Source organism: Prosopis cineraria, unplaced genomic scaffold (assembly GCF_029017545.1).
Source record: "Prosopis cineraria cultivar Desert tree isolate PC_DT_omini unplaced genomic scaffold, ASM2901754v1 PC1, whole genome shotgun sequence".
Lineage (NCBI taxonomy): Eukaryota > Viridiplantae > Streptophyta > Magnoliopsida > Fabales > Fabaceae > Prosopis > Prosopis cineraria.
Window position 1 is genome coordinate 34,647,172 of NW_026555332.1, and position 72,089 is coordinate 34,719,260.

The 72,089-nt window shown below is 29.1% G+C and overlaps 8 protein-coding genes and 1 long non-coding RNA gene across 9 annotated transcripts in view; 6 read left to right on the forward strand and 3 right to left on the reverse strand.

Annotated features, from left to right (window-relative positions):
• Nucleotides 1–2,016, forward strand: part of LOC129306095 (eukaryotic translation initiation factor 6-2-like) — a 4,284-nt gene extending 2,268 nt beyond the window's left edge. Inside the window, exons 6-8 of the mRNA XM_054946492.1 lie at nucleotides 594–724; nucleotides 1,303–1,413; nucleotides 1,490–2,016. Coding sequence (XP_054802467.1) covers nucleotides 594–724; nucleotides 1,303–1,413; nucleotides 1,490–1,747 — 500 coding nt within the window. The 3' untranslated portion in view covers nucleotides 1,748–2,016. The remainder of the gene's footprint in view (nucleotides 1–593; nucleotides 725–1,302; nucleotides 1,414–1,489) is intronic.
• A 2,436-nt stretch (nucleotides 2,017–4,452) lies between these two features.
• LOC129303887 (zinc finger A20 and AN1 domain-containing stress-associated protein 6-like) lies at nucleotides 4,453–4,935 on the reverse strand. Its single transcript, XM_054943459.1, has one exon. It carries the CDS (start codon nucleotides 4,933–4,935, stop codon nucleotides 4,519–4,521), a length of 417 nt encoding a protein of 138 aa, XP_054799434.1. The 3' UTR covers nucleotides 4,453–4,518.
• A 3,133-nt stretch (nucleotides 4,936–8,068) lies between these two features.
• Nucleotides 8,069–8,473, reverse strand: LOC129291123 (zinc finger A20 and AN1 domain-containing stress-associated protein 12-like). The gene has a single exon (XM_054928350.1). The coding sequence runs from the start codon at nucleotides 8,471–8,473 to the stop codon at nucleotides 8,069–8,071; it is 405 nt and encodes a 134-aa protein (XP_054784325.1).
• A 6,047-nt stretch (nucleotides 8,474–14,520) lies between these two features.
• Nucleotides 14,521–17,978, forward strand: LOC129291192 (uncharacterized). Its single transcript, XM_054928472.1, has 2 exons — nucleotides 14,521–14,688; nucleotides 17,424–17,978. The coding sequence occupies exons 1-2, from the start codon at nucleotides 14,521–14,523 to the stop codon at nucleotides 17,976–17,978; spliced, it is 723 nt and encodes a 240-aa protein (XP_054784447.1).
• Nucleotides 17,979–22,296: 4,318 nt separating this feature from the next.
• On the forward strand, nucleotides 22,297–25,499 carry LOC129291272 (uncharacterized). The gene is made up of 2 exons (XM_054928583.1): nucleotides 22,297–22,464; nucleotides 24,939–25,499. Exons 1-2 carry the CDS (start codon nucleotides 22,297–22,299, stop codon nucleotides 25,497–25,499), a joined length of 729 nt encoding a protein of 242 aa, XP_054784558.1.
• A 1,121-nt stretch (nucleotides 25,500–26,620) lies between these two features.
• On the reverse strand, nucleotides 26,621–29,994 carry LOC129291361 (alpha-L-arabinofuranosidase 1-like). The gene is made up of 13 exons (XM_054928693.1): nucleotides 29,830–29,994; nucleotides 29,695–29,749; nucleotides 29,380–29,582; nucleotides 29,165–29,283; nucleotides 28,873–29,026; nucleotides 28,689–28,758; nucleotides 28,437–28,582; nucleotides 28,252–28,350; nucleotides 27,721–28,160; nucleotides 27,569–27,625; nucleotides 27,279–27,471; nucleotides 26,832–26,975; nucleotides 26,621–26,722 (listed from the first exon to the last, which is right to left on the reverse strand). Exons 1-13 carry the CDS (start codon nucleotides 29,992–29,994, stop codon nucleotides 26,627–26,629), a joined length of 1,941 nt encoding a protein of 646 aa, XP_054784668.1. The 3' UTR covers nucleotides 26,621–26,626.
• An 11,471-nt stretch (nucleotides 29,995–41,465) lies between these two features.
• On the forward strand, nucleotides 41,466–52,753 carry LOC129311097 (uncharacterized oxidoreductase At4g09670-like). Its single transcript, XM_054953094.1, has 2 exons — nucleotides 41,466–42,005; nucleotides 51,897–52,753. Exons 1-2 carry the CDS (start codon nucleotides 41,538–41,540, stop codon nucleotides 52,533–52,535), a joined length of 1,107 nt encoding a protein of 368 aa, XP_054809069.1. The 5' UTR covers nucleotides 41,466–41,537; the 3' UTR covers nucleotides 52,536–52,753.
• A 3,622-nt stretch (nucleotides 52,754–56,375) lies between these two features.
• LOC129289656 (uncharacterized) lies at nucleotides 56,376–58,354 on the forward strand. The gene is made up of 2 exons (XR_008588182.1): nucleotides 56,376–56,759; nucleotides 58,014–58,354. It is a non-coding gene; the product is annotated as an uncharacterized LOC129289656 (long non-coding RNA).
• Nucleotides 58,355–66,652: 8,298 nt separating this feature from the next.
• On the forward strand, nucleotides 66,653–71,650 carry LOC129288911 (uncharacterized). The gene is made up of 6 exons (XM_054925729.1): nucleotides 66,653–67,320; nucleotides 68,796–69,016; nucleotides 69,489–69,726; nucleotides 69,840–69,925; nucleotides 70,803–70,894; nucleotides 70,983–71,650. The coding sequence occupies exons 1-6, from the start codon at nucleotides 67,231–67,233 to the stop codon at nucleotides 71,273–71,275; spliced, it is 1,020 nt and encodes a 339-aa protein (XP_054781704.1). The 5' UTR covers nucleotides 66,653–67,230; the 3' UTR covers nucleotides 71,276–71,650.
• The last annotated feature ends 439 nt before the right edge of the window (nucleotides 71,651–72,089 follow it).

The window sequence follows — 72,089 nt, forward strand, 5'->3', positions numbered from 1 at the left end:
TTTTTGATGCGGTATATATTTTGTTCATCTTTTTCTCCCGTTTCCTCTATACTATATTTATACTTCTTGGAGAATAACACTTGCTGAGCATTGTTACAAATGTCCCTAAAAAGATATAAGAACCCAATTTGAAAACCTTGATATCAGTTGGCATTTTACTGATGTAGCAGGTTACATAGACGAGATGGTGAAAAGTGCATTTATGATAAGAACAGCCCTATTCCTTTATAAATGTAATTGTAAATAAATTATAAAGCAGACAGGGGAAGTTTGATTCATCCAATTATCATATTCTAGTTTGATATTTTATCAAGCATTAGAATGACTCTGAAAGCTGTTGTTTATCTGCAACCATCCTTGATCTTCATTTCTCTTGGTCAATCATATTACAAAAAACTTGATCACTGATGGGTTGATGAGCTTATTTATGCCTGTCAATTATGATACTTTGTGGGGTGGCTATGTAGGCATCTGTGGATAATAACTTACTAGTACTTTTGGTTGTATGACAAAATCTAATGTTTCTAAATTGCCTTCAAAGTCCACACTTACTATGCTGACATTTGTTGGTATTGTTATGGCTACTGCAAAAGAACTTCAACATTTGAGAAACAGTCTACCGGATCAAGTTGTTGTTCAGCGTGTAGAAGAAAGATTATCTGCTCTTGGAAATTGTATAGCATGTAATGACCATGTGGCACTCGCGCACACTGATCTGGACAGGGTATTTCCTTTTATTTATTTTAGACTTTGTCTCCATTACTTTCGTATTGTTTTCTATTGGAAATTGTTCTGGAGGGAAGCTTATATTGTCAGCTTAATGTTTCTTTTCTCTTCTCTCTTTCTCTGGCAAAATTTTTCTTACACAATTATTCAAACTTTACAGTTTAAAAATAAAAAAGAACCCTCAAAAGTGATAGTGGCTGTTGAATTGTTTATTCTGTCTTGTGGTAACTTAATTTGTGATTTAAGAATGTTTTAATCTTTTATTAACAGGGGATCATTATGCTTGTGGAATTGGAAATATCATATCTTCTAATAGCCATTTTCACTTATTAAAAAACGCAACACCATAAAGAGTTAAGTCTAGTGGAAGGTATTAGTCCCTTATAATGTGATAAATTAATGTTAGAATCCTCGTTGGGAGTAGTGTTTTTATTTAGTGCTCGACTGTGTCTCGAATAGAATTATTTCTAAAAGGAAGATGCCTATATGCAATCAATAAAAAATGCACAGCACCATAATTTGCTTCTATCTTGATTTTTTATATGGCTAGCATCAATTTGTGAACCTCTGGTTCAGGAAACTGAGGAGCTGATTACAGACGTGCTGGGAGTAGAAGTTTTCAGGCAGACCATTGCCGGAAATATTCTTGTTGGAAGTTACTGTGCCTTCTCCAACAGAGGTGGTTTGGTAAGTAAAAGAAATTGCAGATTCTTTGTAAACTGTTTAAACATCTAATTCTGTTTGGACCCCAAATTTGGTGCAGGTTCACCCTCACACTTCGATTGAAGACTTGGATGAGCTCTCTACACTTCTTCAGGTTCCATTGGTTGCCGGGACTGTGAATCGTGGTAGTGAGGTCATAGCTGCTGGCATGACTGTTAATGACTGGACTGCTTTCTGTGGATCAGACACTACAGCCACAGAGCTCTCTGTGGTTGAGAGTGTTTTCAAGCTTAGGGAAGCTCAACCCAGTGCTATTGTGGACGAGATGAGGAGATCGCTTATTGATACCTACGTTTAAGTAAGTTGGAGTTTTAAGTTTTCAATGGCTATAACTAACTGATATTAAATGTATTCTTGCCGGAAGCTTGGACTTGCGACATTGCGACCGTATCTTCGTCGCCCAAAAAGTGAGAAATCTATTTCTTGGGGCAGCTCCACGTTTTATTGTATATATTTGACTTTTTATAAGAAAAAGATATTATTTGTGTTCTAATTGTTCTGGTAACAAAAATTATGTTTTTTTTCCCCTTTTCTTTAAGATTATAAACTTTGGCACTTTTTTGATTATGATTTAATGTATCCATCGAGAATTTTACTGTTTTATTAAAATTTTATAGTACCAATTTATGGCAGGCATCTTGATTGTGGTTGGGATCAAACTCCCCCCCCCCCCCCCTTGATGCTATTGGTTAAACATGGTTCTATATAATTGATAGTTTCTGTTTAGTCAAATCTTTGGAGAGAGAGAGAAAAAAAAAAAAAGGAAGCAAACTGGTGAGTTGGCCATAGGGGAAATACAAAAAGAAAAAGAAAAGAGAGAACCTGCTGTAGGAATCTAGTTTGATATGATTCATTATTTTAAATGTGATTTTTGTTTGTCAAGATTATACAAGTTGATTATTGATTCAACCAGGATCCCAAAATGATCCTCAGCATAATCCATAACATCCAGGTTGTGGGTGTCTTGCGAGTCAAAACCAATAAATCAGCTATAATATTTTTTTAATAAAAAAAATTGAGGGTTTGTTTGATTCATTTGTCCATTTTTTTATGTAGAGTAATTTTTTCAGAACAAATTTAAAAAATGGAAAAAAAATGTTTGAATTACTATTTTGAAAAAATATCTGAAGTTGTACAAAAGGATAAAATAATTATTTATTATATTAATATAATTGTCATTAAAAAAAATATGATGTTTTTTACTTTTTTCTTTAATTTCATATTATATAAATAATAGTAATAATAATATGAAAAACACATTTTGAGCAGGTCTTTTGTGATAGAGAAATAGGCTTTTTTTTTTTATTTTCAAAACAAAAAGTAACTTGAAAATAAAAAATCCAACAGGCTTTTTTTAACCTCGATCCATCAGGTTCTAACACTTTATAACTCTTTTTTTTTTTTTTTTTTTTGCGGATTAACACTTTCTAATTTTGAATAGGTTACAGTATATAAAACTCCCCAGGATTTTCTTGTAATTGCACATAACTTTCTTTATCTTTAAATATTTAAAATTAATTTTTAATTTTTTTAATTTTTTTCCCAAAATCTTCTACGTTAACAGCACTAGATCAAGGATTCGATCTTGTCTCATACCTTCAGTAATTGAAGAAAAAAGAAAAAAATATCATGACCCTTTTTTAAAACAATCATCAACCATTATATATTATTTTCTTTATTTAAAAAATGTATGATATTTTTTGAGGAGTTGAATGTTAAAAATATAAAGTATTTTTAGTCTTTTGAGATGTAGTTGTTGCTTTTTTTTTTTCAAAATACCTCAATTGATGAGTTATTTTATATTTATTATAGAGTATTTAATAGGGATAAATATGAAAAGATATGATTAGTTTGAAAGTAGGTAACTATTTTATTAGGGTGAAATTCGGTTAAAAATACCTCATATTTTTTATTGGAAGGAGTGAGTGATAATATGTATAATCTTATTTTTCATATCATTATCAAGTAGTAGTACCTGAATATTATACATACATAATATTATGTCCTCATAGAGATTTAAATAGTGTAACCCATGTTAACACCCACAATGATATATATAAAATTTTGTTATCTTTGATTATATTTTAAATTTCTTTAAATATATTATGTTTATATCATATTCACAACACTAACATATAACACAAAATATGAATGGGCGTATCATAATTTAAACTAGTAATAATATTTTTTTAAAGGATAAAGGAACAATATACCTCCTAAATTATTGGTTGGATAACATCGTAGACGCTAAACTACATTGCTCTTTTACCCCTTTTTTTTTAAATTACATTTTAGTATTAGTAATATTAAAGTAATTTATCCAATCCAAAAATATTACGTACTTTGGCATGAAGATTTAATAAATTAATAATATTTTTCAAAAAGGATGGGATATTTTAAATTATAATTTAAATTGAAATTGAATTTTTTTTATAAAAATTTAAATAAAAGTTTAAATTGATAGTAAATAGAACTGTTTTAGTTTTTTAAGGCTAAGCGGAGAAAAGATCTCATAATTAGTTGCAATAGATGATTTTGCATTATTTTTTTGGTCCAATAAGATTTTTGTAGGAAGAAGAAAGAACAGAGATCTATATGTAATTTATAACAAACGTTTTATTCAAGCATGTGGTTTGTCGAAGATTTATTTTATATTCTTTGAATGTCAAATCGATGTAATCAAGCAAAATTGAACTCAATTAAAACCTATTCTGTCCCCCTATTTAAAAACATTCAAATTCAAACTATTTTATATAATAGTAAAATAAATATAATTTAACCTACCTGAGATATAATAATTTGATTTAGATGAAAAAAAATCACCAATATCCTTTCAAATCAAATATAAGATATTTAGATCTGAAAATAAAACTTTTAAAAAAATAGAACCCCCAGTAGTTGTGATCAACTTCAGTGAAGATCGAAGGAATAAATAATCAATTTTGGTCAAAGATATAAGTCTTGTATACATGATCATATAATGTTTAAATTAACATTGACCAAAGCTTACAATCGTAAGAAAGAAAAAAAAAAAAACTAATTGACTATCTACAACTCAAAAAGAATAATCTAAACTCTTGAATGTTTATGAGCTCTGCAAATAGGGTTTTGTTTCTCAATGAGTTCACGACCAATCTGCTTATAATCCACCGTACATGAATGTTCTTCTGGATATCTATGTTTTCCACAGAATAAATCTCCACATCGGCACGTGAATCCTGTGACTCCGACCTTTTTGTTGCAACTCTTGCATCTCTTTTTCTCTGGGATTTCATCAGATTCAGTGAGAGAAGCCTTAAAATTCATCTGGATCGAGGACCCATTAGAGGAAGAAGGAGAAGAAGACGATACAGTGATATCTCTCATTGATTCACAGATCTGTTCATTGAGCTTCAGAATATGATCCTTGTAACACTTAGAGCACATGTTTTGATTTTGTTGGGAACCAAAGAAGCCACAGCCATTAGAACAGAGTGGAGGATCCATGATGATTCCAAGAAGATAATTTCTTGAGATCAGATAACTAAAAGCGTTAGAGATTTTGAGAGGCGTTGGGTATAAGCTGAGTGTTGGAGGTTGAATTTTGAGGCTTGTGTGTTTATTTATAGGGCTGGCTTGTGGAAAATCAGATATGTAATAATGATAAATATAATAATATATCTTAACGAAAAAGATTAGATAATATGCCATGAAGGTTTTTGTAAATTAGTAATATTTCTTTTTCTAAAAAAAGGATTGGATAAAATTTAAGTTTAAAATTGAGCCATGTCACTGTCGTCAGGTTCAACAAATTAGTTACCATATCAATCTTATCATCCGAAAGTTCTTATTTTGGAATAATTCATTTATATATTATTGATTGATAATTGATGTGTGTGTATGTGTAGAACATAATTGTGATATCAAATCCCTAGTTTGAAATTTTATTGCCATTAAAATTGATTAAAGTATACTTTTAATTATATAACTTTATATGAAATTTAAATTTGGTCCCTTAATTGTGTAAAATATTTTTTTAATTATTTGATTTTAATGCTGTTAGTTTTAAATAATTATTTTTTATCTTTTTCATTTTTAAAAAAATTAAAATTAAAACGTTAATATTTAAAAATATTTTTTTAATATTTAAAAATTTAATATAAAATTTTTTCATGATAAAACTGACTAGAATTAAAAGATTGAAAAGATGATTCATAAAATTAAAAGAATTTATCCGACTCAAATTTATAAAATTTTGGTATAACATTTCTTTTTCCCTTAAAAGTCGCCTTTTCTCCTATCTTTTCCCGTGTCATATTTTTCATTGATTGCTTTGTTTGTTTATTTCTTTTTTAAATAATTTAGCAAAAACACTACAAATTCTTTTGATGAATTAATCTACAAAATATCATATCTCTTTCAAATTAGAATTAATAAATTTTATATTTTAAACAGATGATAATGCCTCTTTCATAATATTTTAACTATCATTTGAATTATCACGAAGTCTTGATTATCATCTTAGCTTGTGACAGATTACGAGTTCGATCTCGTCTAATACTCTTGCTAGTTAAAAAAATTGTCATGACCTTTTTTTTAAAACAATTATCATACTATTATATACTCCCTCCGTTCAAAAAATATAAAATATTTTTAATCAAATCTCACCCCTCAATAAAGTATTTATCTACTTTCAAACTAATCCTATCTTTTTATAGTTATTCCCATTAAATACTTTATAATAAATATAAAGTCACTATCAATAGGGTTCTTTTTTAAAAAAAGACAACGATTACACCTTGAAAGATTAAAAATGCCTTATATTTTTAAATATCTAACTCCTCAAACAATATCTTATATTTTTTAACGAAGAAAGTATGAAAAATGATGATTATATAAAATCTGTGCATACCATTATGAGGTGGTACCTGAATAATAGACACATAATATAAATATTATGGCCTCCATAGAACACGCTTAAACTTAAGAAGCAAAATTTTTAAAGTGAAGATTATAAATAAATTTCAGTTAAGAAACTTATTTTTAAGTAACTTCCATGAATTTGCAAAAATACTTTCAAGTTCTACGGACTTAGTGATAATTAATTTGTCGTATAAAATGACACAAATACCTTCAAACTCACACTCTTTTGATTGGAGTTGACAGACGTTGATCATCTGCCAATAGGCGTTGACTGTTGGTCGACATTTGTTGACCGGTCACTGGCTGAGGTTGACCAATCAAAATTATCCATGAAAAAAAAATATTTTTATTAAAATTTTAATACTTTAATGTGTGTATATATATATATATATAAGTCAAGTAAATTTTTAATTTTACGAGTGAAACTTCTTACATTTAAATTTTAATATCTTCGCTCTTGCAATATTAATATTTTAATATTTAAAAATTAAATTTCATGAATTTGCAAGTTAAAATTTTTTAATTTAAAAACAAGTCTTTAAAATATTAAAACTTTAATATTATATAAATTCAATTATTAGATTTATAAGTCAACCTCATAGATTTACATATGAATTTACATAAATTTTGTATTGGTTCTTCAGATTTTACAAACTGATTTATGAAATTTGCCAATCATTTTATTAAATTTACAAACAAACTAAGCATTGTTTTACTTTAGTAAGCAGTAAATTTGGATTTGGTTTTGGTGCTAAGCACCCTCGTAAGTACCATGGTGCTCATCAAGATGGTTTACATTTAAAAAATTATTTTTTATTTTTATTAAAATAAAAATTTTAATAAATCTATATTATCATTAATTTAGACAATACATATTTAATTTGAATAATCTAATTTAATATTAAAATTTTTATAATTTTTATAAATTAATTATTTAGATGTACCTGGATAGTCTAGATTTAAAATTTTTAACTACTATTTTTTATCTTTATTTTTAATATTATATTCACCAAAATAAAATTTATAATAATTTAAAAATTAATATTACATCTAGATTGTTCATAGTACATTTGAGTAATCAATTTATAAAAATTATTAAAAATTTTAATATTTAATTGGATCATTTAGATTAAATATGTATTGTCTATATCGGTGATAAGGTGGGTTTATTAAAAAAATTATTTATAAAATAATTTATAAGTTGTATTTTAATACAAAATAAATAATAAAATCTTTAAATATGGACCATCCAAATTATCTAAGCATGGTGCTTAGCATTGAAACTAGATCTATTAAAGTGTCTTATAGATATAAAAGGCTGACTTATAGTGAATCAATTTATAAAATTTGAAGAAACATTGCAGAAATTATGTACTTAATTCACCTTTAAATGTACTATTTTGGTCTGATTCTGTTATAGGTCTTATTCTATTGTTGTGATATATTGTTATTTTTAAACAAATGCGTAATTAAAAAAAAATTGATAGGGGACGAGGGAAGGGAAAAAAAGAGAAGAAAAGAGTATAAAAAAAAAAAAAAGAATATAGAGTGAAGAGAGAAACTCAAAGAGAGACAGTTCGATAGCAATTCTTATTTAATAATAGGCATTTACAAGCAAATGATTAGTGGTGAAAGCACCATAACATTGATCAAAACTCACAGCTTAAAATAATTGGCTTTTGCTTGACTGGAACTCAAAGAGAATCATCTAAAATTTTCAAAGCTTAGGAGCTTTAAAAAGCGGGTTTTGTTTCTTAATGAGTTCACGGCCTATATGCTTATAATCTATTGTACATGAATGCTCCTCTGGATATCTATGTTTTCCACAAAATAAATCTCCACATCGGCACGTGAATCCTGTGACTCCGACCTTTTTGTTGCAACTCTTGCATCTCTTTTTCTCTTGGATTTCATCAGATTTAGTGAGAACAGCCTTAAAATACTCGATCGAAGACTCATTAGAGGAAGAAGGAGAAGAAGACGAAACAATTATATTTCTCATTGATTCATAGATCTGTTCATTGAGCTTCAGAATATGATCCTTGAAACACTTAGAGCACATGTTTTGATTTTGGTGAGAACCAAAGAAACCACAGCCATTAGAACAGAGTGGTGCATCCATGATGTGATTCCAGGAAGATAATTTCTTGAGATCAGAAAGCTAAAAGCGTTAGAGATTTTGAGAGGCGTTGGGTAGAAGCGAGTGTTGGGGATTTTTAGAAGCTTGGGTACGTGTTTATTTATAGGGCTGGCTTGTGAAAAATTAGATATCAAATGATGATAAATATAATATATCTTAACTAAAAAGATTATGTACTATTAATCCATGAAGGTTTTTATAAATTAGTAATTTTTTGAAAAAATGATTGAATATTTTAAATCATAATTTAAATTTAAATTAAAGTTCAAAATTGGTCCATATCAGGTTCAACAAATTACCATATCAATCTTACCCAAAAGTTATTATTTTAATTTGGAGAGAGAGGAGGCCACCTATTTTTTGAATAATAAAAAGAAAAAAAATTAGAAGGATCTAATTCAAAATCTGATAAAACTATCGAGACTGGCAGATTAGTCTTCCCTAATTAACAAATCCTTAGTCAGAAATTGTCCCCACTAAAATTTATAAATTTTGGTATATCATTTCTTTCCCCCTCAAAAACCCCTTATCAAGTCGCCGTTTTTTTTTTTTCCATCTTTTTCAGTGTCATATTTTTTGGTCGAATTAAGTGTCATATTTTTCACTGCTTGTTTTGTTTGTTTATTTACTTTTGAAATAATTTAGCAAAGACACTACAAATTATTTTTGATTTATTAATAGACAAAATATCATATTTCTAACAAATTAGCAATAATAAATTTTATATTTTAAACGGATGATAATGCCTCTTTCATACTATTTGAAATTAGGAAAACATTATATACTTAACCTTATATATTTAATATGCTTTCTTTTAATTAAGTCTAGACATGTGAATTTTTTTATCAATTATTTATTCTATAATAAAATATTATTATTTATCAATTAGGATTCACTTTTCATGATTTAATTGGATATAAGTATATTAAGTATATAAGACTAAATACATAAGTTCTATGCTTTGTCATGATGTTGATCATCTTTGCTTGTGACAGATCATGGGTTTGATATCGTCTAATACTCTTTTAGTAATTAAAAAAAAATCATAATGACTCTTTTTTTAAAGAATATCATACTATTATATATTAGGTGATAATATAATATTTTTGCATATCATTATGAGGCAGTGCCTTAATATTAAACACATATAATATTAATATTACTTATGTCCTCGTACCGCTGAAACTTAAGAAGTTTATTTTTTGACCCCAACAATTGAGGCTTCAGGTGTGAAGCAAGCTAGCTACTTAATGGAGTTTTCAAAGGTTACACTAAATTGCATAATATTTGAAAGAACTTTGAGAATTCATAATTGATTAATTAGCGTTTTATCTTTGATACCAGATGATTATTTTTTAAAAGAAAAAAGAAATTAAAGTGTACTGTCTCTAATGTTGTTGGACATGTGACATGTCTACATTCCCTTATGATTCGTTTGGATCCTTTGATACCAAAGAATTTGTGAAAAGAAAAGAACTTTAGGTAGAAGAGGGTCCAGGAGATTCTATATTCATGGGAAATTTCTTTTTAGTGATATAAAGACTGTATAAATAATAGGTTGTTTTTTTTCCTCATATTGTTGGAGGCTTGGAGCATGGAATGAAATCAGTAACATGGGCTAACCAAAAAAAAAAGTGATTGTTATATATTATAGAGAATTTATAGAAATATATTTATTTTGTATAGATTTTATAAAAAAATATTTTATATTTAATTACAATAATGAAAAGAGTTAATATGGAATTTGAACATGAACTATAAGTTCAGATGGGATTTTGACTCTAAACTTTTAAAATGTATATTTTAAATCCTAAACAATTAAAGTTGAGGATTTTTGCAAATTTAGCCCATATCATAGGATCAAATAAAAATAATAGCACAATCTTTCTTAAATTTGAATAATGATCTTTTAATATTTATTTGAAATTTAATTGATAAAACTACCCTTTTAAAACTATAATGCTCTGGTTTTACAAATGCCCAAAGACCCTAAACACAAGAGAGCAGAGTAGACGAATGAAGAATTAAATTGTTTATCATTTTTATTTTATTAGTTTAGGTATTTTTTTTCTCTGTAATAAGTTAAGAGTTTAAAATCTTTTGTAGACTGTGTTTAATATATTTTGAGCAAATGATAATTATGTATTTTTTGTGTTACTAATATGCGATGCCATGTCAATGATTTACGGCCATATATTAATGATAGACAAGTTTATGTTTGATTATTTGATTATGTTGATCTACAATAATATATTAGTGGTATACTATTTTGTATAATTGATATATAAGCCACATTAATGAAAACTTACAAATACCATTTTATCTTGTAAATATAGGGATGCTTAATCTCATCATTTTTTATAATGGAAAACAGGATTTGAACAATTGTTATGTCAATGGCTCATGCCTTGAAGTACTTGTAAAAGATACAACTTCATATCTTAATGTCATGAAAATTGTCTGCGAGAAATTGTGGTTGAATGCAGGTCAAGAGGTCAAATTAATGGTTTCTTTTAATATTAGGACTTCAACATATAATATTTTAGAGGTCAAGAATGATAATGATTTGATATGGTATTTTAATTCATTAAAAAATTCTAAACTCTTTAACTTTCCATCGATTATCCCTATTTGCAATGAACCTTTGTCCATACAAGACATGTTTAAATCTCGTCATGAAAGAGCTAGTTCCTTAACTTCATGTTCGTCTACATTTACCAATAATAAGCATTGTAGTGGAGCTGATGAGCTTTTGCAAATGGACAATATTAAGGAGGGAGATGTGTTCTTGTAGCATTGATATGGTATGTGTGGGCCTTAATGATTTTTCCTACTCGAGTTTAGGTCATTAGATGATATGTTAGGGATTATATTTGTATTGTTGATGTCGTGCGTGGTAATCATAGGCAAGCTACAAGCCTTATCATTAGTGAATGTGTGAAGCAAAAGTCTTTTACTAGCACTTTTATGTATAAATCATCAACATAACAGTTGTTCGAATTTTATTTTCATAATAATAAATGATGAGATTAAGCATCTTCATAGTTGCAAGATAAAATGACGTTGGTAAGTTTTTATTGATATGACTGGTATATCAATAATATATAACAGTATATCATTTATATACTATCATATATTAATATAATCAGACAATCAGATATAAATTTATTTATTATTGATATACAATCGTATATAAATGATGTAATATTACAAATTAGTAACATGAAAAACACACAAGTATTTGCTCAAAATGGATTAAACAAAATCTACAAAAAATTTTGGGCGCTTAGCTTATCACACAGAATTAAATACCTAAACTAATAAAATAAAAAATCATGAACAATGAGAGACATGTGTTTTCTAGTAATAATTCAAACAAAGTTTCACAATCAATGACTACAAATTATAGATTATGAATAAATGAACAACTATTTGGTGAAGATATTATCGAGAGACATGGAGATGGTGAACGATAGATAATAGATCCCAGCTTATTGTTCAACTTCCAAAAACTATTAGAAGAAAACTTCCAAAAGCCAGAATTTGATGATCACTCTTACAAGTATTAGATAGTGCTATTGAGAACTATTTGATAGTGATCCTCGTGAGGCAATAATGGAAAGAAATAATTGTGAAAGAGGGAGAATAAAATGGTTATGTGTGCAGGAAATTGATTCAATTAGTTGAAGGTTAAACAATTTTGTTGAATGTTAAAATCATTCAATTACACAAGATATATTCTTGGCCAGTTTATGTGGAAATTATTATTGCGTGTTTTATATATTTGTTCTATGGATAAAAAAAATTACCTTCAATTAATTTTATAAATGGGTCATATTCTAAAATATTTGAAAACCTCATCCATAATTTTTAAGAACTTTATTTTTTATGGCTATTGGGCCAATAGGACAATTTTTTTTCTACTGTTAAATTTAAATAAATGTTCGTTAGTTTTGTAAAAAATGAAGTCTAATATGCGATTTTTGTCAAATAAGGGTAAAAAAGACAAGGAGAATGAAATTTGATAAAAATCGCACATTAGGCCCTAATTTTTTAAAAAACAACTCACATTTGTTTAAATTTAATAATTAAGAAATAATTATCTTAACTTTAATTGTTTAGGATTTAGAATGTATCTTTTAATAGTTTAGAACTTAAATTGCCTCTGCACTTATCGTTCAAGGTCAAATTACATATTAACTCTAATTAAAATTGGTTATTATTTAATAATTTTTGGATTCAATGATATCTTCATAAATAAGTATTTGTTTTAAAAAATAATTTATTATTTAATTATTTTAAAATTTTATAATATCTATGGAAAAATGCTTAAGTAAACTGGGTGCATCATTTGTAATCTATCTAATTAAAATCTCCTAAGTTATCTAAATAAAATATTATGTGACATTTTAAGTAATTTTATAATAAAATGCATATTTAATTTTTTTCCTTTTTTCTCTCTATTATCATTAATGTAAAAAATAATTTATATTTAATATTATTTAAATGTCATGTTTTTATTGAACAAATTACAAATGATATGGCCTATCCAATCTATCAAAGAAATTCTCAAATCTGTGTGTATCTCCATATTTTTGTGGCATTTTCTTCCATTTAACATATCATATTATATTTCATAAGCTACTTGAAATAGTTTGTCAAAATAATTAGAAATTCACTCTTTTTTATATTTTGATTATTTTTAAAAGTTTAAATAAATATTATAAATTTTCACAAATAATTTTTTTAAAATAATAAGAGTATCCATTATGAAAAGATGAGACTAGAACACGGATCCCTTTTGATTATTTGGATATTATGTGTATCTTATATAAATATATATATGCACTCAAGATTTCAAACCTTTTTTTTTTTTCAAGATATGCTATGGTCGGTAGTCATAAAACCAATTCGTCGCTATAAAAAAAAAACACTACATTAGCAATTAAAAATTCGATCACTAATCAATGTAAATTCTATCACTAAATGGGTTGGTGACATAAAAAATTTGTCAGTAAAAATACCATCATTAATTCATTAGGTACATAGCGATGATGGAATTAATGACAAAAATGCAATTCTGTTGCTAATTAATAAGGGAGAGTTTCCATCATTAAACAACAATCACTGCTCCATTTAATCCATTTATTGGAATGATGATGAATTAATGACAGACTGGCAACAAAAATTTATTCCGTCACTAATTTGCTTTTTTTTTTTGTAGTGTCTCAAGGAATCTAAACACTATTTAAGAAACTTTTAAGAAATTATTTTCATACACATTTTCAAAAATCAAACTTTGGAATGATGTTTAAGCCGCTTAAACTACTGCCATATGCCACACCCATTTGGTAAGACTTCAATTTGATAAGTTTCAATGAATCATTGTCGAAATAATTAATTAATATTGGTTCATGAACATCTATTCTATATTCTGCATGTTCATGGGGTTGCAGTGCTCACAAAATTTTCACTCACCTTACGCGCTTGGTTTAATAAATGGCCTGTTATCAATGTCATCCCAAAAAAAGAAAATGACTTGTTACGAATTTTATATGTAAATATAAATGAATTATTGATTTTGTAAATAAAAAAAATTAATAAGAGTTATTAATTGATTGATATAACACTAATGTCAATTCATCTGATTGGTCTGTATTTTCTAAAATCTAAAAAATCCATCATCCATCAAATATATACAAATTAAACTTGTGGTCCAACGATATTAATCGATATTAATGCCCAAAGATTGGCAAATGTGGTGTCTTTTAAGGCCCTTAAAACTGGGGGTGGATATACAATGACAAAATAAGAATCAAAATTAAACCCAGTACAAGGAATCTTCTAGAAAAATTGTGAACCTTTAATATTTTTTCACTATAAATTCATACCAAGTGCTGAGTCCAATAAAAACTGAGGAAATTACATAAAGTGAGCAAAAAAAAAAAAAACCAAAAGAAAGTGATCTTAAAGAATCAAAGCAAACAGAAGCAAAGAAGACGATCGACTCAGAAGAAGAAGGAGGAGGAATGGAATGGAAGAAGTATTATCTGGATGCGATTCTGGTGCCTTTAGGGTTTGTAATAACAATTTGTTATTATGTTTGGCTATGGCGTAAGGTTCGAACACAGCCTTTGAGAACCACCTTCGGAATCAACTCTCATATCCGACGCTTCTGGGTTCCTTTCATCTTGAAGGTAATCATAATTATTATGTCTTTATCTATTTTAAAATTATAACTAGTGAAGGCTAAAATACATCTTTAGTTCTTTAACATTACAAAATATTTCCTTTTGGTCCCTTCTCTAAATTGTAGGTTCGTTCAATCCTTTAAAATATAAGTTTAAACTATTGATAAAACTTTTTTAAATACTAACATATTAAGTTTAATTTTGGATTAAATAATAATTTAATTTCTAAATTATAGATTTAAGAATGTCTAAGACCCTAAATTCATTTTTTGTTAAATGTTCCTTTTTAATTTTTGAAAATGATGCATTGTAACCTCTATTGTTAACAAAAATTAATTTTAACAATTAGTTGATCATAAAATGATAGGAAAGAGCGTAAAAAATTAGAGAAAAAGACCAAGAAAATTTTCTTGGTCCTTGTTTGTAATTTTGGGTAATTTTCTGTTATTTTCTTAGTTCTTTTGTTAATGATAGGGACTATATTGTATTATTTTCAAAATTTAAGAAAGAATATTATACCAAAAATGAGTTTAGCATCTTAGACATTCTTGAACCTATAATTTAAAGGCCAAATTGCTCATTAACCTTACAAAATTAACTAACCAAACTAAAACTTTGCATGAAATTAGAGGATCAACAGTACACTTTAATCATTAGTCAATTATAAGTCCAAATAAGTATGATTGGAAATTGGAGAGAACAAAGAGAACCTAAATAAAAAGAAGATGGCAGGGAAAGTATCACAATTACGTAAAAATGCCTTCCTTTTTGTTTGTAATGAAAACATAGCCTGTTGTCCTGTATATATTTTGCATAATATTTTAAATGAATTGTATTATTTATAATTTATAAATAATATAATCTGGTTTATGATACTTCAATTAATTATATAAATTAAAATTTTGATTTCTTCTCCGAATTTTTAAATCACAATCAATGTGTGAGAGAGAGAGTGTGTGTGTGTGTGTGAGAGTGAGAGGCAGAAGAATTAGAGGATTGATCAATTGGTTGAAAATATTTTATGAGCTTTTTCTTCAATGATTACTAATTACTCATAAATCCAAGCATGCCATAATGGATTATCATGACTATGAGAGTTGTTGCTTGATAGTTTCTTTGCATAATTTTTTCCAACTATCCTGGTCTCTTCATGCCAACAAAAAAAAAAAAAGGAACTCCCTTCAATTTTAAATATTAGAGATAATTGAAAAGTTTATTTTGATCTTAAATACAAAAACTTAATTTTCTTTGTTTCCCTTATTTATTATTATTTTCTGGGTTAATAAATATCCTAGACTCTAAGTTATTGCATGAATAGTATCCTGAATACTGAACTTTTGAAATGTGTAAAAACTCTCATTAACTTTTAAGTTCTGAGCACATGAAAACCCCACCGTTAAGTTGGAAAAAAAGGTAGTGATTTTCAAAAGTCAGGATAAGTGCTATATCAACGTGTGACTAGGCCTACAACTATAAAAGTAATGACCATTTTTTTCAACTTAACGGCGAGGTTGCAATTGTTCAAAATTTTGAAGTTGAGTGGAATTTTATAATTTAAAATTCAAGATGCTATTCGTACAATAGTTTAGAGTTTAGAATGTTTATTAATCTTTGTTTTTAAATTACTCCTATTTATATAATCAATATATAAAAATAGTTTCTTATGTAAATAATTAAAATGGGATTTTTAGAGAAACTACTTACATATTTTATAAATAACTGGCTTACCTAATTTCTTTAATCTATATGAATTAGTTAAGTAGCTCCTACATTTAAAATGGGAAGAAATAAAATAAAATAAAATAAATCTATCTTCTTGCAATTATATCTGTATCACCATTTATCTTTCTTCACCTTCAACACATTATTTTTATCCAAGAAAGAACTTAACATCTCGAATAATAGAGAAATATTTGAAGTCATTAATTATCTAGTACGTAGGTCATAGAACCAAAAAAAAAAAAAAAGCTTAATTAATGTCACAGGATCCTCTGGTTCAATATAATATCGAAAGTAGTCTCTATATAAAGATGAAAAAGAAATGGGAAAACGCAATAATAGCTAAGTACTTGTGCTTTGATTGCATTTTGTTTTTAACCTCTATAGTTTTATTTTGCTGTTTTCGATATCTTCAGTTTCCTAAATCTGCAATGTTAATCTCTATAATTTAAAAAATGAATATAAAGACTATGATGAGATGGCATTGATGATGGGGGTAATTAAATTGGTTGTGACTCTATTAACTTCTTTGTTGACATGATAAAAATATATTGATGACATGACAAATAAATTGCCCAAGTATGAAAAAAATAAAGCTAAATGAAAAAGAAAATTTCATATGTGCATTAAACAGAATGTAAGAGATAGAAGCAAGATTAAATAACATGCCAACAAAAAAGTCAACAGAGCTACACACATGTCAGCAAAATTAACTGTCAGTTCCAACTCATGGTCCTTATGTGCATTTTAAAAACTATAAGAACTAACATTCCAAACAAATAAAAAAGCAAATAATAAAATGCAATAAAACTAGAAGAAATAAAAATAAAACGTAATCAAAGTAGAAAAACCTACTGTTGTATTTTTCCCAAAAGAAATCCTTTAAAAGTAACGAATTAAAAGTAAACTTTTCTCTTAATAATCGAATAAATAAATCAACACATGCGTACATGCATATTTATTTATGTAAGTAAGAATGTTAGTATAGCCATAGGTAAATAATTTTGTGAATGTTCATGCAGGATTTAGAAAAGAAGAACGTGGTGGCAGCTCAGTCCCTTAGGAATCAATTAATAGGGTGCACTGTGATGGCCACCACGTCGATCCTTTTAGCTGCAGGTCTAGCAGCCGTGATAAGCACCACTTACAACGCCAAGAAGCCTCTAAACGACGCCGTATACGGAGCCGAGTACAACGAATTCGTGGTGTCCCTCAAGTACGTCACCGTCCTCACCATCTTCATCTTCTCCTTCGTCTGTTACTCTCTCTCCATCAGGCTCCTCAACCAAGTGGGGATCCTCATATGTGCTCCACGAGACGACGTCGTTGTGGCGTCCACTGTGACCCCAAACTACTTGACTGACCTCTTGGAAAAGGGCAGTACGCTCAACATTGTGGGAAATAGGCTTTTCTTTTCGGCTTTGCCTCTTTTGCTTTGGATCTTCGGACCTATCCTCGTTTTCCTCTGCGATGTTGCTGTTTTGCCTGTGCTATACCATTTTGACGTTGTTGGTGAGAGCTATGACGGCAAAGGAAAAATGGAGATGATCACCGAAATGAAACATGAGCTTGTATGACCTTTTAACTAGATTTCGATCGAGTTTTGTGCTTTACACGAAACTCCACGATGTTCACGATCTATTAATAGTGTGATTTGCAATAAATTTTATATATTGATCTCAATTGTATGAATATTCATGCATTATTATTGCATACAATAAGCGAATAAAACTTGTTAAACTAAGAGTCTAAGATTATTGTCTATCCAATTTAATTAGTGCATCTATCTCTAACTCTGTATTGAAAGAGACTATGAGTATGTTTGAAACTGTTTTTACTTTATTGTTTTCAAAATTGATTTCTTGTAAAACATGTTTTGAAAATAAAAAAATAATAAAAATAAATGTTTTTTTAATTTTTTCTTATTCTTCAAAATAATAATATCAGAACAACTAAAAAATATTTTCATTTTTCTATTTTTTAAAACAATATTTTTTTATTTTTTAAAAATACTTTTTGAAAACATGTTGTCAGACATTTTTTTTTGCTCTTTTATTATGAAAAACAGAAATTATTCACAAAATAAGTTGCCAAACAGGCCTTATATTTGCAAACTTCAAATTCTTGTACTATTTTAATCAAATTTTACACTTAAACTAGGCCTCTCAAGTATCAACAAAACAAACAAATCAACTAAGAGAGGATTAAAGTAAACACTTGTGTGTGTGTGTGTGTGTGTGTACACTATATTTTATTCGAGTATTTTTGTGTGTGTATACACTGTATTTTATTCGGGTATTTTTAAATATAAAAATAATAATAAATTTAACTAAAAAATAAACTTTTAATAATATAGATAAAATAAAAAAATCTTTAATTAATAGGGTTTAATTTTATTTCAACCTAAATATCTTTTGTTGGTTAGAATTTTATTTCTTTTAGTTCATTAAAACAACTAAAAAATATAATAAATATAAAAAAAAGAAATTTTAATCCTTTAAGGATTACTTTTCCAAAAAAAAAACAAGAGAGGAAATATACAAAATATTTGAACCCATATCAAATTTTAAAAGAAGAAAGGGAGAAGAAACAGGAAAACCAAGAGAATGAAGCTCAAAATGTTTTCAAATTTTTATTCCCTTACTCCATGAGCTCCTCCAACTCCAAAACCCTAGCTCACAAAGCTCTTAATGGGAGCTCAAAATATAAATTAATGCATTTTGGGTCAAGCCAACATCATTTATTCATCAAGCCCTAACTTTTTCAACTAATCAAAATGTTTCGTTTTGCTGTTGGCGAAGTCACGACTTTGCTTTGCTTTGTATGCTTCTTCCCCTTAGCATGACTAATTACCTTTGTACTTGATTTCTTTATCTTGAAACCTTCCAAAAATATTAACAAAACACCATAAATGTTTCCAACCAAACATTAAACGATAATAACATAAATTAGCATGAAAATACCAAAATAGAACCATTGTTTGAATTTCCACAATAATATGCACATTTTCTAAAATATTTAAAATATGTACAATTGTGCCAAATATTTTAAAATTCAAGGAGAATATGCTCAAATAATATGAAATTATAGAGGTTAACATTTGTATTAAAAATAGAGGAAATGAATCTCCAAATTAACAAATGAAATTAATGTTGTCTTGTTGAATTTACAACTTATTTTTCTAGTTTTAAAATTGGGAACATATATTGCATTATATGAAAATGCTAATTAAGAACTTAAAGATTTTCTTTGCATTTTAAAATTTGTTGAAACTTTACTTGAATAAAATGATTTCTTAAGTGTCATTCACTCTAATGAGTGCAAATTACTCTAAACATATAATTAGTATAAATTTTATCCTTATTTAAAAGTTGAGCAAGTGACAATTCAGTTCTAAATATCAATTAATTTGACTGCTAGTTGAAAAAAGAAATTGTAGAGAAGGACATAGAAAATTTAAAGAACTTAATTAATATTAATTTTTTTATAAGGTTATTTTTTGTAATTTGTTTGTAAATATTATTATTATCTAAAAGTCTTCACACATAATTTACAAGTCATCTATAAATTTTTAAAAAATTAGTTTAAGCTGTTAATATTTAAAAAATAATTTATAAATTTTGGATGAATATCTATAAATAATAATATTTAAATATTTAATATTTTAAAAATATTTATGAAATTTTATTTTAATAGACTTCAAAGCATCCAGCACTTTTGAAAAAAGAGTTCAAGGTAAATTAGTATTAAAAAATATCATCAGTCTTATCTTCCATTGCGCATGGGCCCCATGTACATGGTACATTAGCAAAAAAATGCCAACAAGAGAGTAATGGATCAAAAATTGGGGAAATTATCGCACTTATTAATATGGGTGGATTTGTGAGTAATAAGAATATTTCTTCCATTACCGATTCTTCACTCAAGCTTTATCAACTACAAATTTACAATATTAGCACGAAATAGATTCTTCACTCAAGTTTATCAATTATCAACAATTATAACATCTATTTTTTGTGGTTGATCATGAAGATATTTCCTCCACTCTAGTTTTGCATTCCCTTAAAAAATCTTACATTTAATATTCATTTTACACCCCCCCTTAATTTTATAGACATCGTATTACTTAAAAGCAGTAATAAATAATACAATTTACGCAAATTCTATATTAAAAAAAATTGATGATAGCAAAATATTCAAGTATGTCAAGGTTACAAATGTCTGTTTGTCGCAATTACAATGTGAATCATAGATTTGGATATGAAGTTTTCTCCCGTATCTTAGTTATCTGGCAAGGACCGGGCTAAGTGAGAAATAAATTAAATTAAAGGAATAACAAATTAAAGTATACAGAACCCTTTTGATTATTTCGATTAATTATATGTATCTTTTATGTGTCTATGCTCAAGATTTTAATTTGATTAGTTTCAATGAATCATTATGGAATTTAATAGTGGTTCACGAACACATATTCTATATTCTGTATTTTCATAGGATTGCTTATAAATTTTTTTGCTGTCTTGTGCTTTTTTCATACTTTCTAATAATTATACAAGCAGTCTAAGAATTCAAAAATTAAATAATAATATTAATATTAATAATAGCATATTAAAAAATAGCGAGAGTTGGTACCATAATTAAAATTCTCACCAACTAATTGGGTGTGGCACACAGATAATAGTGGTCTGGTCCCTGAAATATTATTTCAGAGTTCAATTTTTAAAGATGTATGTGGAGAGCATCGCTTGGGAGAAAACAACCCTGAAATAGGATTCAAATTTTTCAAAATATTAGTCTCATAACTATAGGCTGTGGGGATACTTTGGAAAATTAAAGAAAAAACGTTTCCACCTAATCTTATAAATTTATAAATTATAGACTGATATTTACTTTTAAAACAATCCGCCAGTAGTTTATATTTTTTTTAATGCTTGTCCAAATTTTATTTTTTTCCTGTCAAATGAGCCATATTCTCCTAAACTATTATTCATCATTTGTCAATTAAAGAAATCTAGTTTTGAACTAAACTAGTTGGTGGCGGAGAAAGAAAAATTAAACTAGCTGGATTAGATTTTATACATTATACAGAATTTAAAATTATGAGACATACCCCCTCCGTTGACAAATATAGCACATCTTGTTTTAGGTTCGATATTTAAAAATACAATATATTTTTAGGTTTTCAATGTGAAATTGATGGGTTTTTTTTTTTCTAAAAAAAACCTTAAAAAATAAACTACTCATCTATTTACATTTAAATGAGACACTATATTAAAAGAAATGAAAAGATTATATCATTTTAAAAATAATTAACTGAATTATTGGGGAATATAATTTGATTAAAAATATTTTATATTTTTAAATAGAGGCAATAGTATTTACTGTTTGTAAATAATGACTTACTATAAATTTTTTATTTGATATAAATGAATTATTGATTTGGTAAATAAAAAATTTAATAAGAGTCATTGAATGATATGACTCTAATTTTGGTTAACACTAATGGCGATTCATTTGATTTGTCCTAATATAATTGACAGCTAAAAAAACGATTATACATGTTCTGTATTATTTAAAAATAAGAAAATTCCATCAAATGCATCCCAATCTTTTGATCCAACGGTATAAATAAATATCAATGTCCAAATTTTGGTAAGTTTGTCATACAGTGTCCCAAATAAAATTACCTAAAAATCAAAATCCAATGCAAGGAATCTCCAGAAAATTGTGTATCTTCAATTTTCTTTTCTTTTCACACTATTTTACACTATAAATTCATACCAAGTGCTGAGTCTGAAAACTGAGGAAACATAAAGGGATACCAGGAAAAAAAAAAAAAAAATTGACCTTAAAGCGACGATCAAAGCAAAGAGAAGTCAAGAAGAAGAAGAAGGAATGGAATGGGAGAAGTATTACCTGGATGCGATTCTGGTGCCTTTGGGGTTTGTAATAACAATTTCTTATTATGTTTGGTTATGGCATAACGTTCGAACACAGCCTTTCAGCACCACCATTAGAATCAACTCTCATATCCGACGCATCTGGGTTCCTTCCTTCTTGAAGGTAATCATAATTATCTCTTTCAAAACAACTTTGTCAGTTATAAGTCCCTATAATATTATTTATATTAGTTATTGGTTATTGCCATCTTTTTTAATTATAGTTCTCATTCAAGTTTTTTTCCGGGGCCTCATTCTTATCAAAGGTTTGAGTAAAATGTCATATATGCCTGATGATAGATCTACGGTTATTTTCTGGGGGACAGATTTTCTTCTTCTTCTTCTTCTACTTATGAGGTGACAAGATTAGCTACAATATTTTCAAGGAGAATTTCAACTAAGGAACAAGAATGTGACTTAATTACTAATAGGTCGCAAAAAAATCTGAAATTTTAGTAGCTTAGTCTAGGAGGACTGAAGTTAAAATAATTTTAAAGGTAAAACGATCAAAGTATCATTTACTTATTAAGTGTCCGAGATGCAGAATCATTAATTATTAAATTTTTTACTTCATTTGTTAATTTATCAATATGAGTTGTAAATTATTTTATCAGTTTGCCAAACAAAGAACAATATCAGTTGTTAATTTATTAACTTTACTTGTGAAGTTATTAACATTAGTTATTAGTTACACGACGTAATGTTTGTAAATTAACCAGTAAAGTTGATAATTCAATAAATGATATTGTTATTTGTAATTGAATAATTAATGTCAAGTTTTGTATAATTATTGATGGGTCAATTCATAAAATTTGTAAATCATATTTGTAAATTAATAAGTGAAGTATAAAAATTAATAACAAATGATTTTGCATGTTAGACAAAATTAACAAGTGAAAGGTATTTTAATTTTTTCACCTTTAAAATTATTTCCACTTCAATGCTCTGGGATTGAACTGAAGTTTTAAATTTTTTTGAGATCCGTTAGTAATTAAGTCACTTCTCTAATCATAAGTTGAAATTCTCCCTTTTTTTTAATTAACCAACTTTTAAAACATGGCTTATATTTAGACTGAGGTAAATATTTGTAAATTTGTTGTTGTGTGCTGCTACTGTTGACTAAATTGATGGGTATTTGCGGACCACCGATCGACACCCATTGATTGGTGGCCGAAAGCCATTGATCGGTGGCTGGTGTTGGCGAATGTTGATCGATCACTTGTCAGCATTGACTAATCAAAAATAATTTTTTAACAATATTTTTATTAAAATATTTTGTCCTTTAATATTTACATGTTAAACACAGTAGATTTACAAGTAAATCTTTCATATGTACAAGTAAAAATTTTTAAAAATATTTTTTTAATATTTACAAGTCAACCTCAGATTTACAATTAAATTTAAGTAAAGTTTGCATTGATTCTTACTTTAAATTATAAGTCTAGGATCATTCATTTTGGTGCAATATTCCTTTTTAATATTTTAAAGAAGTGCAATTTGTCCCCCACCATTAACAGATATTAATTTTAATTATTAATTAACTAAAAAATTACAGAAAAAAATAAAAAATTATAAAAAAGTAGGCGTAATAATTAATTTCATGGAGACTCTATATTAGATCAAGCATTAAATAAAAAATTTCACTTGTGAATTACAAAGTTTCCCTTGCAAATTTTAAAGTTACAATTGCAAATGAAAGCCATAGTAATAGGGGTAGCATAGTCTTTGCATGCCAACCACAAATTATTTTTTAAGGGACTTGAGTGTAGTGTCTCAACCTTGTGATACTTATTCGTAAATAAGTCTGTTGAATGGGATCTATTCGTAACTTTTCCCTTTAAATTTCAATTGATCAGGCGTGTTTCTCCCGCTATTATGAATTGAACTGCACTTATTTGGTAGATATTAAATAGGGAGAGAGAAAGAGAGTAAATAGAATAAAGAGGGAAAGAAAATATTGGAATAAGTATAATTAATAAAATTTTATTTTTGTCAAATATTTTATACCAAATGACCTTGAAATATGTTTTATAATTTGATATAGAGGAATTATAAATTTTATAACATATATATATATATATGTATACGTATATATTATAATTTTTCTACAAACAGATATTTATGTGTTTTAACTTTTAAGAGATGTGATTTTGTTTCATTATGTAGGGGATGAGGAAAAAATCATTAATTTCATATGAATAATAATAACCTTATATATAATAAAATTTAATATTTTAACATATTATTTATTTAATTTCTATTTTATACTACTAATAAAATAAAAATATAATTACAAATTATTTTATCCAATCTTAAATTTGACTTCTAAAATTATTAAATCTACAATAATATTAAAATTTTAAACTACACTCAAATATAAGAAATTGGGGGAGGTAGAGGGGTTGGAACGTAAAAAATTTATGGGTAAATTTAGAAATAAAATTTTCTCACCAAACATATGTTGGAATGAAACATGAGTCCCACGTATGATTTTCTTCCCAATTTACTTTCCTTCACACTTATCCCCCATTCCAAGCATAACATTCATGATCCAAAGGAACGTACAAGTAAAATAATTTTTGCTGGCGTGTGTTGCAGGATTTAGAAAAGAAGAACATCTTGGCAGTTCTGTGCCTTCGGAATCTGACGATGGGGTGCACTCTTATGGCCACCACATCGATCGTCCTATCAGCAGGTCTCGCGACGGTGATAAGCAGCATCTACAGCGTGAAGAAGCCTCTAAACGACGCCGTCTATGGAACCGATGAGCACAATGAATACTTGTCGTCCCTCAAGTATGTCATCATCCTCACCTTCTTCATATTCTCCTTCTTCTGTCACTGTCTGTCCATCAGGATGTTCAGCCAATTGAGTACTCTCATTTGCACTCCACGAGACGACGTCGTTGTGGCGTCCTTGGTGACCCCAAACTACTTGACTGACCTCTTGGAGAAGGGCTCTTTGCTCAACACTGTGGGAAATAGGCTTTTCTATTCGGCTCTACCTCTTTTGCTTTGGATCTTTGGACCCATCCTCGTTTTTCTCTGCAACATTGCTATTTTGTCTGTGCTTTACAACTTGGACTTTGTTGGTGGGAGCTATGACGTGAAAGCGAAGGTGGAGACCATAAGTGACGAAGGAGATACCGAGCTTGTATGACCTTTCAGCCAGATCTTCAGTTTTGCGCATTGCATGAAGCTCGATGGCCTTCGTAATCCATGGATAATGTGACTTACAATAAAAAAAAAATATAATTATTGGTTTGTGTAATTTTAATATGTTTTGGTGTTAGTCTCACTTTTTTTCCATTGCTTCTAAGTCCCTTAAATTTCATCAATATAGAACGTTAGTCTTTATCATCAATGTCTATCTAATTTAATTAGTTACTCTTACTCAAACCACGCATTTAATATAGTTGGAGATATGAATGTAGGCATAGTAGTAGGTGTCACCTCTGCACATATAGCTTTCTCTAACATGAAGCAGCGCCATAAACTGTAGAGAGAAGCTAGCTCTCTCTTCCCTTCCCAATAGTCCTCAGTCGTCTAATAATATAATAAATACATGATTTCATTTTGATTATTTTTTACTATTTAAAAATATTATAGGATTATGTATGGTATTATTAATTCTTTTAGATTATAAAGTTATTTTAACAAAATCATTTATTTTAAATATTAAAAATTAAAAGCTAAAAATATATATATTTATATACTATTATTTTTTATAAATTTGACCCACCACTACTATTTGTACCCTAGTTCCTCCTATGGTTGGCGGTGGTAACAATAGTAAGAGCAATTCAAAGAGAGCCTATATAAATTCTCATATAAATGAATCATTTAATCATCTAAAACAAAAACCTGAAATGATTTCTCAAATGAGTGATTCTCAGATAAATAAATCACTAAGCAAAAAACTTAAATGATAACTTGAGTACTGTTCGTGATTCTCAGAGAAATGAATCACTATATAAGGATGATTCTCAAATAAATGAATCACTAAACAAACAAATCTAGGTGATTCTCGAAGAAATGAAATACTAGTAAAAAAAACTTTACAAAAATAAGCGTAGTCAAATAAAGAATATTCTAGAAACGCACAACGAAGAATTGTGCTGTGTTTATTCAGTCACCATCTAAGGGTTTATCTAAAACAAAATGAAATATCCTAATAAATATCAAATCAATCTAAAATAATTACGATAAATATGATCAGTCGATCTAAACAGAAATCATAAATAAATTATAATTCGGAAAGCACATTTAACATTGCAAAGTGGCCCATCAGTTTGGAAAATCGAAAGCTGTGATTGAATTGGGAGGAAGCGTGACAGTTGTATCTTTTCCAACATTCTCTAGCGGACTTTGCACCAGTACAATCTGCACATAAAAAAACACGTGTGAAATATTTTTCAGAAAAAAAAAACTAAATTTCCATAAACCAATTTTAATAAAATGATATATTAATAGGACATTGCATGGGATGTACCTTTGTAGGCTCTTCAAAGGAATTTTCGTCCTTTACATTGCTAGATGTGAGCACTGTCTTTGTTGCTTTAGACAGTTTCACACTTGAGTCTAAACCATTGAAAGTGATCTTGAGAGTTGTAGGATTGTTGTTGAAGTTCACAACCTACATAAATATTATTTCAAATGAAAAAGATTAAGGGCATATTCGGCAACATGTTTTGGAAACAAAAAAATAACTATTGTTCTGAAATAGAAAAAAATAAAAGAAACATCTTATAACTGTTTTAAAATTATTGTTCTGAAGAATAAGTAAAAATTTAAAAAAAACTCATTTTTATTATTTTTTTTTGACAAAATATCAATTCTTAAAACAATAAAATAAAAATAATTTCAAACAGACTCTAAACTTTTTATTCCTTTTAATCTACTAATCAGATCACCATGCATGGGGTAACTAGATACGTACCTTTACTCTGATGTAACTTTTATTGTCTGTTGAACTTGTATAAGTAACTGCAGATGCAACAACTGAAGGAGGAGCTTGAAGTGTTGAGTTCAAATACATTGCTCCACTGGATTCTGAGAATAGCTTTTGTAAATAATAGCTTGGAGTTCCATAACTTTGATGAGAATCAAACACGATAGCATCGGGTAGCCACCTATATATATAATTATTAGAAAACAATTATCATAAATCTTAATAGTGTAAACAGATAAGCAAGATACCTCATACTAAAATGGATAACAAAATATTACCTCTTATCATTTGTATTGACAAAGAGTGGTGCATAGCTAACCATTTCAACAACCTCACTGTTTGGGAGACAAAAAAAATGAAAATAATTAACTAGTGGTTAGCTAACACACTAGCTAGGTATGAAATTTCTTATAATTTGGTGGTAACATACCTATTCTTCTCTAATCCCATAAGGAATGCAGCTTCACCCAATGCAGATAAGAGAGTTCCATTTCCAGCATCTTCCTTCCAAACAGCATATTCACTGACAAAAGCCTTAGGGCCGGAATGTGGCATATTATCGAACTTGGTATACATTGAGAATATATCCTTAGCATTTGTGTATATATGATAGTCATACAACTCAGCCAAATGCTTCAAGGGTTTTTTGGTAGCATCACAATTTGATATGATTTGCATATCTGGATATGCACGCTTTATAGCACTATAGAATTTGAGGTAGTTTCCTTGATAATTTTCCTTTTCACAATCTTCATTTCCAATGGCAACATATCGTAAATCAAAAGGTTTGGGATGACCTAAAGAAGCTCTAAGTTTACCCCATCTTGATGTTGTAGGACCTCTTGCAAATTCAATACCATCAAGAGCTTCCTAAAATTTAATTGGCATACACAAAATAAATTAAATTAACTTATTGAAAATGATTGATTGGGAAAAGGATTAAAAAAAATATGAGTTATACCTGAACCATAGGATCAACATTACTAGTATTGACTTGATCATGATGACTAATACCATTGTTAAATACCCATATCGGAGCAGTACCAAGGTCCTCAGATAACTGTTTCAAAACAATAGCTAAGGTGTTTAATTTTTAATTATAATAACAATATTAAGTCTAAAAATTGAGAATGAAAAGACACGTACCTGAAGAAATTCTAAATAACCAAATCCATCATCAACCCAATAACCCCACATATCATTAAAATGACCAGGTCTCGTCTCCCATGGTCCGATGGTTTCCTTCCACCTAAATGCATTTCTCAAATAATTACCTTCAACATAACAACCACCTAATCCAAAAGGAAAAAAAATTAGATTAAAAAGACGCAAAAATGAATTTGACAAAAGTTTTTTTTTAAGTTTAAGAATAATTTTCTATATCAATTCAACTCTTACCAGGAAATCTAAGAAAAGTTGGTTTCAAATCAGCCACCTTTTGAAAAAGGTCTTTTCTGAAGCCATGTCCCTAATTAAAAAAAAAAAGGAAAAAAATATAGAATATATGTTACAAAAATGAACATGGTTCATTATATTATCTTTAATATTCTTAAAGGTTAATATTTTATTATGTATTGAGGACCTTGTGTGTGTCTAAAGGCATCGCTGAGACTTGATCCAACCAAATAACTCCTTTTTGGTTCGTTGTCAATTGAAGGCTTGCTTCAACATCCGATGCTGTAGCTTTCAGAATAGTCTCGAACTTTTTCCACGTTACAACATAAGTTGCAAAAGCCCTACGAATGAAATAAAATAAAATAAAATGCAATTACCTAATCATAAATTTTAATGTGTTATTGTATCCATAAACAGTAAGTGACAGTGAACACACACACACACACACACGCACACATATAATATGAAATTGTAATCACTTGATGTTATTTGAAGCCAACTCTTTTCCATCTGCTCCAGTAAAAGCCACTTTCAAATTAACTGGTCCCAAGGCACGAAGATAGAATACAACTCTATATTCCTTCCCTTTCTCAATATTCTGAAAGAAGAACAAAAAATTTGTGATATAAAATATATAATCAAAAAAATATTTCTTTATATATATATATATATATTGAGCGAAAAAGAAGCTCACCATGCCCCAAAAACCAGGGTTAGAGAGACCAACACCATTAGGGCATTTAGCAGGATAAGGACAATGAATATCCAATCTAACAGCAATTTTATTCTTAGGAAACAATGAGGCAGCTTCAATTTGGACTTCAATGTTTGATTTATCTCCAATTATTTTCCATGGAGAAATATTTTCATGAAGTGGTGAGCCTCCAGCTTCAAAACCTAGACCCATATATGAACAGTACAGGAATTTTAATTAACTTCATATGCTTGATTATATGACTAACTTAAAAAAGGATTTTTATCAGAGTGATTCTAGAGATTAGTTGTGTACCTCTGTTGTCAACAAGTTCTGCCCACAACCCTCCAGCTCCAGCATGATTAATTTCCTGCAAAATAATTAATTGATAATTTCAAAAACCGTGTGAAATATGCATATATAATGATTAATATTGCATGAATCGTTTACCTCAAAAAATACTCCGAAAAAATATTTGGAGATTGGCTTCCCAGAACCAGCATCTACAACTAATGTAGAAGTATCATTATTGCTGTTAGCAAGGCTTTGAAATAGAAGAGAATGAGAGAAAGTTATGAACAAAATAGCACAACATGTAAATTTTAAAGAAGCCATTGATGTGAACTACTTCTAACTTTGAATTTAGTGTTGGCTGTCTCGGGTATTTGTAGTTGTTTAAATAGACTTGTTTTTATTAATTAATAAATTTTAAAGTATTATTAGATTTAGAGCTTATTATATAACCCCTAGATTTTTGGTCGCATGTTGCTGCAATCATGCTTAACTTTTTTAATATACTTGTTCCATTATACATATGTGATAGAATTTTGATATTTGATATTGAACATACTCTTAAGTTTTGTGCTAATAAGATAGTGGCAATTAAGATGAAAATGAGTTAGATCGAGAAATAAAAAGATAAATGTTAAAGGATCAAAACTTCAAAAGATTGAATTAAATTTAAATCAGGACTAAAAGATTTGAAAGTCTAAAATAAAAATCAAAGATGTTTTGGTAAATTATTAGTCTCAAAAATTTGTTATTCTCATTTCATGATTTACAATCATAAAAATAAGAATTTCAACTTAAATTTATTAATTTGTGAAACAAAAACTTGTCAAACATATCACGATTTTCAGTCATTTGCTATTCGCATATCCTTATTTACAATTATTAAAATGAAAATTTTAAATTAATATTAATTTCAGAAGAAAAATAATTTTCAAGTAATGGTATGTTTCACAAGTTTTTTTATACATAATTTGAGAATCTCACTTGCAAATTTTTTTTATAAGAATTTCAAATCATCAAATGATAGTTTCAAATTGTTATACCAATTCACTAAATAATTTTTGTTATTATTTTAGATTTTCAAATAATTTAATATAAGTTTAATTAAATTTAATCCTTTAATGTCATTCCCACCTATTGTTTAGTAATTCTGTCCCCTTGGTATCCTAAAATCATGTCGAATCCATGCTTTCAATATATAATAAATAAATTTAAACTATACAAATGCATGAGTAATATTTTAATTGCAAAATATTTTTAAGTAATTTTGTCCCCTCAATATTCCAAAATCATGTCGAATCCATGCTTTAAATATATAATGGTTAAACGCGGTGCTTTCCATTTCCGATGTTATATTATAATGAATGTGACCAATGAAAATAATTTTGTTTTGGAGAATAATCTACTTAACATTTTAATTAGTTATAATTTGACTTTATTTCTAATGATAAAATTCAAAGTCTTAGTTTCCTTTGTTTAAAAGTGTGTTTGGTTCAAGGGAGAAGAGAGGAGAGCTTTAATATTATCTTATTTAGTTTTGTTGGAAAAGAGAAGAGGGAAGGTAATAATTAATTTACTATTATATCCCTATACATTAGTTTAAAAATTTTAAATTGTTCCTTTAAAAAATAATTTTACACCTCAATTTAAATTGTATAATTTCTTAAAAATTCACTTTCATTCTATCATATTGTCAATATGTGAATAAAAAAAATTAAACAAATAATTATAACAATATCAATTTTTTATAAAAAAACAAATAATCCCCTTAAATATATATTAAATTGTAATTTTTTTTAAAAAATTCAATGAGATCAGTCGAGGTCTGAAAGTGAAATACAATTTGATATGAAATTTTTTTTAGCTATAACTATACTTAAAATATTAAAAAAAATAGATAAGGGTAAAATAGTAAAAAAATAGCTTCCTTTCAAAAAAATTTCAATTTGATGGTAGCAACATGAGGGGAGGGGAGGGGAGGGAAAGGGAAGGGTTATTTTCGTTCCCCTTTCCCTCCAAAATTTTTTAACCAAATGAGGGGAGAGGAGCATCCCCTCCAAAACTCCAACCAAACACATCTTAAGAGTTGAATCAGCTTATAAAGCTTGGGCCAATTTTTTTAAAAAGAACATTGATGATTTGATATTTTTAATATTATCATAATCAATATTTTTAACATAATTATTATATCAATTAAAAGTGCTAGATAATAATTTTTATAACCATGTAGGCAGATGCAATCAATTGATAAATGTCCTTTTAAACTTTGCAATTCACCATGCAGAATGTAAAAAGTCATTTTCCCGTAAATATTTAAAATTCATGATATCAGGAATTGTTTAAATTGTAACTTCTAACCTCACCCATTAACTCTAGCTAGCTGAATTATTTGAATTTGTTTATCTAAAATATTTGAATCTATTTGAATTTATTTAGGGCCTTAGATTTTGCATTTAAAATTAATATTTTTAATTCTTATTTTATATATAGGTGTAGAAAAGAACCTATTCCTTTATTTTCGTATTCTATTGTTTGAATACGAAAATTTAAATTTTTTTCATATTCTATATTACTTTACTTTGGATTTTTTGGATTTCATATTTTGTATTTTAGATTATTCTATCGTTTGAATTGTTATTCAGATTTTATATATTTTATTTAGATATTTTGAATTTTATATTTTAAAATCAAGGAAATTTATCTTATGGGTGTCGTTTTATTTATATTATTTAGATTTAGTTATGCTATTTTGAAGGAAAAATATATTGATCTTGAAATTTGAAGATATTCTCGCGGTTTTGATACGGCATGAGTAAAGATTTAGTCTTTATTTCTCCAAAAGCAGGGGGGCGAAAGAAAGATATGATTCGTTATCTTTCTGTATAGATGGCTATGCCTATACGTAGCTCCTAATTTCTGTGAATACGAAAATAAGTAATATATAGATAATGTTCAATGAATATATATATATATATATATATATATACACATACATGAAGCTGTAGATTTGTGCCAGGTAAGATCTCCAAAGATATTCTTGAAAATCCAAAAAAAAAAAATCAATTTGTGTTTCACAAGCATGCTATTTTAAAAATAATGTTAGACTATGTTATATATAAAATAAAATCATGACTTCTTTAATAAATAAATAATCTCGTACATTAATAACCATATTTAACTTCCACTGTCAATAATTACGCACTTGTACCCATTACCACAGTCAATAATTGGTTTCATGTTTTTCTTTTTTTAATCATGAAAAGTTCTGGTGTGTTAGATCCTAAAAGCTCATCATGATTAGTGTATATACAAGCTCAAATAGCAATCACAGATATACTTAATAATATATCATCCATCAATTACGTTTTTACATCAATAACATAATTTGATGCCATAATATTGCGGATTATTAACCAAATCCTTATCAATTGAATCAATACTTGTTAGTAGTTTCATGTTGTTAAAGTCTTTTGAGCATTGATTTTGGCTTGGAGTTTCTAAATTTCAGTCAGCGCGAATTTGATCAAAGCTGTTTAAATTGATTGCTTTACAGACGTAGATTAAAATTGATTGCAATTTCAAGCAAGATGGCCTAACGAGTGGACTCGATTCTTGTGGGCCTCGCATGTGGACTCTGGCCCATTGAAAAAAAATAAGAAAAATTAATATTTTACTTATTCAACTTTTAAGTCACCTGTAACTCAATCCCTCAATTATGACTCGCTGTAATTTAATCCCTCAACTATGACTCAGTCCCTCAACTTTTGAATCACTTACAAATTAATCTCTTAACTTTTGTTAATTTTTTTTTCATATTAGCTTATATCTCACATCAATGAGTAAGAGAAGGGTATTTTAAAATAATATATGAGCTTTTTTATCCTTTTTATTTGATAAAAAATTTAAAAAAATTAAAAAATAAGGACCAAATTATAAGTAAATCAAAAGTTGAGGGACTGAGTCGCAGCGAGTTATAGTTGAGGGACCGAGTTACAAGTAAATTAAAAGTTGAAGGATTAAAAGATTAATTCTTTCAAAAAAAATATATAAGAAAACAAATTAATAAAAATTAAATTTGAGATATCAAATCAATAATTAAAACAAACTTGAAAATTAAAAGTTTTATTATCCTAAATTATTTTTTATATAATTATTCGTTATACATGGACCAAGTTGAATAGGACCACGTTGACGACAAAACTCTCATAATAAATATTTAATGTAGCTACATATTACTAAACTTAAATTTAAAATCAATAGTTAACTTAACACAACCCGCCAATTGAGTTACGTGCTCACTATCCTAAAATATATTTGCATAAATGTATTTCTCCTTCTTTTTCTCCAAAAAAAAAATCTCCTTGGCCTAAAGTTTTTTTTTTTTTAATTATGCTGTGTCAAACTCCCCTGTTCTTTTTCGTTTTGGCAAATGATTCTATTTGCTTGTTTATTATATTCTTGTTGAAATTAAATATCTGTCTGTAATTTGTCTTAAGAATTTTTTTTGGTTGTTTAAGAATTTTTTTTTTACTTTTTAATAATTGTGATTGTGATGACTATCATTTTTTCATTTCTTTGTTACAGATGATTCATGAGTAACTATATATAAATAAAATTAAATAGCTTTGTACGTAATTTATGCATGGCAAGACTTGGATGTGGCGACGGGGCTGCTCTTTAATAGTTGCTTTAAATTAATATACATTAATCTCTGATCATTATTATAATCAGCGGAGTCTAATCTTGGCTTTCCCAGATACCTATATCCAAAAGCTCCAAGGTAGATTACGGAAAAAAGTGAAACGAAGAATATGCCCTGAATGAATTAGAACCCGTTTGTTTAAAATTAAAAAATAAGCAATTTTTAAATAATTTAAAAGTTTTATAAAAAAATTATTTTATAGAGATTTTATAAAAATTAGACATTATTTCATATTTAATTACAATAATAATAAAAAAATAATTATTAGTTAGTTATTTTTAAATTTTATGATATCTTGATTTTTGTTTTATAAAAATAATTTATTATTATATTATTTTAAATTTTTATAATAATTTTATGTATCTTGCTTCTTTAAAACACATTCTTTTATTTATCGTATTAAATTATTTTATAAAGCTACTCAAAATAATATGAAATTTATTTTTTTAATTATATTCTTTTTGAAAAGTTTAAAAAAACATAATAAAAATTTATAAAATAAATTTTTTTATCAAAAAATAAGTGATTTTTTATAAAAATAAATTCAAACAAACAGCCTCTTAATCTTATTCGAGACTTATGTAACTGACTCAACTGCACATACAAAAGGCTAGCATAACAACTTATAACCAGGCTTAACAGAGAGGATTATGGGCTGGGCCTATATTGGGCCAGATACACATTACATGCTCTAACCAATGAGCAATTAAAGGTTGATGCATGTACGGACTTAGTTTATTAAAATTGTATAAGCTATCTGAGGACGAGCATAGCACACATACTGTAGAGTTCCAAAGGCGGTGCGAAAATAATTAAAGTGGGATCTGAGAAGTCTTTTCTATTTTCTTTAGTAATTAGGTGATTAAGTACAAAAATTGATGACTTAGTGAGCCCGTGATGTGGATGATGAGACTTCAAAACCGGGTGGCTGCTCTGTATAGAGTTCTGAATCAAGATCTCCACTGAAATCAATTACCTGATGCAACTTCCATTTGTGAGTTACAACAAGAGTGAGAAGAATTTGAATTGTTGCAGGTTTAACCACTGGATTAAAAGTATCATTGTAGTCTACTCCAGCCACCAGTAGTAAAGAACCCTGAGCCACAAGCTGTGCTTTAAGCTTAGCGGTTAATCCTTCAGCATTTTTCTTTTCTTTGAACAACCATTTACAAACCCAAAGGCCGACAACAACCTTCAGGCAATGGAACTAGAGTCCAAGTATTAAACTTTTTAAGAGCATTGTATTCATATTGAACGGCTATTTTCCACTTGAGCACAGCTAGAACTTCTAAAATATTGCGGGGACAAGTATCCTCTCCGGTTGCAAGAAACACTTTTGGCTTTCGAATGCCAGCTTTGGATCTGGTTATCATATGATGAGTATTAGTGGTTATTGAAGTAATTTAATTTGGCGAGGGTGTTGAAGTAATCTCATGTGACAAATCATTTTGTGACAATGGGGATGTCTAACACCCAAAATTTCATAACATCTTTACAATAATTTTAAATAAAGTAAAATATTTTCTATATATTTTTTTTAAAAAAAATCTGTCAAAAAAGAAGGATCCCAATAATGATCATAACTGAGCTTAGGGCATTTGAAGCCCAACTAATAGTCCAAGATAAGTACAGAAATTTCCACAATAAATCCAAAACAGAAACCCAATAGTTATCCCTAATAGATTAGTTAGACAATTCATTCATAGGTCATGAAAACATAATAGTAAACAATTAGCACATACACCAAGCCAAAAAATAATAATAATCATAAAGAGCACAAAGCTCATTTCTCTTGCACCTTCCTCTGTAATACCACCGAACTGCTGACCTGGAAATGGTAAAAGGTAACATGTAAAATTCAATATCTCAATAACAATCGATTATTTTAATATATACCAGCATATCAATTAAAAACTATTTCATAAAACATATTCAAATACATATACTTACTTTTTACAATCCACTCACAGATCATTTTTCAAACAAAGAAATGCTAGTTTTTCATAATCAAAACAATTCATATCAAATAACAATTAAATTAAGTGATATTTATCCCGACTATAGCCTCATGCCTCGCCTCTTACTTCTTATTACCCCATGTTGGAGCCTACCCTAGTTGCACCTAACAAAAAGTGCATTGCCTTCAAAGTAGAACTTGCCTCCTTAAAAACCCCATCATCGTAAAACCCAAATCAGGATAAAAGGGAACTACAAGAAAATAAAGCCAACCACTACGCATATAATAGAGACAAACCATGTGGTAATCAAAATATCATATCTCGATCTCTCACATATAATCATCATATCAATCATCAACATATCACTTTATTTTCTCTTTGCATCAAGTTACATAAATCATTTAAATATAACCAAGCATGCTTGAATGGATCACAACTTTTCACGAATAAAAACTACTTCACAACAAGAAGTATATTTGAAAAGAATTAAAATATTATATATTAATTTTAGATATCAACAAGCATGCTAGATAATTTTAATCATATTCTTATAACAAAAAACAATTAACAAGCCCTCAATGGGTACGACAGCATTTCCACCCACACGTGTGCACTCTCAATCAATAAACTGTACACTCATGTCATGTCTAGTTCAATAACCAATCCAAATTTCAAAGCATTGATGTTGGGCCAAAACACAAATACTCTCTTTCAAGTGTTATTTATAAACCACTTTTAATAATTTTAATTAAAATTTATAACTCTTTTTAAAAATTTAATAAGTTTTTAACTTTATCTTAATAAATATAATATAGTCCTTAATATAAATGAAGTTAATAAACTTCACATTTAATAAGAAATGTTAATTAAAACCTTGAAATTGTAAAAAAAAAATTAATTTTACCATTTTATAATTAGCAACCATAGTAAAATATTATTTAGAAATTAAAACGACAATAAATAAATAAATAAATAAGGAGTAAATTGTGAAAATAATTAATTACTCTAACTTTGTCTTATATTTAGAAGCCAAAAAAATTTTCAAACTTCATATTATATTAAGAACCAAAGGGAATGTATATTTTAATATTGTACTCTACTAACATTTAATAGGGATAAATGAGGAAACCTATGATAAAAATTAATGACATATCTTATAAATATGGCCAAAAATTCTCTCTCTCTCTCCCCCTATTATACTACTCTAGTTTCAAATATAAGAGAAATTAGTATATTTCTCTTTATTTTTATTTATAAGTAAAATTATAAATTTTAAGAAGTATTTATCACATTTGGCCCAAATTATCTCTCATAAAGTCAATATTTATGTTTACTAGACAAATTTATTTCATTAATTACAAGAATAATTTAGTCTATTTTTAAATTTTTAGACATAATTCTTACACTTAATTAAATTCTATGGGTTAATTATTTTTGTATATATAAAAACGGAGGGAGAAAATAGGACCAAATGGTTGAGAGAGCATTTGTATTTAATGTAGTTAATTATAGACACAGCAAAATTCAAAAAAAAAAAAAATGCCAGAGAGCCAAGAGGCACTATTAGCGAAAGGGAATATGGAAGGCGGCAAAGGAAGACAACATTGTAGGCTGTTCTTTATTTTCATAATAACACAATCTTCTTTCATCTTTGATTTTAATATTTTATTTAAGGACCCATAGCATGTTGTCTTGCACTATCTATACCTTCCTTCATAATCTATTTATAATATTATTTTGTCACATTCATTAAAGTGTGGAATTGTTTAGATAATTAATTTAGTGCAGTGCGACAGATATTTATCAAAGAGGTGTGTCGTGGCAATCTTGAACCAAATAAAACATCTGAAATATTGTGCTTTGTGCTGCAGCATGCTAGGATTTTTGTTGAGGATTCAACAAACAAATTTGAGGCTTGCGGTTATTAAATATAGGACTCGAATGCCTATGCATCAACACGCATCTTTTTATCAACTGAATATATATATATGGTATAGATGGTAGTGGTTTGAATTCTTTAAATATTATTATTTCATAGTTCAATTACTGGAAGTACATATGAAAAACATTGCTTGGGAGATGACAAAACTCCTTAAATAACGTTTATATTTTTTTAAGGGATTAATTTCAAAACACACACATCTTTTTTTCTTTTAACTCTTTACATATGCTGTTGAAATCCCATTTTTAATTAAGGCATGATGATAAGGAATTTTTTTATTCTAATAATTATATCGCATGTTATTGATTTTTTTCATTAGAAATTTTTTCCTTTTACTCATTAAATGTAGGTGAGAGAAAAAAATTTATCATAAAAATATGTATATTTAATAAGAATAAAGTTAAAATTTTCTTAATCTTTCTAGAGAGAATTAATAAGTGTTAAGATTTTTTTTATTGCATGCCAATATAATAGTCTTATTGCTAGTAGCATGTCACTCCCTTTGTAAGTAAAATTTGCAAGTTTGATCGTACTTGTTGTAATCTCATTTTTCTTGACAACACGTGAAATATGTTTAAGGTGAATTAATTATAAACACGACTAAAGAAAGTATATATACATGCATATATATGCACACTCATACGTATATGTTAATCAAAACAAGTTAATTTTAATGAATTAATAATATTAATAACAAAAGTTTGTTATATAATAAATAATATATATCTGAAGGATCACATATCTTAATTTAACGGGAAAAAAATATCTTAAATATATTAGGCTAATTATAGAATTTTTCCCTACACACATACATGTGCTTCTTCCCATCCAACATATAAGACACACTCTTAATTTAACAGCATTACAAGGGTCATGAAAAATAATTAAAAGTAGTTTGTATCATTAAAATAATAAAAAATTATCAATATTTTCAATATTACCATTCAGTTAAAATCAATCTATCTTAATTTCTTTTAATTTCTTTCTCATTTTCTCTATTTAAAATTATAAAGCATTTTTAGCTAACTTCTATCTCCAAGACAACATTTAACACCATTAAAAAAAAAAAACTACTTACTTTTTCAACGTCTACCTTTATCTAATTAATTAATTTAATCACAAATAAATATAAAAATATCTTTAATCTCAAATAGTAATTGAGATAATTTTTAGAAAAATCTCATTAGTTATCCTTAAAAAACACCAAAATGTCTTTTGATCATAACTTCATTAGTCTTGTGGCCGACGTTGGATCAGTCCATTTTGGTCCTTTGATTGACAACTCCCTCTAAATCGATCTAGAAGTAGTTGATGGGATGAATTTGTTTGTCCATTGTTTGAACAAAAGGAGTATATAATACTCTATCCGTTCAATATTGTATCCTTCAACTGAATTACATCCCTAATGAATAGTTAATTATTTTTAAAATTAAAAACCTTATTAGTTACATCCAAAGGTATTTTTGAAAAAAAATTATTAATTGCACCTTGAAACACTCAAATTGCCTTTTATTTTTTAATATGATATTTAAAAATATTGAACAAAGAGAGTTTCTCTTTATAATATACAATTAGTAAGGTTATTTGTGAAAAAGAAGAATTTATTACTATTAAATTTTTTTTTACAAAGTGTCTTATATTTTAGATTAATGCTAACTAGTTGAAAATATCTTATATTTTGGACTAGCTAAAGGAAGTATTAACATTTTCCCTTTGGTCCCTATTAAAAGGCACCATTTAGAAGGATTTTGTGGCCCTTAATATAAGACATTTGATGATGTATTTATTACGTTTTTTGGTCCTTAATATAAGGATTTTTCACATATTATCCCTATGTAAACTTATTGATTATGAGAGAGAATATAATACAAATTTAAAATATTTTCACATAAATAAGGGTAAAAATGAAAGCTTATTCTATTTTCAAGCATAGTTCATAATTTAACCATCTCTTATTAATTTTGATAATTAAAATAATTAAAAGTGCTTTATAATAAGTATATCCAATACTCGTGTCAAAATTTAGTATTTTTAATTTACGATATAAGTTGAACCCTTAGTCCCTTACCTTGGTGAAGGAAAATCAAGCACTTAATCTGCGCATGACATTGTTACAGTAATGAGCAGCCTTAAGGCATTCACTTATTTAAATATTCTCCCACCTACCATTATGTTTGTTGTAAAGCATTTGACAAACCACTCTTGAAGTTATCCATTTCTCACCCTCTCCAATTTGCGTTTTGATCTAATATGATTTGAGAGGTGAAAATTGGTACTTTTTGAATATGATACGACAAAATTATTTTATTTTATAGAAAAATATAAAATTTTTCACTAATTTTTCATTTTCAATCTATTGTTAATTAATAGTCCCTCGTTATTTTTAAATTGAGCTACACAATTAACATCCTTAACTATTTTTTTTTGTTAATTTGATATCTTAGGGAGAAATAAACAATCTCTCACTAATTCATATTTTTTGACTAATAGTGTTTGATTAAATAATTAACAATTACTACTTGTTATGTGAAATATGTATCGTGTGAGGGAATTTATGTATCCCACCGAGTCCAAACCCGTTTGTAAAGTAAAGGTCTTTAAATTTTTTTTTTCCAAAAAGTTTTATTTTAATTTCCCTTGTATACATTGAAGATGGTGGTGAAGTTAACCACGAGAGTAGTATTAAACTATTGCCTGGTGGCAAATGGGCTTGCTTTAAAGGCTACTCTATATAAATTAAAGTGTATATTCTAGAAGCTGTTGCTTCGGATTAATTAAATAAATACATATTAAACAATATGCTATTATTTGAAGAAGTCAACTATGGTTGAGTAATTTCTTAAATATATTGTTCTTTTTTCTTTTTGGGCCAGCTAATTTCTAACTGTTCCAAGGGCAATAATTACCAATTTCTTAAAGGATTTATTCTCCCATTTGTATACTAAAGCCCAAAGAGACAATTCAGAAAACAGAAACATATTCATAAACTACGGAAATTTAAAACAATTTTTGAAAGCAACACATGTATCTACGCAAAAATAAAAAGAAAAAAAGGTTCCCCAATTAAATGCTAGGTCAATATGATATAATATAAAAAAAAAACACATTTTGGGATCCAACCACCTGTAATTATCATGCGTCTTAATACTTTAATACAATATAATTAGTGCTAATTGAGCATTACAATCACTAACAAGTGGGGCTTATTCCAATTTCTTCATCACTGGTATCTCCCAGACTCTCTCACTACTCACAAATTGATCAGATGGCAAACGATCAAACGACGGTGCGTTTTGGTATTCTCGGCTGCGCTCAGATCGCCATCAAGCTGTGCAAAGCCATAAGCCAAGCCCCAAACGCTACTCTGGTGGCTATAGGGAGCCGTTCCGTCGAGAAAGCTTCGCAGTTCGCTGCCGACAATGGGTTGCCGGAGACGGTGAGGGTTTATGGAAGCTATGAGGGAGTGTTGGAGGACAGTGAAGTGGACGCGGTGTACATGCCTCTTCCGACGGCGCTGCATGTGAAGTGGGCGGTGATGACGGCGAAGAAGCGGAAGCACGTGCTGCTGGAGAAGCCAGTGGCGATGAACGTGTCGGAGCTCGATCAGATTCTGGAGGCCTGCGAGACTAACGGAGTCCAGTTCATGGATGGCACCATGTGGATGCACCACCCTCGAACGCAGAAGATGAAGGAGGTTTTGTCCGATGCGCACCGTTTTGGTCAGCTGAAACTGGTAAGCTTCCTTCAATACGTGTTTCTTTCTTTATTACTTCAACACTTGAGAGTAATTAACATCATTGTTAGCACAAGGGAAAAGAAAATAAAAATTAACCTCTCTTTGAATCAGAAGCATGTAGGTTCCGATCTTGATGAGCTTATTCTGAACTCATCTAAACTTTCCATTTATAGAAAAATTAAAATTAACAAAGAATCCATTTTCTTCTATGGTTTTTTTTTTTTGGGTTGATTTTTGCAGATTGTTTTTTTGTCGAGGGGGCGAGTGGGTTGACGCAATTAATCTTCAAAATTTAATGCAAGAACATTTCATACTATCAACAAGGAATAAAGATAGCCAAAGAAAGAAAGACAAAATTTAAATAGAAACAAAATGGAAGTGTGTCGAGATTGTGACTTGACCCAGATTTTCTGGTTTATAAAGTTTGGGTAGCTTGGTAGCTTGGATAACCTAAATTTGGGAGTTTCAAGGACTTGGTTCATCATATTTATACTACTTTTTTTGGTCCTATAAGTTGCTTTTAATATTTTTTACCTCAATTAAGAAAAATTTTTAAATCTTATTTACTTTTTTTAAAAAAATTTAACAAGTTTATAACTTTACCCTTGTTAAACATGCATATTTTAAAAATAAAATATTTTAATATTTAATAAATTTTTTAACATTTAAAAAGGGCAAAATGATAATCGATATATCATTCATTGAGATGCTTTATAAATAAGATCAAAACAAATACTTTTTATCTATCCTATAAATAGGATCACAGAAGTATAATATAATTACTCTATAAAAATATCCCACAATTAATTAAGCAGCTTTTATCTGTATATCTATAGATCTCATATATGAATATTGAAATTTCACGTACGTTATGTTATGTCTATCATTTTGAGTTACGTAATTGATTATAATATGCATAGACATATGTATACAAGTTAGACATTAAGCTAGTTGTTGTAGTTGCTAAACTATTTTTTGAGTAATTCATTTTTTACTTATGTATTACTGGGATATATATATATATATATATATATATATATATATATATATATATCCCCTATTTATTTATTTATTTATTAACAAACCGATTTTGAAGGTACATGAGACATCAGTCAGAGTGTTGAGAGTTTGAAATTAATGCTTTATAAAACATACAAAATTCGCATTACAAAAACAAAACAGGTATGTTGAATACTCAAATCCACACTTGTATTAATAACTAATTAATTAAGTATGATTATAATAACTCACCAAATTTAAGCATTTGCTTTTACAAATTACTCTGACAAAATCATACATGTTTTGCTAGAAATAACAGCATTTCATTTTCTATTTACTTTCCTTGATAGTCACACATAAATATATAGAGAAAGAATAATGGAAAATAGTTTTCGAAATTAATTAAAAGATTGTCAGTGCTTTAGAAAACATGATATGTTTTGATTCCACAAAACTAATGATGCAATTGAAAACACTAGGCCACCACATAACGTCTCACTTGATGTAATTAATAATGAAGAAAGTCATCCAAACAATTGCACATGAAATAAATTTATGATAAACTAATCAAAACCCCTTTTTCTTACATACCCAAAAAATAATAATAAGAAGCAGCTCTAGCTGAATCCACACAAACAAACAAAAAAAAATTAAGAAAAGAAGAAGCAAAACATGCATTCTGTTATTAAAAAAAAAGGCTTAAATTTGCATGATATATGCATTAAAATATATATTTTTGATACACATGATTTGAATATTTAATTTATTATATTTTTCTGCATTAACATACATAGTTGTTTTCCCATTACAAGAACAAAATATTTTCGTGAACTAAACAAATGTTTTAAAATATCCAGACACTAAGACACAGTTTCCTTAATACAAGGAGATGACACGAATAATTAAATAATTAATGAGATTTTGTAAGTAAACCTGATTATATGTTAGAAAGTTCGTAGACTCAATAAAGTAAATCAGGATCCGCAAAAAAGTTTGAATATGTCTATTATTTAAAATTATATAATATGTGTGTGTACTCCCTCCATTTAAAAATATAAAGTATTTTTTAAAAAGTTGGATGTTAAAAAATGTATGGCATTTTTAGTCTTTCAATGTGTAATCATTGTTTTTTTTTTTAAATGCCCCATTGATGAACGACTTTATATTTATTGTAGGGTGTTTAATAAAAATAAATATAAAAAAATAAAATTAATTTAAAAATAAATAATTATTTTATTAAAGATAAAATTTAATTAAAAATATTTTATATTTTTTAATGAAGAGAGTATATATTATAAACTAGTAGTTTGTTTGTGTGCATGGGGTATGTAAGGACGTAGAGTTGAGAAAATAACTTAGGCTCGGCAACACGGCAAGCCAACCCAACAAAAAGATGAGTTGGGTTGAAAAATTTCAACTCATTGAATGGCAGGTACATTGGGCTAACCCCGCTTAATTCATGGTGGGTTGGGCCTATTTTATTATTGTTGTTGCTATTATTATTATTATTTGTTATATTTTATTTTATAATTTTTTAATTTTTATGAAAAATTAATTTTTATTTTTTATTTATTTTAGGTGTAATTTTTTTTATTTCATGTTAGCAACATTTTGATTACTTATTTTTTATTGATTTACTATTTTTTATATTGACAAAATAATTATGTAAAGCAGATTACTTGCTTATATCAATAAGTTATGTGTTTTGAGATTAATGTAATCATATAATTTTACGAAAATATGAAAATAAATTTAAATTTAGTTTATAAATTAATAATTCAATTTACAAAATTAAAAAATATTTGAAAATGTAGATAAAAGGAAAAAGAAAGTCATTACAACAAAATATATGTTTCGGAATGGATCTTTAGGAGCACTCTTCTAAGCAAAATGTATCGGAGCGCTTTTTCAAAAAAGCACTCTTTTATCTCTTGTCTTTTGGAGCACTCATTAATAGAGCACTCCAAAATTAATAAATAAAAAGTTAAAAAACACTACTACAAAATACCCCCTTATTTGATGGTTATTTTAAAAATTATTTGACAGTTTTTAACCGTCAAATAATGAGGCGTCATATATTTATTTGACGATTAAAAATTGTCAAATATTTTAGAGATTACTTGACAGTTATTTCAAAATAACCGTCAAATAATTACTTAAACATTTGCATATACTGCAGCAATATACTTGACGGTTATTTTAAATAACCGTCAAGTATTTAGTAATATTTGACGGTTATTTTATAACAAGCGTCAAATATGCTTTCGTAAATTCTGTATGCCAAATACTTAACGGTTATTTCATAATAACCGTCAAGTATTCGTACATACTTGACGGTTATTTTTAAATAACTGTTAAGTAAACTTATACTTGACGTTTCTTTCTAAATAACCGTCAAGTATTTATAATGTGTTTTTTTAAAAGCTGGAAAGCAGCCCCCTACAAATACAAAGCAATCAAATATATATACCAGCCAGCCAACAATAAAAAATAATTGAATCATTATTTATATTAAAATTACAATCTAAATATCTTTAATTTATCTTATATCTACCTATACTCTAAACCCGATGCCAAAAAAAAAATCTATAACTTTACCTACTTTACAAGTTTAAATTTCAAAATTAATTGGCCTCAGACATAAAATTGACTAAAAAAATAAATGTGTACACCAAAACTAATTGGGCCTAACCACTGCTGCTATCCACATGTTAAACACAGCCTGAGCTACCTCTTCAAGGGTTTCCTCTATATGTGCAACTGCATACTGAATACAGTAGGCATCCTCGAAGTACTGTATGCAAAGAGTTACAACAAATTCAAGTTAATAGCTATCTAACAAAAGTTGTTAAAATTTATAATTTAAGTATCATTAAATTTAATATATACCTTGTTAGGTAATGTGGTAGGGGCATGAGTGATAATGTCCTTCACGAATCTCATCAAATAATAGCCACAGTCATTGCTCTGATCTGGCTGGAGTAGACACTATGCAAAAAAAATCACATATCAATAAAATAATAGTTAAAAGGTCACGGTTTATTAATTAAAAACTCAGTCCATTAGGTTTACCTTAACTGTGACCCATGTCTTACAAGAGTCCAATACCCTTAAGCTAGGGGACAAAGTCTTGTTGGTCGCAGTTTGATACAAGACCACAGCTCTAAGAAGGAAATAAAGAATAAATGTTAGAAATTCAATATATATGGATATTAAAATAACAATTAATAAAAATTCAACTTACTTATTAAAAAGTTCTACCATATCTGGCCTATTGCTTGGTTCTCCGTTAAGAGGATCAAGATACCAAATTTTTGAAGCAACAGGGTTAACCACAATAAGCATCCAGTGCCCCCTAATAAGAAATAACAAGTGTTATTAAATAAGTAAATATAAAAAATATTTCCTTGTAGCAAAAGTAGCTAGAAAGTGGCTTACCCTTGACAGTAAGGAGCAAAAAATAAAGTATCATTGCTTGCTCCCTTATCCTTAAATTGATTTAAAAGCTGCCTTGCTTGATCTTCAAGAGCTTCCTTTGTAATTCCATTATAGGCAGAGACATCGTGGGGATTAATCAGCTTGAATCTCGACTCAAGGCCGCCAGGAACCACAAATGAGGTATAAAGGTGGCTTAGGTAAAAAAATAACCAGGTTAATACACATGCGTGCACACATACATGTATATAATTTAAGTAATTAACTGAGCATTATTGAAGAAATACCTCATGTAGAAGCTCATCAGACTAGTACTGGCCATTTCGTGCTTAAGAATTTCATTCAAAATTTCATCCCGAACAACTTCAAACAAGCCCGGTCTTCCATACAGCCCATCATCAAAACTAATGATATCCCCAATCGCAACTTGACGAGCCATCCTCGTAGCCATCGTATATGTCTCAAGAGAGGCACGATATTTGTATTCTACAGCTGGCACCGGTGCTGCTGGATATTGCGAAACTGTGGCTGACTCTTTGGTATGGCCCGACTTACCTTTTAGCTTGCTTTTCCCTTTTAGCTGCATAACAAAAAAGTTAGATATTTATAACTATATTATAAAATTATAAATAACTATTTAAACCGTACCTTTTTCTTTGGAGGCAATGGGTCCTTTGCCGGCTTTGGTGTCACCACTATTACAAGGTGGCTAGGCCATGCAACGAAGCTCCTTACTGCTTCCCCTACCGTCTGTGCCTCATCAGTAGGAACAGGCAATGAATAGTTGGGATCGATGGCAACAAGTAGAGAAACTCTAACACAGTCGGGCGGGAGGGGATGATTATGGATTGTGTCCCCAGGAATGTTGTACACACGCCCTGTTACAACCACTCTACGTTCAGGAGTGTCTACTAAACAATTGCAATCGTTCTCGCCCTAATTAAACAAACAATGACAATCAGTTTCTAAAATAAAAATAATTAGACAAATTCATAAGGTAAAACATATTACCTCAGGTAGTTTTTTTGAGGGGACTGTGCAGCTATCTTTTTGACTAGGGCTAATCTCACCCAAAGTCCTCCCAAGGACTTGCCCTTTCAACAACATGTCAATTAATGCTGCCTAGGCTAGTAGTTGCTGCTTCATAACGGCTTGCTCTTCTCTCAGCTCTTAGACCTCAGACGAAGAAGCCGATGTTCACTTTTTTATCTTACTAAAATATTACTTCTTCATGACTCCGAAGCCAACACCCCTAACACGACCAGGGTGGTCAGCAGTTCCCAATGCCCTAGCCAAGATATCCTCATCCTCAGGAAGGTTGCCCTGTGAGACTTCCTGAGAGATGGAATCCTATGTAGAGTAAATATGTTTAGTTTGGATATTCATAATTAATTATTACATAGTAGATAAATATAATACTTACAATCTTTTCAGTAACCTCCTTCACGCGAGGGTTATCAATAATTCCTTCTTTATTAGTGCGTGCCAATGCCCAGAGCTTATGGCGGGATATGGTAACCTCTGATCCCTCCTCTTCTAATTGTTTCTGCTCAATGCCTGCATACCCTAACCTCCCTACTCTATAAGGATATTCATTCTTCGCTACTCTCGCCTTATTTTGTGTACTTAATTCCTTGACGAGTTAATAATAAAAATTTTTGTTAGTACATACACATATAATCAATAAATAACACCAAACTTGAAATTTAAGAAACATTAATACCTTGAATTCCTTCTCACGCCGTGAGGCAACAAAAGCATCCCAATCCTCTTGTTTTACCAAAGGCTGTAATAAGGGAGGAACTCGAGCTACAAATTCAGTATCAGGGTCTTTCAAATATTTCTATGTGATAAAATATCTGAAAGACTGTAGTGCCCTCCCAGCCTTTTATAGGACAAAATCTTGCCTACTCTCATCAATGTCAAATCCTGACTGCAAAATAAAATAAATAACATATCAGATGCATTAATTTTAAAAATAGTTTATACCAAAATATACTTAGTAAAATGTAACTTACTGCTACAGTATCCCAAATAAGAGCCTTCGTGGCCTCATCTACTTTGCACCATAATTTTACTGTGATAGGCACAGTAGTCTTTGCCACCACCCTAATATAACTTGTGAATTTTGAGGATTTAATTGCTTGTCCTTTCTTGTTTCATTGCACATCAATTTTTTTTTCCTGTAGTTCTTTTTTTTTGTCACCTCTTCCATTATTGTTAGGCCTCGTTGAATGTTATTGTACTCCTGCTCTAGCTTTTTCTGTGTACTCAGAACCTCAGTCGAATTTGTTGCTAGAACTGATGGAGGGGTATCAATAGACTCGCTATCAGAAGCCATTTATCTGTAAAGGAAGACAATTAAATCAAACATTAAATAACTTAAACAAAATTCACATAATTAATTCAAACATTAATCAACTTAAATAAAAAAAACACAATTAATCAACTTAAACAAAATGCACACAATTAATTCAAACATTAATTAACTTAAATAAAAAGAACACAATTAATCAACTTAAACAAAAAGCTTTATCATTCAAGTTCTCATATAACTTAATTATACTCAATCAAGTTACCCAACAATAATTGATATAAAAATTTTATCCCAACAATCTATTTTGTCCTATAAATTCAATATAACTCAATCATAGCTAATCAAGTTATCCAATAACAAAATTAATCACCATCATCACAACAAAGGAAGCAAATTTTCAACAAATTCATAAAATGCCCAACAGTAAATTAATTTTCATATAATCTTAAATTTAATTTCAGAACTAACAAAGAACTGAAAATAAAAGCCTATATACATTCAATCACAAATCGTAATTCTAATGAATAAAAAATTCATATTCCATTTGCTAATTCCAATCAACTCCCTAATTATAATTAATTGACAACAATATCACAGGGAAGAAGGATAGGCCAACTTACTTAAGAGAGGCAGAGCACGAGGACGAAGAAGAAGGGCAAGGGAAGGAGGAAAGAAGACAACTTTCGTTTTGCACTATTGAGAAGCAAGTAGGGGAATTTAAAGTCAGATTCACCCTAAACATTAAACCCAAAAATGAATTAAACAGATGAAGAAGAAATTAAACTTACATATAGAAGACAGAGAACGAATCCAAAACGCCCGAAATGAAGACTTGGATGAACAAACAACCCACAAACCCCAAAAAATGAAACCCACGAGCAAAACCCAAGAAGAATTGAGTCTAAATCTGTGTTTTTGGGCAGTTTTAGTGATGGAAAATGATTTTCGAGCACTCTGGGTGTATTTTTGAAAATGTTTGAGTTGCAGAAATGTAAAAATGAAAGGTTTTGGAGCGTAAATTTAAAAGATAATACTTGACGGTTATTATGAAATAACCGTCAAGTATTAATTACTTGACGCTTGTTATTAAATAACCGTCAAATAAAACTCAGACATACTTGACGGTTATCAATAAACAAGCATCAAGTAATTAATTTTTTTTATTTTTCCTTTTAAACCATATATTTGACACTTTTTTACAAATAACCGTCAAAAAGATAATACTTGACGGCTATTTCATAATAACCGTCAAGTATATATTACTTGACGCTTGTTATTAAACAACCGTCAAATAAAATGCAGATATACTTGATGGTTATTAGTAAACAAGCGTCAAATAATTAACTTTTTTTATTTTTCCTTTTGAACCATATATTTGATGTTTTTTTACAAATAACCGTCAAGTCCTCCGAAATATACTTGACAGTTATTGTAAAATAAGCGTCAAATATATTTATAAAAAAATAAAATCTGGGATGCATATATATATTTGACGGTTATGTCAATATAACCATCAAATATATACAAAATACTTGACGGTTGTTTTGAAATAACCGTCAAGTAGTTAGCGCCTTTTTTATTTGTCATTTTTCACTTATAACCGTCGAATATAAGCCGTCATATTTAGCTTATTCTGTTGTAGTGAAAATTATTAAACCTGTAAGAGCACTCCTAAAAAATTAATTCTTCCAAAGCACTCTTTAAAAGAGCATTCTAGAAGGGTTGCATGTCAAAAGCCTTTCAAAGCGCTCTTCCAAAGGTGAACAAATTTTTATGTTTAATAATATTATTTTTGAACTAAAATTAATTTTTTGATATTGAAATTAGTCATTTGTAAAAATACTGGGATAACATTTTATAAATTTAAATAAAAAAATAAAAAAAATATACAGTAGCATAGTGTTCAAAAATAGAGCACTGTCATATATATGGCATACAAGAGCACTTTAAAATAGAGTGCTCATGTAAGCTCACATGTGGGAGTGCTCCCACAAGCATCATATGGAAGCGCTTATTTTACGAGCGCTCTTGTATGCCCACATGTTCCTATCTATTGGAGTACTTTTTTAAAAAGCACTCTCAAATGCCTATCTATATGAGAGTCCACCCCTATGGGAGCGTTTATAAAGTGTTCCATATATACAAGACAGCTAGCTACGGAAGTGCTTTGTTAGGCAAAAAATAAGTGCTTCTATAAGTTATTTTGTAGTAGTGAATGAGTTGGCCTACCAATCCACTTATAGCAAGTTAGGTCGGTATTTTCACAACTTGTTAGAAGATAGATTGATTCTAACATGCCCTGCTAACCCCCTAACTAATGACGAGTTAATCCACGATCAATGGGTTCGCCGTATTACCAACTCACAATGAGTGTGTTTATATATATCATCATATTTTTGCTCATTTTTTCTTATTCTTTACTTTACTCTCAATCCATCTGATTAAACTGATTTAATATGAATACGTTTACAATTAATGCATGATACTTGTTAGTTGTTGAATCAAGAGTTGAAAATCAAAATCTGAGTATTGTCGTTGTTACCTCCATATTGGAGCAGCTATTGAATACAGTTAGTTGCATTAACAGAAAAAGAATGTTGAAATTAAATATAAACGTTGTATATAATTCATGCATATTTCTTGTGTATTTGTTCATTTTTCTAATTCTCAATGCTCATTAGGCATTGATAAGTATAAATTGTAGTTTACAAATATGAATTAAAATAAAAAGATAAAAAATAATACGTCAGGTTCAACTGGTTCGGGGTCAGTTTTTAACGGGTTCTCAAGTTTGCTGGATTTCTGATGTGATCTGATCAGACTTGGGGTTCAATTGAAAAAAAAATTATTGGAAGGCAACTACATGAAGAAAACAACGAAGCATGACATATAACAAGGATGGTGAAAGTGTGTGCTGTGAAATAACAATACTAGGAGGTGGGAACAAAATTACGTACTTATGGTAATGTGATTAGATTAAGTGAAAGAGACTTGATTTTCATTAGGAGATCTACAAATCAAATGTTTGAATATTGTTGATGGAAAAAAATTTCATAAGATACTCTTGATTGGATCTAACAGCATTGTTCTAACACATGTGGAAGCAAAATTATGAGATCCATGTTTGTGTTCAACAGATTCACAGCTGCGCAGCGTACAACCCAGGTCCAGAATTTCTAACCCACAGCATCCGAGTCAAGCCGGACCTCGACGGCCTCGGAGCCTTAGGTGATATCGGCTGGTACTGCATCCGAGCCATCCTATGGGCCGTCGACTACGACCTGCCAGCCACAGTCCTCGCACTTCCCGGCGCCGTCAGAAACGACGCCGGAGTCATCCTCTCGTGCGGCGCCTCCTTGCATTGGCCCGACGGCAGACTAGCAACCTTCCACTGCTCCTTCTTGTCTTATCTTAGCTTGGACGTCACAGCTCTGGGCACCAAGGGGTATCTTCGTCTCCACGACTTCATCATCCCGTTTGACGAGAACTCCGGCTATGGCTTCTTCTGGGAGGCATCTCAGGTGGACTTTGGGAAGCTGGCGGCTGACGACAAGAGGTGGTGCCCGGAGGCGAATGAGCATAAGGTTGAGAGTGAGGAGGCTCAGGAGGTGTTGATGGTGATGGAGTTCAGTCGCCTGGTGGAGGCGGTGGAGAGCGGAGGAGCGACGCCGGAGAAGAGTTGGGGGGTGGTGAGTAGGAAGACTCAGGTGGTGGTGGATGCAGTGAAGGAGTCCATTGAAGGAGGTTACAAGACTGTTGAACTCATAGTTAGTTAGTTATATTTTAGTCAATCTCTCATGAGCTCTTTCGGGGCAAGAAAAAAGTGGCATGTGAATAAATATGTCAGATTTACAAATCACAGAAATTCAAGTGTGATAGTGTGTTTTAGTGAAGCAGGAGAGAAAGACCAGGAGAAATTTCGAGTGTGTGTGTGTGTACAAAGACAAATAGGCAGAAAATGAGGTCACGTTTCAAAAATGTTAATTTTGGCTAACTAGCATGGTATAACATTAACAAGCTCTATCAGTAGTAGGATTTCTTCAATATATATTATTATTAGCTCTCACGCTTGCGTTTCACATCAATATATAATGAATTTTTTTATTAAGAAAAGGTTTATGTGAATTGACCCTAAAAGGCTCACCAAAATCAAAACATGCCTGCAAATTAAAATTTAGAATAAATAAGCAGTATTTATTTTAGTGTCTTGGTCACAAAGGAGGGTCATGATTGCTTTTAAAATTAAAAAAAAAAACAAATTTATTAAATAAAAGTAAAAATATTAGACTGCAAACATTGTCAGAGGTCTAACGCAAGTTAAAATTAAAAAAAATAAAAATCCCCATTTAAAACATTGATATCGAAATGACGGAAGGCCGCAGCATTATGAACCTGATCTTTTGTAATGAGAATTCTGTGAATGTAGTTAAACCTGAATAAAGTTGATGAAAAATTATAGTTTTCCTGAGTATCCACATTCCACAGTAGAGGTCATGATTGCTTCTTATTTCCTCAACCTCAAATTATAAAATAATTTAAAATAAAATTTTGCAATTTCAAAAATACTTTTTATTTAATATAATTTTAAATCTACATACCTAATTATTATTACATTAAAATTATTTTAATTCTCTCCCTATAAAAGGTAATATTAAAAAGTCTCATTAATATAAAAAAATTTGTTAAATTGTCTCGTATTTTAGAATAACAAATTATTTCTAAAATTATTTTATAATTTAAAAGAAATGGAGTAGAATAGAAAAAGCTGGATATAAAGCATATAGTGGCTTGCCTTGAAACTAAATAATCTATGGCGAGTGAAGTTTCAAGTACGACTAGATGTCACCAAAAAAAATAATTGTATTAGTTTTTTGAAAAAGGAATTAACTATATTATCTTTCTTCTTTTGTTTCCTTTTAATTATTACTCCCGTCTTGTTTATTATCCATTTACCCTTGCAATACGTTAGTTTCTATGTGCCTGTTTAGTTTTTCAGGTATGTTTGGATTACCCTCTAACTGAGATTCGGGGGACTCCAACCTCAGTTGAGGATAAAAAAGCTCGTTGAAAGATCTGAAATTATATTTGGATAAAAAAAAAAAATTCAAACACGTGTTGAAGCAAAACAAGCATTAGGAATGTTGGTGGGGCATTTATTATCAAATTCCACTCTCCTTTTTCTCTCACCTCACCCACACGGTCTTCACTTCTATAAACACTAGCCGTTGTGTTTAGCATCGTCGCTGCTGACTGTATCTGTGCTCGCCATCGTCTCTGTCCATGGAGGTTGAGGATTGTTGTGTTTGCTCCATCTTGGTTGCTTTAATTTCCTTCATTTGTTGAGGTGGGGAGAGGGAGAAGAAGATGAAGGGAAAGGGGTGTAGAAGATTATATAAAATGGCCTTTTGAGGGGTATGAACTATGAACAAGAACTAGCGGCTTCCCCTTCCTTCCTATATCCTAAATATTTATTTTTAAAAATTATAAAATTTAAATTTTTAAATTCAATTTAATAATTTAGATCCACATTGGTCTCTCCTCTGCTCTCCTCCACAGAAGAGAAAATCCAACTCCAATTAAGAAAATGAATTCAGCAGAGAGAGAACGTGGAAGTGGGTGGGCGTGGATGGGAGAGAAGATGATTGTGTGGTTTATTATTGTACATTTAATTATAATTTATCATTTTTTTTAATTTGTATAATTTAATATTTTATAATTTACTCCACTTTATAAGATAGTTTTAGCCAAACTTATACATACCAATAAAATTCAATAATATACTTTACAAATTTATTTTTTAAAAAACATAAATATGAATTTTAAAAATACATTCCATTTAATATAACTTTATTTATGAAACATTAAATAGGAGAAGAAAATATAATAAGGTTAGAATGAAATGAGGTTTGCAAACTAAGACTAAATTGTATTTCATAAGAATTGAATATTTTTTAATTTATAAATTTATTTTAGCTTTTCATATTGAATATTTTGAATTTTATTATTTAATTCTACCTTTTTAGAGATTAATATTTTTGCATTATTAATGTATTTTATATTTGTAATCTACTTTTTTAAAAAACTGTAATTTTAAGTTTCATATTTTATCCTAGAAATATGAAATTAGTCATATATATATATATATATATATATAAACAAAACTCATATCCATTCTTGTCATTATACATTTTTTTTATCTCTTGTCATTATATATTTTAACTAATTTTTGAATTAAATTATTCAAATAAATTTTAATTGATCCAACTGATTTAAAAAAAAAAGGTATCCAAACATAAATTATGGACCTGTTTGTTTCAGCTTATTTCATAAAAAATTGTTTTTTTTAAATGTATTTTATGATTTTTTAAGATGTTTATTTAAACATTTGAAAATAATCAGAATTTAAAAAAAATATAATTTTTTATTATTTTGAGAAGCTACTTTGAGTAGCTTCTAAAAATAATCTAATATAGTAGATGAGAGTTTTTTAAAAAGGTGAGATATGCGAAGATATTATAAATTTTTTAAATAATATAATAATAAACCTTTTTATAAAACAAAAATCAAGGAAGATATCATAAAATTTAAAAATAACTAACTAATAATCACTTTTCTATTAGTGTAACTAAATATATAATAATGTTTGTTTTTTTAATAAAATCTCTACAAACTAAATTTCTTTTTATAAAATCTATAAACTACTTAAAAATTATTTATTTTTAAATACTCAACAAATAGGCCCTATGTCATAGTTACAGATATTTTTTTAATTTTAATTTGCTAGCCTTAGTTGTAGATTTTTTAATTTAAACACACAATTGGCAGTCAAAATTTAGTTTGTCAAATTTCATTTAATAAAAATTAATTTAATAAAATTCAATTGTTATTATAGTGATATTGGATTTGGATATATTTTTAAAAAAATTAATTAAACGGGAAGGCATGGCCCCTGTTTGGTCCGCCTCCTTCAGCCCCTAGTAAAATGGTCTCTATATGGAATATATATGATGACCTTAATTTGACTATCTTCACACCCCATGACAAATACATTTATTATTTTTTGTTGAAAAATTTATACTTATTATTTTGACTATAGGTTTTAGTTAAATTATATAATGAAATTTAGTTATACACACTTGTCAGAAGAGAAAACATGAGGAAGTAAAGCTAACAATTAATGCACCCATTGACATCTCTATACCTTGACAAAATTTCTGAATTTGTTTGTTTGTTTGTTTTATTTTTATTTTTGGGATCTTGACAACTAAGAATGATACATGAGAGATGAAAAGAGAAAAACCAATATATATATATATATATATATATTTTGATTTTATTTTATTTTTAATATTTTAACTTGTTATCTTAACATATATACAATGGAAAATTTTTTAAAAAAATTAAATATAATAAATTGAAAAATATAATTAAATATCTATACCATTCAAATTAAATTTAATGTTATCTCAACATGTGAGGTTGCTGACTTTTGAAGAGTGGCTTTTGGCTTGCAGGTAAAGCCAGTTGCTGCTCTTTTTTTTTCGATATATATGAATATATATATATATATATATATATAAAAGGAAATGAAAAGATTACAAGACATAACAGTTTGGCTCTATATATAACCAGGTAAAGCCACTTGCTGCGTTCGGGATTGATTAATGAATGAAGCATTGACCCATAGATATATGTATATGGAATATGAAACTACTATCCATGTCCAGGGATTTCAATGAAGTTCAGGTCTCGAAATCAACACATTTGAATGCTTGAAGCCAAGCCTCCTAAGCAGGACTTGCATGAAGAGACGCAGAGAGTGTAGCACAGCCAAGGATGACTTGCCGGCCGGCCGGCCGGCCGCCACCGTTACCCGAAAGAGCCACCCTTCCTGACATTTTTTCCGGCAAGTGACCCTTGGCTATGCTGGGCTCTCTTCTTCTCTTGCAAGTCCTCCATTTACGAACGGACGTTCTATATCAGGATTGGAGCTCCGATCGGTGAGTCTGTCTTATATTATATATATATATATATATATTCAGTTCTTATGTCAATTCTTGAGTTCTATCTTTGTCACCGGTTCTGATTTAGTCCACTCTATGGACCTAACTATGTTTGACAAGGGGTGTGTATAGCTGGGGAAGAAGATGAGGGTAGGGTTGAGAATTTGGTGATAAGATAGGCAAGTTGGAGGATGTGAATGTGAGGTTGATTTTGTCATGGGTCGTTTTCTATGGTCAAGCATAGCTGTTAATGTTTCTTTTTTATTATTATTATTGTTTTAATTTTTTAAAATAATGGGAAACTGGTTGCAGTTTTTATTTTATATTTTTTGAATTACAAAGTTATGTGTTTCAAGCAGAATTAAACTTGCAATCTCCTGTGTGTGTGAAGGACCGAAGGTCCTTTATTGATTGGTTTAAAAGTTTGATACTCTCATCTTGAAACTAGTTTCCCTACTCATTTTAAGGAGGTGAGATCTGAACCTTTTAAATTTTAATGTGTACAGCCCAAATTTAAAATATTATTTTATATTATATTTATAAAAATAAAATTTTATAAAAATTATAAAATAATTTTAATAATTTTTATTTTTAATCTAATCTAAATTTAATTTAGGAGTTCAGTTTAATATTAAAATTTTTATAATTGATGTATATTAATTATCCAGATGTACTTTGCACAATTCAAATCTTAATCTTGATCTTAATTTGGATTGTGGAGAACATATCTAAATAATTAATATACATCAATTTTAAAAATTTTGATATTAAATTAGACCTTCTAAATTAAATCTAGACCAAGTAAAAAATTTATTAAATTTATTTTATAAATTTTATAAATTTTTAGTTTAATAAATATAATATAAAATAATATTTTAAATATAAATAGTCCAGATTAAAATTTAAATAATTCAAATTTCATTTCAAGGATGAGTAAGGAAGCTGATCCCCCCTCATCCCATGATTCACAACTCTTTAAATTAAAATTTGCAAGTGAAATTCAATAATTTGTAAAGAAAAAGTTTGTCAATAATATATCATTATTTAATATTATTTTTTTCATAAATACTAAAAATAGTGATATGCTTGACAATTTTATTTTCTATGAATTAGCAAGTTTTTACTTGCAAATTCTTATTTTGATAATAGCAAATCAAAGAATGAGGGCAGTAAATTTTTACACGTGCTTGGTTTTTAATTTTTTAATTTTTAAATAAATTTAATTCAATCATTGGTGCTTTAATTTGGCAGATTGTGCAGAAATAATGGGCTGAATTTGACTTGCTGAACACCGGTGAAAGGTTACTTGCCGACCTAATTAATTGAGAAGGACACCTGAATTTCAAGTACACGTACATGGTCAAAGGGATAGGATGGGCAAGTGGCTTGGAAACTGACTTTACGCAAAGTGATGAAGCAGATAGACACAAATTCAAATAAAATTAGTTTTTATTTCTATTTCTCCGTTTTCTTTGACTTGTGAGTGAAGTTTTTGTCAAGATTTCAAACCTTACACAAGAGTGCTTTAATGCTGAACAGCATTTACTAATGTGGATTGGTCCCATTAAAAAAAGGTTATAATCGCTTATGCATGTCTATGTTGTAAATATAGAAAAAAAAATTAGGATAATTACTGCTAATTGGGTTTTAACTTTTAACAAATTTTTAATCGAATAATCATATTAAAAAAAAAAAGCTAAACGACATTTTTTGTTCCAAAAATAGTCTTTTTTGTGTGCAATGGGTCCCATTGTGTATTGGGCTAGCTTTATGCTCCATCTAGCTGTACATGGGCCTATTCTCTATGCCAAATGTCCTTCTCCCATTTCTTCAACGTTTTGAAACCATAAAAACCAAATTGCAAATATGGTGAATTTCTTGGGCCAAAAATATAAGGTGAAACTTCGATGAGCAAAAACATTTCCCCCATGATAACCCATGAAATTAAAATTAATTAAAATCAAGCATATCAAATGTTGAAAATAAAAAAGTTTGTAATTAGTGGCCAAAAAATACAGTTTGGTAATTAAAACTGTAAATTTAGTTGGTAAAAAAAAAAAACTATAAATTTAGAAAACATAATTTCAAAGCACAATGCTATCAGCGACTGAAAAGGCGGTGTCAATCGCCAGAGCGAGGGCAACGATGGAAGAACAAGACTCGCTAGTAAGAAGTCGGAAAAAAGTGCGGAAGGCTCGAATCGCTTTTGCAGATGAGGATTTTCCCCAGTTAAGAAGCAATGGCGACAAGAATGAAGGAGAGAAGAGGCCCTTCTCATGCCGTGACTCAGTGACCAGAGCAGCGGAGGCAATCGAGATGCCCTAATTTCTCCTTTTCAAGAGAAAAAAATGAAAGACTGGACCTCCCTTTCGGCAGAACCTTGGTAGTCAAGCCGCTTGGACGAACTGTTTGGGTTGCATTTATGAAAAGAAGGATTCTGGTATTGTGGGGCAAAAAGGGCAGCGCAGAGTACGAGTAACCGACGAAGAGAACGATTTCTTCCTTGCTGGCTTTCAAGATGATGGATGCCGAAACTGGAGGATCTTGGATAATCGTAGATATCTACCTCAGTGTAACAAGATGAAAACAAGATTTCGACCCCAAGAAGGAAAAGATTTCAAAGATTGTTGTATGGGTGAAACTTCCTGATATCAACATGCATTATTTCGACAAGAAATTCTTGTGGAACTTCAGCAATCAGATTGGGAAAGTCCTGAAAGTGGATACACACAGTGTTATGAGCTAGAAGCGAAGAAGGTGAAGGTAGGATTAAGTGGTAGAGAAAGGGAAAGGAGAAGTACTTCGTAACTGAAATGTATGAGAAGCTTATTGAATGTTATTTAGTAGTGGAGGAGGTTTTGACGAAGATATGGGAATGGCAAGGGCCAAGCAGAATACAGGTATACTTATGGTTACTAACAAGTGATTGCTTAGTGAATTCAACACGCAGGGTAAAAATTCTTGGGACTTCTCCCATTTGCTTGAGATGTGGAGTTGCAGATGAAGAATCACTTCATAACATTAGAGATTGTGCACAATCTAGACAAATGTGGCAAGAACTCAAATGTGAAGAGAAGGTAAGAAATGTCCTCTCACTTTCTTTACGCGAATGGGTTCTGACAAATTTGCACAAAGATCGAAAAATTGAGGGAGGATGGAATTTGGTTTTTGCAATTGGGGGTTTGGTGTATCTGGACTTGGAGGAACTCTCAACTGTTCGAGGAAGGGTTTAGCTGGCCAACTGAACCTGAATTAATGATCAGGAAGTATTGAGGGGGCGATACAGGGAGAGAAGGGGAAGCTAGCTGATGCGAGAACCTCCTGATGAGTTGAAAGAATTACTGGCTGATGAGTTGGGCTTGTCGAGTTCGAGAATATTAAATATGTAAGAATAGTTTTGGCTGTTGCCCTGTATTGAATACCAAAATTAAAAAAAAAAAAAAACAGAAGATTTTTTTTTTTTGGGTATAATGCATGGGAAAATGATAATATAAAAAAATTATTAAATGATTTATTTATTTAAACCAAAAAATTAGCTGAAAATTCAAAATTTAATTTTAAGTTAGAGGGAACTGATGAAAAAATGATAATGGCAGAATAAAAAAATCGGTTATTTTCATCAAAAAAGTTCGATTATAAAAAAAAAAAAACATTGAACTGATGGAAGAATTTATTGAGAAGTCATGTATGGTTTTTATAATTATAATATAATTAGGCAATTAGCTCGATTAATCAACGAATCATATCATCAATATATTTTATTTGAAAAAAAAAAACTGGAGGCCTCCAATTTTATGTAGGAGCTTTGTGGATATAATTTATTTTATAAGATCAAATTAAGTAAATAATCTAATATTTATTATATTTTAAATTATAATTGATTAATTATATTTATTAATAATATACCGTTGTATATCAATATGAATCAGCCACACTTTTAAATTCTCAAAAATATAGTTCATATTTTCTGAACATAATTTTTTTTTAACCAATGTGAAAATTTCCTTTGGGAAAATTGGTGAAAAGGATTTAGTTAAAAAAAAAATTGTTTTCAAAGACCAAGTTGAATTTAAGAATCAAATTAAATATTTTATTTATTAAATAATTTGGCCAAATGACCAATATGACCCCCTGTTTAAACTAACAAAATAAAAAAAATTGTTTATTCAATACGTGCACTTTAAGCCTGCCTTGCACCCAAGCCAAAAAAGTATAAGTAAGTTGTAATTTTTATTATCATGGAGGTAAGGTTTTTAACTTGAAATGCATGTGTTGAATAATCAATCTTTTTTTCTTTTATCAATTTTGCTGGTTTAGACAAAGGGACATTTTAATATTTGTTCGCATTGGTAAATAAATAAAATATTTAGTTTAATTCTTAAATTTAAATTGATCGTTGAGCACAATTTCTCTTTCAACTAGATACTTTTTTTCAATTTTTTCATTTTTTTTATTATATATATGTATATAGAAAAATAAACAAATAACAAACAAATACTAGAATTGTGATAATTATTTATCTGTCATTTTATTTAACAAAATGCCATATTTTCCCTCAAAGGATTCAAGCACACGCAGTCATGAGTCATCTTAGTTCGCATATATTCCGACCAGTGGGAGCTTAAAAAGCTTCGAAGCGAAAATGGAGTCCAGAAGAAACTACTAGATATTACGACCCACTGGCCACTCCACTTCATCTTATATCGTCTCTAAAAATTGACCAAAGATTGAGTTGTTGATTCTCTTTCTGTAGTAGAAAATAGACAGTTTAATTTTGAAGTTCCCAAACCATTTCCCTTCATTCTCATGTCATTTGGGCCTTCCTCCGTCCACCACCGCGCCGCGGCCGCCGTGACTCCATTCCAAGAACCTTCTTCGCCGCTTGTCAATTGCTGCCAGGCAGCGAAACCACCTAACAAGAATCTTCTCAAAGCAAAACACACATTCAAGATGCCGCTTCTCGTGCCAATTTCATGCGCTATCGTCGCCCCATCTCTCGCTCTTATTGGTAGTTTCCATTGATTAGACAGAAATGCCCTCTCCAGAGTCATAGACGCCGAAATCTATGGCCGCCGCCAATAGCAGAGCAGCATCGAAGATAAAAGTGGGGGCCGCCGTTTTTGCCTGTAAAATGGTCTCTCTCTCTCTCTCTCACAATATTTTCAGAGGAATAAAATTATCTTTTTTATATTAAAATTAATTGACATTCAAGTTTCAAGTACTAAAAAAAAATTATCACATTTTATTTAATTTTTATTTTATTTCAATCTTCCAAGGATTAAACTATTTATAGTTCATGAATTATGCAAAATTTTATAGTATATGTTGAAATATTGATGGACTAGTCAATTGTTAATATCAAATATTATTTTACAAAGTTACTCAAAAACACGGGCAAAGATTATTTTTTAAAGTTGGGCATGATGATTTATTCATTGATTTATTCATTGATTTTTGAAGTTAGGCATGGATTTGGACTTTAAACGTAACTTTGAAAGAATGGAAAACAATGGGGGCATGAAGAGATATCTCTCAACTTTATCTTTTTTTTTTTTCAATGAACTGTTTTTTTTTAATTTCATTATCTAGTAATCCCTTCATTTAAAAATATAAAATATTTTTTGAGGAATTAGATGTTAAAAAATATAAAATATTTTTAATTTTTTAAAATATAATTATTATTATTTTAAATTGTCCCTGTTGATAAATGACTTTATATTTATTATAAAGTATTTAATAAGAGTAAATATCAAAAAATAAAATTAATTTAAAAATAAGTAAATATTTTATTGTGGTTGAGATTCAATTAAAAATATTTTATATTTTTTCATGAAAAGAATATAAAAAAGCATGAGATGTTTTGAAGATTTTTTTGACCTTCTTATTTAATGCGGTCGTATATGTCAAAATCTTTTTATAAAAATCAAGGGTTAAATTTATAGTGTCAGTTTTTTATAATAATAATATTAATAATCTTAGGATTAGAGAATTAAGAAAATAAAAGTAAAAATATAATTTTGGACACCTATACTTTATTTGCATTTTGTTATTAGTTTCTAAATAAAAAATGAGCAAAGTGTAAGGATTTAAAATTATATTTTCTCTCAGTAAAATTTATACTCCCTCCATTCAAAAGGTAAAGCATTTTTTAAGAGGTTAATTGTTAAAAAATATAAAATATTTTTAATTTTTTAAGATGTAATTATTATTATTTTTAAAAATACCCTTATTGAATAAATAATTTTATATTTATTTCAGGGTGAAACATCATATTAAATAGAAATAAATATAAAAAAATAGAGCTATTTTAAAATTAAGTAATTACTTTATTGAGGGGTGAGATTTAATTAAAAATTTTTTATATTTTTAAATGAAAGAGTATAAAATAAAAAAATAAAAAATGGAGTTTCCTTCAAAACTCAAAAGAAAAGAATAGAAGTGCTTTTCTAATTTTATTTATAAATTATTTTTAATATATTTAATTGAAATAAAAAATTTTAAATTTTATTAAATATATTTTAAATTTTAATAAGTTTATATTTTTATTTTTAATAAATATTTTTAAATTTTATTAATAATATTTTTATTTTAAAAATTTAATAAAAGTAAAAATATAAACATGAACATTGAAGATCCTCTCTCCTTGCCTTGTAAATGAGAACGGGGCAAGCTTTGAGTTGACAGAATGGGTGAGGCTTTCCAGTCATCACTGCAGCACACAGATGCTCTCTCGCGTAATAGCGTTTTTGGAAGGCTCCGAACTGTCTGAAAGTGGCGAAGTCAGTGTCAGAGAGAGCGGTAGAGAAGAGGTCAAGGAATGCACGTGAGAATCACGTGCCAAGTCACATCACCGTTTAACAATAATGTGTTCGGACACGTGTATAACTATCATTACGAAATCAAAAACAACCAAAGCCATCGCACGAGAATAGTACACACCCTCCAACAAACAAAGCCTTGAGCCCGTTGGGTACTAGCAATGACACTTCCTCAAACACGCGGCGATGCGACTTGCTTGGCCCCTCAAAACTTCCGTCTCTTCTTTCACAATTTAGGATAAAGATGTATTTTTTTAAATATTTTTTTAAAAAAACACTCACAATCTTATACTATTAATTAAAATAATTTTATTTTTAAAATAATTAAAATAAACATTCTATGCTTTTCAAATTCTTAGTTTAACTGAAATTCTAATGTTAAAAGTTAGAAAATTTAACAGTAAAGGCCAAAATATTCTGTTTAATTATTTTTAAGGCAAAATTACTCTGATTAATAATTTAAAGTATTGAATATTTCTCAAAGAATATTTGAAGGATGAAAATACACATTTATTCTATAATTTATAATATGATATTAAAAATTCATAAATTTTTGGTATCCCTATATTAATACTGATAGATGGGTACTCATTAATTTTATAAAAGATGTCAATCTTCTTCAATCTCTTAAAGAACTTCATAGATTGAGAAATGATTTCTTTTATAAATTTAATTATAGGTATTTCCACATTATTATTGAATTGAAGATATAAGAAGTAAGAGAAATTTTTTTAGATATTTTTACACCTTAATTCTATAACATGAAATCATATTATTTTTTTATTAGGAAAAACCAAAGCAAGAAAAGCCAGATATTCAATTTAATTATATATAGAAACTAGAAAATCACAGGTACAGATATCAATAATCTTTAATCTAAAAGAAATATTTGTCTTAAATAAAATATGAATACGTGTCAAAAATGACATTTGTCTTAAAGGAATAAATCAAGTGAATATTACTAATTTTAATTAAAAATAAAATTTTTATTTTAAAATCAAGTATTCACTTTTTAAAAAATCATAAAACACGTAATAAGTAATATCCACCTTCAAGATTAAAAGTGTTTATTTAATTTTGTTATATTAGGAGTGTTTGAAATTTGAATCCTAAACATCTATCTACACCTTACCCTTGTCATTCGAGACTATCTAAGCATATGTATCTTCTTGAGCATAAATGCAATGGTAATTAAGATATATAATTAGGTGACAAAAATATATATATTAAAACAAAATAAATGATTACTATTAAATCATGGTTAATGTTTCTTTTTCAAATTAAATGTGGATAAAGGTTCTTTGGATTCGAGATCATGGTGTGATGTTTATCTCCCGTCCTAATCACGGTACGAATGAAATAAATATAAATTAAATTTTCGTTCAGGAACAAAGTCTTATTAAAAATATCCGATTCATCTTTTACAGTAATCACATCTAGAATATAATAAAATAGAATGAATTAATACCGTATTTTATAAATACATAATTATTTTAAATATATTAACTATTTCATTATTTTTTGAACATTGTATGTGATAGATATTAGATACCTATAGAAGATACTTTTATTTCAATTTTGAAATTCGATGAATTGTTTTTTGTCATGCCTAATACTTTCTCATATCTTTGTTATAAGTCTTTTTAAAAACATTTTAATGATTTTTTCGCCAACCATTTTTAATGATTGTTGGAATTTTCTAAATTGCCCAAGGCATTAGTTTTTATTTTCTTTAAATTCTTTTATTTATAATATGCATCAATAATTTTGGAAGGAAGAGGTTAAATCAGTAGAGAGAAGGGTTGAGGGTAATTTGGGAATTAGTAAGGCTTCCTCATGTTAACAAAATTACTCATTTTGTGTGAAGAGGATGAATGGCCATATAATAAGAATAAACAAAAGAGTAATTTATGTATGTCAAATTTTATTGACATGATTATTCGTATTCATTTAGTATTATTTCAAACAATTAATTTACATTTACAATTTTTGAATAGCTTTGAAAAATTTTGTATTTAATTATATCGAATTATTTTAAACAATCAATTCCCTGATTGAAACCAAAAAAGGAAAACAAACAATTCTCTGACTCTGCACACAAAGATTGCGATTTCTAATTATTTCATAGATTAATTAAGATATATTTCTTAACCCTTTTCATAAGTCATTTTTATCAATATTAATATAAAAAAATACAAAAAATAAAAATGTGTAGAATTTTATTGCGATTTCTAATTATTTCATAGATTAATTAAGATATATTTCTCAACCCTTTTCATAAGTCATTTTTATCAATATTAATATAAAAAATATAAGAAATAAAAATGTGTAAAATTTTAAATATGTATTTATATAACAAATTTAAAAAATGATGTTAGGTTACCTTTTGTTTTTCTTAGAGAGTAATTTTAAAAATATTTTTTAAATATTATTTAAAAAATTATATCATAACTTATAAATAAACATTTTAAAATATAATTTATAAATAAAACTAGAGTGAGTAAGTCTCACTGCTAGTGCCAAATGTTTTTCATCTGTAAGCTAAATGACAGTTAAGAGGATAATTTTTTTCAATGAAAAAGGAGGATAAATTTAATTATTTTAATTTGCATATTTTAGAATATTTTTAAAATTAATTAAAATATTAAATTTAAAATTTAACAAAATATTTTGTTATGGGCCTCCAAATCTATTTAAACGACATAAAAATAACAAGAGATAATGATAGAATAAGATACAAGTAAAGAAACTTCTTTACCCTGGTCATGATTTTTGGAAAATAATATCCGAAATATGATTGTTTAAGTACCTGATAAATTTTTATTCATTAAAATATAAAAATTTGGATAAGATGCGATTGAAAAAAATTGTATATTATGAATAATTATAACGTTGGACTTAATCATCACTTGTTTGACTTAATAAATATTACCATTTTTAAAAATTTTAAAAAATTAATTTCCTTTCCAAAAACATCCGAACCAGGAAAATCCGAAAATCCGTTTCAATTATCAAAGTTAATGAACTGACATTGAGTTCTCTCTCTCTCTCTCTCTCTCTCTATCTCTCTCTCTCTCTCTCTCAGTAGACACATAAAAACAGAGCGTTGCAAATTCCCTCTCGCTCTATTTGCTCCTTCGGCCTCATTCAGCTTCTTCCTCTCATCTCTTACTTCAGAGAGCTTCCATCTTTAATTTCAATCAAAGCATTTAAAGTCATCTCTCAATTCTCTGCGACATTTATTTTCTCCCAAATCTCCAGTAGGCACACTTTGTCTCTTCGTCGCAATTATTATGTATTGCCCAATGCCTCCAAACTTCTTTCTGGATTTCGCCATTTTTCTCAAATTTCAATCTCTCTGCTCCTCTTCTTCTTTTTCTGCTGCTGCTGCTGCTGCTCCTCTCTGATTGAAATAATCGTTGCCCTATTCTTTGACTTTCGAGGCCAGCTTACAAGGGAACTTCATCAATTTGCAAAATGCAGTCCCTTATATATATGCCTCTTTTTTGTTTCGTTTCTCTTCTGTGAGTTTGGTTCCCAGGTTTCGGATTCGCGAATCGTCTCTTCTTCCTTCGCTTTTCGAGTCTCTAAGAGGCAGTGAAATTTCTTGAGGTTTCGGTCTCTTTCTTGCGAAACTTTTCCGCTTGATCATGTCGTGTTGCTGCGGAAGCTCGCTCACGAATTTTGAACGGTTTCTTCAACGTATCACTCCGGTAGTTCCTTCGAAGACTGTTTCACAGGTATGTACTTTCCGTCTTCTTTTTGTCTGCTTCCTCTTAATGTTTCCCTGTTTCTCTCAATGGCTGTTTCAAGGTCGAGTTCTTTATTTCTTTCTTTCTGGTTTTCCATAACCGGGAGCGAAAGTTTATACATTTTTAAAGAACTTTTCGTTCAGTTTGAAAAATCTCATGTGTGTATATTTGCGTGTCATGAGGATAAACGATGGAATGGAAATTCTCGCCCTGATTCTTTTTCCCGGAAAATTTCCGCGTTATCTGCGGAATTTGGGAGAAAATTTGGAGATTTTTCTTTTTTGTCAATAAGTTTTTAATATTTTCATCTCAGATATTTTACTTTTACTTTTTTTTTACCAGTAATAACATTTTAATATTTGAATTATTAATTACTTTCGTTTTCTTGTAAGCCGATGTTATCTTTGTCTTTTTTTGCTTTGGGTCTTTTAGTACTATGGTCAACTCTTTCGGGTTACAGAGGATTCCAGATTTCCATCTCTCAATCGTGAAATTGAGAGAAATTCAACTGATAAATCAAAAGTAACATTCTGAATTGAAACTAGCCAAATTTTGTCCTGTTTAATAATAACCCAGATCTAGAATATTCGTTTCCTTATACAAGCCTTGAGCAATCGTCTTCAATCGCAGGGTATATTTTAGCCCAAACACAATGGTTTTAAATTTAATCTATCATAAAGATTTAATTAAATTAATTTCAATTAAGAAATGGGATTATCAAGATGGGGTGAAAATAAATTACTTTTGCACTTTTCAATCTCCTCCAGTTGTCCACCTTTGCTGTCCTAGTGCTAAAAAATATTTTTTTTTCTTTTGAATGTGACATTAACCAGAACCTTTTCTTACGTTGTATGTTTTTAATTATATATAATTGTATATTGTATTGATATGTTTATTGATTTGTTGCGTCTGAGTCTAAGTCACACGCTTTTTAAAAAGAGAGATAAAACTACGTGAAATTGCAGCATTTGGAAGGGAAATCTGCGGGTAAAAGTTTGACATTGTCATTCTGCAGTGGAAAGTGTTTTCTTGCTTTGGCCTCTGAATAATGGTAAAAGCATAATAACAAAAGGATAACCACAAGTCCACAACGTTGCTTCTATTCGGATGAGTGCCACATGTCACTTGTAGCACCCCACTTACTCAAGTCTCAAATTAGATAATTGGTTCCCCAATTTCTCTATGCAATGTTTAGATGTATTTCATTACTGATATTAGTAATCTTTTCCCTAGGAATCTTGCTACTTTTTATTTTTGGGTATATCTGATGCGAGCCAACTCATTGCAATTTAGAATTTGTGCATACTTTTGGTTATTTTTCTAAATATGTGTATTCTCTTGGATGGGTTGGATTGCAATAAAAAATGTGTTGATATTGCTTGTGATTCTGATAGAAGGCAGAAATGGTCAATTTGATTTATTGACCATTTTTGGTTGATTTTTTAATTGAATGTACATTGCAGAACTGCATTAGTGATCTGAATGCCCTGTGGCAACCTCTTGGTAAGGACACAGTTGAATACTTTACCCTGAAGGATCTGTGGGACTGCTACAAGGAATGGAGTGCATTTGGTGCTGGAACAAATGTGATGTTGGAAAGTGGTGATGAAACTGTGATGCAGTTCTTTGTTCCCTATTTATCATCCATCCATATCTACAGCGACAAATCTGTTGTGGCTTCTAGGTACATTTTACGACACGACAACCTCGATGATTATATACTAATTGCGACAGATACGGCAATTATTGAAAGGTCAACACTTATGAGAAAAAGCGATATTGTGTTTTATATGCAATGAACATAACAAAACACCTTAAATCTCATAAAGCAACAATTATATATTAAATGCGACAAATACGACAATTTATGAAATGCTGATACTTAAGAAAAAAGTGATATTCTGTTTTATATACATTGAACGTGACAAAACACCTTAAATTACATTTAATCGTTGTAGTTGTTCATATCTTGTCGTGTCGTGTATCCATGATAATACATGTATTTGTTGTGTCGTGTATCCATGATAGTACATGTATTTGTCGTGTTCGGTATCTATGTTAGTACATGTATTTCTACTATATGATATATCTATGTTTGTGCATGTATTTCCTACGTGGTGATTTAATCTACCAAGTTGACTCTTCCTATTTTGTAGGAACCGGAGAGAGGAGGGCGATGGAGTCGAATTTGAAAGTGACTCGTGGAGTGATGACAGCGGAAGCGACAATCTATCTCAGTCACTGAGCAACAACTCAAGCAAATCATGGGATGCTGTGTCTGAGGAGAGCTGTGACCAGGATGGTTCATGGCCAAGGAGGGATAGGCTTGGCTACCACTATTTACAGTACACTGAGATGTCTTCGCCATATCAGAGGGTTCCACTTGTGGAGAAGGTTGTAACGTTCACCTCTTTTAAGTGGTAATGAAAATGATATTGATATTATGTGTGACACTCACAATGCTGCATCACTGATGAGTAAGGACTGCTATACATGTGTGATTTCAGATAGCTGAGTTAGCAAGAAGCCACCCGGCATTGATGACCCTGAAGAGTGTCGATCTTTCACCGGCAAGTTGGATGGCAGTTGCTTGGTGAGCATATAATTTAGTTGGTTTTATGTGTTAAGCTCAACTGTAATAACATTTTTTTTTTGGGAAGTGAACTGTTGAGTTTGAAGTGGTAAACTTTGCTCATTTATACTTTTAATGGATGTAACTCAATACAAAAGTTTCAAGTATTCATTTAACACTGTGATGACCATTTGACTCAACTTGCAAGAGATAGGTAACTTTCTAAACAAGGTAGTATTGGGAGAAAGAGACTTGTTCCAAAATCACTTCCATGGAAAAGTTTAAAGGTTTGGTCGGTTTGGTCGTGTTTAATTTCTGATTCTTTTCCAAGTGATTTAGTGTTTTCAGAATATATATATATATATATATATATAATACAATTGAGTTTTTATGTTACTATAGAGTAGAATTCTAAGAACATATCCATGTCTATATACATTATTAAAATTTATAGGAAGCCACATTTTTCACAATCTCTGAATAGTGTAATCTGTTGTATGAGACGTTATGCAATATATGGACCGTCATTTCGTCATTCAAGAAAAATATCAAATATTAGAATATCATTTCATGTCATTGTTGGTGTTAAAAAAAAAAAATCTAGTTATTGATTCAATTATATCCCAAGTAGACCTAGTCAATGGTTTTGATAGGTGAAAATTGATCTTGACTTAGATTTTATTATGTGACGGTCAATTTAATCTTTGAACGCCTCAAATTTTGTTTGGTTGATTTATCATTCTCAAAGTTTCTATTTGATACCTTGAATAAACAATTTTTCACCACCTCTTTCTAATAGGTGTCTGGTGCAATTGGTCTGTTACATGCATATATATATATATAAATATATATATATATATATATATATATTCATATATACTGACACTTCAACTGGCAGGTACCCTATATATGCCATACCAAGTGTGAAGAATGAAAAGGACTTGGAAACATGCTTCCTTACTTACCATACATTATCGTCGTCTTTCCAAGGTACCTACGAGTTGTTAAATGTCTCAATCCAACTTGCAGTTTTTACTCTAAATTACTGCGTTGTACGTTGTGAAACTCTTCTGTTCAGATAACATGAAGGAATACGAAGACATTGAGTTAGGGAAAGGCATATGTTGTTGTGGTGGTGGTGCCGCACAGAAGGAGCTAGTAGGAGAGAAAATGACAAGTGGCGGCGGGTGGATGTCGGTGCCACCGTTCGGGGCGGCGGCATACAAAATGCAGGGAGACATATGGGTAAACCCTGATTCCTGTGATTCTGAAAGGCTAACATATCTTTACAGTGCTGCTGATTCTTGGTTGAGGCAACTCAATCTTCATCACCATGACTTCAACTTCTTCACCTCTCACTCTTCCTTATAAATCTCTTCAACTTCTGAAACACATGAAGAAATTGAGGTTATACTTTTGACATAGGAGATGCTTTATAAGAACAATTCGGGAGAACATAGAGCCAAAAAGCAGACTCACACATGAGCGAATCTCACCTAACTTTATATTTGTCCTTTTTTTTTGTTTATATTATTTCAAATAATTTAAGGGATCAATCAAATGATAGGCAATAACAGGTAGGAGGTGAGTTGTATTCTATTTTATCTGTTGAATCCCTTAAATTATTTGAAATAGATCTTAATCATTTTCAAAGTTTCAACTTTACAGTTTTGTAAAGAGGTCAGGCATTGGTCAAAAAAGTGTACTCTAACTGTGAACGCTGAATAGTGAAAGATCTTTTCCTTTTAATTGCAATTTTTTTAAGAAATTTTAATTTGTTTTTATTAAGTCCGATCAATTTAGTTCCCCTGTTAACACAGGGTACGTTTATATTTCTCTTCCTTTCTTCTTCTAATCGATATATGCCATTGTATCTTCTGTATAACTTTCAATCATGAGCTCGGTCAAATTCAATCTTGGGGCTCATTTTACGCCATCAATGGAGGCAGTCAGGTATAGTGCCCAAACTTGCACATGAATCCTCTAGCCCATGAGCCATCATCAAAGCCCACTTCCCCAGGGATGACTTCTTGCAACTCGATCAACAATGTTAGCTAAATATAGCCTACCTGACTTAAAATGATTGCAAAACTAACGAATAAAGAATAATTCAATTTGTAAGGATTTAATTCATAACTTAAAAGATCATGAGGTTAAGAAAAAAAAAAGGCGTAACCCATCCTGC

Bases quoted from the DNA above. Each gene is read 5' to 3' on its own strand.
- LOC129303887 (XM_054943459.1), bottom strand. From the start codon at position 4,935: ATGGATCCTCCACTCTGTTCTAATGGCTGTGGCTTCTTTGGTTCCCAA.
- LOC129291123 (XM_054928350.1), bottom strand. From the start codon at position 8,473: ATGGATGCACCACTCTGTTCTAATGGCTGTGGTTTCTTTGGTTCTCAC.
- LOC129291192 (XM_054928472.1), top strand. From the start codon at position 14,521: ATGGAATGGAAGAAGTATTATCTGGATGCGATTCTGGTGCCTTTAGGG. The intron at 14,689-17,423 runs GTAATCATAATT...ATGTTCATGCAG, and splicing joins GGGTTCCTTTCATCTTGAAG to GATTTAGAAAAGAAGAACGT.
- LOC129291272 (XM_054928583.1), top strand. From the start codon at position 22,297: ATGGAATGGGAGAAGTATTACCTGGATGCGATTCTGGTGCCTTTGGGG. The intron at 22,465-24,938 runs GTAATCATAATT...CGTGTGTTGCAG, and splicing joins GGGTTCCTTCCTTCTTGAAG to GATTTAGAAAAGAAGAACAT.
- LOC129291361 (XM_054928693.1), bottom strand. From the start codon at position 29,994: ATGGCTTCTTTAAAATTTACATGTTGTGCTATTTTGTTCATAACTTTC. The intron at 28,583-28,688 runs GTAAGAGTTGAA...CTTTTGGATTAG, and splicing joins AACTTTTCTTAGATTTCCTG to GTGGTTGTTATGTTGAAGGT. The intron at 26,976-27,278 runs GTACGTATCTAG...ATATTTATGTAG, and splicing joins AAAGTTACATCAGAGTAAAG to GTTGTGAACTTCAACAACAA.
- LOC129311097 (XM_054953094.1), top strand. From the start codon at position 41,538: ATGGCAAACGATCAAACGACGGTGCGTTTTGGTATTCTCGGCTGCGCT. The intron at 42,006-51,896 runs GTAAGCTTCCTT...TGTGTTCAACAG, and splicing joins GTTTTGGTCAGCTGAAACTG to ATTCACAGCTGCGCAGCGTA.
- LOC129288911 (XM_054925729.1), top strand. From the start codon at position 67,231: ATGTCGTGTTGCTGCGGAAGCTCGCTCACGAATTTTGAACGGTTTCTT. The intron at 69,017-69,488 runs GTACATTTTACG...CCTATTTTGTAG, and splicing joins AAATCTGTTGTGGCTTCTAG to GAACCGGAGAGAGGAGGGCG. The intron at 70,895-70,982 runs GTACCTACGAGT...TCTTCTGTTCAG, and splicing joins ATTATCGTCGTCTTTCCAAG to ATAACATGAAGGAATACGAA.